Raw genomic sequence first — 72,089 nt, forward strand, 5'->3', positions numbered from 1 at the left:
GTTAATCTTGTTAACTGGTGTAAAGATCTCTCTTTGTCCCTCAAATTCAACCAAATACAGGAAGACTAAGATTCAGTAACACAGGAACAAACTGTGTGTGTTATTTCCGACTTCATAGAGATAAAGCTTTAATTTGGAAAAAAAATCAGTAAAGCTTTTCAGATCTCTTTTATACATGTTGAAACTCAATGAATGCATTCAAGTCTTCACACATTCTAAAACTATAAAAATAGATTAATTCAGTGAGTACTGTGATTCTGCCTTATTTACATAACAAGACTGTATTCAGAATGCTATATACACTGTTATGCCTATTTTTGCAATGTGTGTTAATGCAAAACTGAAACATATTATTTTAGTGAAAACACATTTCTTCACTATCCTCCCTTGAACGAAGGGTTATTTTTTATTTTTACTTTTTTTTTTTTTTTTAGCTACTGATCAACAAAAAACATAGACTGAACATAGAAATGTACTTGCACAACATATCCATTTACTCTGTGATATTTCTGAATTCTGTCTCTTCTTTTGTATGAGTCTGTTCCTGAATTAGTAAGTCAGGCACATTTGTATCATGAACAAACCATATTTTGAAGAGAAAACACTGGCATGCTTACTTTCAGAAGTAAATTTAGGGAAGTTGTGAGCAGATATGCAAGAGGAAGAATGAATTCAAGAAGCTCTGCTGCTTGTAATTTGGACATCTCTGCTACTCTGTTTCCACTGCTTAACTACTATATGTTTATTTTTGTAGAGCTGAGAAGTTATCCAGTGTCTAGAAACATGATCTCTAAATAACTGTATCTAAACAGAATAAGCAAAGGATACTATTATCATGCATATGGACAAAATTTTTAGAAAAGCCTTCATACATCTTTACGCTACTGAAATAAATCGTATCTGCATCTTTTTTTTTTGTTGTTGGATTATGCTAGAAACATTTTTTTTATGAATCACCACAGCTCTTACAGATTATTCATGGCAATCCAAGAAGGAAGATGTGTTTTCCTGAAGACAGAATTTTCCCCTTTCCCTTTGGCTCACAGTCCCATGGCATAACTAGCTAAGACAATCAAGCACCTGTCAAATATGGCCCCTCAACCTGAGTTTTGAGTTTGGTATGCTCTCATTTACGTCCTACATACGTACTAGTATGATTCAGGAAGTGCTTCACGTGTGGGTACCTGCCCTAAATCTTCCAGGTGGAGAATGAGAGAGGTTTACTCTCTGTCCATTGCTGTTAGAGCGATGAGTCAACACATAAAAAATAAAATAAAAACTCTATCCCAGCTGTGCTGGGCGCAACTGAACATTTTGCATCTAAATTGTAGCAGCAATTTTAAACTTGGATTCTAGCTTTGTTTGTGTAGCATGGGGAATGGAAAATGTGAATGGAAAGGCAGGAAATCAGGGAAGAAAGAAACAATGTAACAGAGGACTCTGAATAGAGAAAAGGTGTAGTTCATAATGTACAGTACCTGGGCTGAATGTACAAAATTAATGAGACCAATTGTCTGTTCTTTCATATTATACCTCATAAAAGCCTTTTGGTTTCATAATTATAACTTCCCCGCGAGGCCCGTATGTGATCTGTTTCCCTGAAACTCAGTAAAACAAAGACCACAGATGGCTTTCTTTGATAAGTACAATAATTAGAGAATAAACTGCATACTGCTAATTCATTAGTTCTGAGGTCTTCATATGGGTTCTGTAAAAGATATATCTGGATACAAGTTTGTCCACATAGAATCTGTTTCTAAAATGATAGGATATTGAAGTGAACCATAAAATATAAAATCCATTTTAATGATTTAATCATCAATTATGTTACAACGAGATTATTTAGCTCAACAGAAGGCAAGTAATTCAAACCCTGCCTAAGAATTATTTTTAGGCATCAACTGGCAGCGCAACTAATTACTCAGTTTATGTCCATAATGACTGAATAAACTCCAGCTCTGAAACAAATGAATAATACCACTTTGCATTTGCATGGCATTTGTCATCTATAGACCTGACAGTGTTTTAAAAAATGGGCAAACATTCATGGTGACTATTTCTAATGAAAGCAGAATGTCCTGAATAAATTCTGACTATGAAGACAAATCAAAGCCTGCTTAAAAGACACTGCTGCATTTAGCCACAAGACTCAGCAACCATAACACAGCGAAAACATGTGTTGTGCGTACATGAAAGGGTAATCAGGCAGGAAAACAAGTTTTTATAAAGGATACTTTATACAAAAAGGATTGCTTTTTGTAGCAGTCTGAGATTAGCTGGATGTAGGATGTAATGATACTGTGCCCAGTTCAGACTGCTGTCAGTTATTAGTCTATGCAGTTCGTGTAATCACAAAAAGACATATAATACTTACTTCAGAGTGATTGTCCCAACTCTCTTTCTGAGGTGAAATGGCCTCCTGTAGCTCCTGGTGGAATGCAGAAGATGAGGACAGATCCCACTACCTGTGTGGTTACGCACACAGCTGACTTCAAAGCAGCTTCAGACTGTGTGTAAATATAGAACAAATTGCACCCTGACCTATCAGGACCCATTTTGTCCCAAATTTGTCCCTTGAAAAACATCTACAGCTTGGTACTGAACTGAGTACTGGCCCCAGCAGAACTAGAGCTAGCACACAGCTTTTGGCTCCAAGATTATTAGGTAAAATCAAAGTAGAAAATTCAGGAACTGGCTTAACGTCGAGAAAATCAGAGTTCTTTAGGTTGCAGAGTGATTTGTTGGCATTGTTTTGCTTCAGAATTCTTTCTTGCTATACGATGCAGGATATAAGATAGAAAAGTAAATACCATTGCACAGCGAAAGCAACACTAACAGCTTACATATACTCATAAGCCAGAAGAGTGCCCTTGGGGCTGAGAGGGCCAACCAAGTATTCTTGGGTGTGTTAAAAATAAGCACGACCAGCAGGTCAAGGGAGGTGACCCTCCCCCTCTATTCTTCCCTGGTGAGGCCACATCTGGAGTACTGTGCCCAGTTCTGGGCTCCTCAGTTCAAGAAAGATAGGTAACTTCTAAAGACAGTCCAGTAGAGGGCACAGAGATGATAAGGGGCCCGAAGCATCTTCTGTATAGAGAAAGGCTGAGAGACCGGGGACTGTTCAGGCTGGGGAAGACTGAGAGACAATCTTATAAATGCTCATAAATATCTAACAGGCAGGAATCAAGTAGATGGGGACAGGCTCTTTTTCGATGGTGCCCAGTGACATGACAAGTGATAGGGGCACAAACTGGAACACAGCAGGTTCTATAAAAACATGATAAACAATTTCTTCACCTTGAGGATGATAGAACACTGGAACAGGTTGCCCGGAGGTGACTCCTTCTCTTGAGATACTAAAAATCCAACCAGATTCCTGTGCGACCTACTGTAGGGAACCTGCTTTAGCAGTGGACTGGACTCTATGATCTCCAGAAGTTCCTTCAAGCCCCCACGGCTCTGTGGTTCTGCGATTTTACGAAATACATCTTCCTAAGTTATTATGCATTCCTTGTTACTATTTGCACTGCACCAGTAATCCACACCATTTAACTTTAGATACACCTGTCCAGAACAATCATTCCATACCACCATTTCAAATTTTATCCAAGTGTCTGCAGTAACATCCTTATCTAATTTGCATCATAGTTTTTGCTTGCAACCTGGTTTATTTTTTGTTAAGAGTGTAGGAAGAACCATCTTTATACTTCAGTAATCAAATCATTTTACTCATATTCATGCTACAAAGAGAAACTTCTGGCAGAAATTAAGATTGTATGGCACTAAACCATGCCTCAACCACATCATAAAAAATGCCTTAAATGTATGCTTTTTCTTTCAGGCAGATTGGGGTAAAATTTAACCAGAAATAAATAAGTCTGTTCTCTTTTACCTTGAAGTTGATGAGATTTTTTTCAGGAGACTTTGAAAATAGACAAATCAGGCCCTTCAGGCACTTAGTGATCATATCTGTAAACATATGTGTGAGATACTTAATGCAGTTGTGTGTTCATAGGTAAAATTAAAAATGGGTATTACAGGTTCAAGACAATAGATGGACTTTTTAAATCGAGAGTTGGTACACCACTTGGTTAGATTTGGTAAAAAGACACTTCTGACAAAGGCAGTGAAAAACAGCTTAAGAGTAAAAAGAAATAGCTGGTATTTTTTTTTTATTGTTATAATCCAGAATGTGTAATATTTAAACTATTTTACTGAGTTTCATAATTTTAAGGCTGCACAGAGAGGTGGTGGAGTCTCCTTCTCTGCAGACATTCAAGACCCGCCTGGACGCCTACCTGTGCAACCTGGGCTAGGGAGCTGCTTTGGCTGGGGGGTTGGACTTGATCTCTTGAAGTCCCTTCCAATCCCTACAATTCTGTGATTTTGTGAGACTTCAGGAAGGCAACAAACCCAAGGCAGGATTAAATTTCTTCGGGCTGAAGTTACAGAGCAAAAAAGTTTGAGGCTGACACTAACAAGTACAGTGACAAGACAGTAACAAGTACAGACTAGCTCAGTTTTCAAATTAATAAATGACTTAGCTACAAACTTAAGAATCTACCAGGATTGACTCTTCCCAGTAGAAAAAGGAATGTGCAGAGAACAGAGTACTGAAATTGCAACCTATCTGAAGCTAAATTTTTTTACTGGTTTTGGACTGAGACCCATGTTTGAGAAGATTGTTGAAAATATTTTTCCTTCTCCCAGTGCTTCCCTAAGTATGCTCTTTTTTCACACATGATGCAAAGTGCAAGTTATCAAAATGTGGCCCTTACTTTAGGTGTGATAATCTTTAGATATGTGAGACATGAAAGTCTCAAATCATAAAATACATCAGTTCTAACGTATTCCACTTAAATCCTCATTTTGTTTACCAACTTTACTGTATGCCTGTAATGGGGTGACTAAACAGGAAGGAGAAGCGTTATTTTTGAGAATCCAGAGTGCACACTTTCTAAAATTGGAACTCATTCTTATTTGGTGATATTTCTGCACTCTAGTATCTGCCAAACTCCAGCAGAAGAGGTCTATCTGGGGCTCATGCTCTCTGCCTGGTTTCTCTGGATGCACAAGCACAAATCTGCCAGTTTGCAGCAGCGCTGATGGAGGCCCTGAATCATATTCCAAACCCAAGAGAACAAAATTAGAAGCAGCTTTTGAAAACACAAGCTGATTGACATATCTAGATCCAGTTTCATGTTTTAGAAAACATTAGTCAGTTTGCCTTTTCCTGTTGTGATGAAATAATCCTCCCTGTTTTGACAATCTCTAGCTTTGTGGAATGGAAAGTCAAAATAAACAATGAAGACCACACTGAACATGCTAATACACAATCTCAAATACTTCCGTAATTCCTAGGCCTCAGCCAGACAGCTTATCCAAACATTGCCTCCTGTTGACTCTCTCTGTCTCCCACGCCATCCTGGGCTACTGGATTTTAGATACGAACTTCTAATACACATTATACAGATTGAAAACAATTTCATTAGCACAAACTCCACTATCATAATTGTAATCTGCAGTAAATTAAAGCAATTAACCACACTAGGGTCTCTGAGCTGCCCTCTCCTCTCAGCACACAAACCAAAGCAGACAGCAGTCTCCTGTATAAAGCAAGCACACAGTGTTCACTGCAAAAGTAGCAGGTCTACAGCATCAGCAGAATCATGTCACTGCTTCTCCTTCAGCTGCTAGTGCTCTCATGTCTTGGAGCCACACAACCACAGCCAGATTCACAGCAAAGGAAAAAAAGGCCATTTCAGCACCCTTTCTACTTGGACAGAAATCTGCCTAGAAGTCAGAGTTTTCATCAGCTGGTTGGGAAGAACCCAGTAGATGCTAAGGAAACCCAGGAAAAACCAAGCTTTTTTGTATCATTTCCACAGACAGCAGCAGAGAGTCAGAAGGAAGGGGAGAAAAAAATGTCCAGATTCATCCTTCCTAATGCAGAACTCCACGCACACCAAGACCTGAGAACAAGGGCAGCACCTAGAGAGGCCTCTCCTGTGGAAAACTTCTCTCCATCCCACTATTCCAGCAAGAGGGAGGCTGAACCTCTGTATAGAAAAGATGCCAAGAAATTTTGGGACCATTTCATGTTAAGGAAAAATTCAGCTTCTGAAGAGGTTGTCCTGCCAATAAAGACCAACGAAATGCACCAAGAAACCTGCAGAACCCTGCCTTTTTCCCAGGTAAGAACAGGTGTCCTCTTCTCTGCCTGTTACAATCAGCAATCTAAGATACATGGGTTAGTTTGCTAAGACACAGGGGCCACTTCAGAAGTTCCAACAACATTAGCTCCTGAGAATGATTCAGTACTTAGATTTATGTGTCACTGCTAATACTGTGAACTTAACTCTGCTTTCTGTTTCAGAGTGTTGCTCATGAGAGTTGTGACAAGGTGATTGTCCAGAATAATCTATGTTTTGGCAAGTGCAGTTCCTTTCATGTTCCTGGTCCAGACGATCATCTTTATACTTTTTGTTCTAAGTGCCTCCCCACCAAGTTTTCCATGAGGCGCTTGGATCTCAACTGCACCAGTTCTGTCCCAGTGGTCAAAGAAGTCATGATTGTGGAAGAGTGTAACTGTGAAACTCAAAAGATAAAAGATCCTCTGCTTGCATCTCTACGGTCAGATTTTCTTGGAAATACACCTGAGCACAATTAACCCATTCAAGGTAACTCTGAAGGCCCAGATCATCAGACATTACCAATAAAAAGAAAAAAAAGCCAGTGAAGCATGGCTTTCATCACATGGTTATGCCATAATATTAAAGACAGACCTTCTGTTTAAACTCCATTTCTGCTTTGACAACAACTTTACTTAAAATGTAACAGATGCTTCCTTACTAGAGATTATGTGGTTAATGGGTAAAGTCCCTATTTTAGCAAGATAAATCTTAAAAAGTTTTCCATCCTTCCTATACCTAACATCCTGGGATACTAGCAAACAACAGCTGAGGAACTAATGTGATTTATTTCTGCAAAAACCTAAAGTACTAGCAGGCTTGTGTTGCCTTTACTTTCTGAGAATGCCACTGTTGTTCTATTGATAACACAGAGGAGGCTTTAGTCTCTTCACTGCAAAAGCAGCTCTGTTTCTATATCCAGAGAGTGACTGGAGAATTTGAAATGTGAATGGACAGAGGGCAGAAAGAGAGCTGTGATGAGTTACTCTGATTGTTCCCAGCTGGAGTTCAGTTTCCAGTAAAACAAACACACCTTACAGCTTAACACACTTAAGATAATGGTTGCAAGTGGTGTTTTGCTGTAAAAACGACTTTTTTTTCTTCAATAAATCTGCAGTTGTTCTGCATTTATTTTTATTGAAAATTTTAACATTGTAGAAGGAGAGAAAAGCAGCTATACTTCCACTTAAAACATGAGAAATAAAGGGAGTTTTTATTGTTATTTAAGTTCACTTTGGAAAGGCAATAAATGTTTCCTGTGTGATGCATTTCAAGGTTGACAGTGACAGCAAGATAAAGTTTATGTTCTCAACAGTCAAACTAAAGCGGAAAACAAATTTTGTGAAAGAAAAAACAAAAACAAACACTCCTGCATGACTTTATCAACATGCAAATACCTGTATAGCACTACAGTAGCGCCAGAGAAAGCTCTGTATTGGGAAAGGTCCGATTCCAGTCCTTGCCAGCACAACACAAGTGGCTGTTAGGTGACTGCTGGCTTTCCAGTTGCTTCTCCCTGGATTTGTCATGCACCCATGGTGTATCAGACATGGATCAGCTTCCAGAAACCAGACTTCATACTATAACTAATCCAGTTCCTGTGATCTGCTGGGAATATTGTTCCAGTGCTACTGACATACTATGAGACTTCGGCTCTTATTATTGAACTATTTGTACCTCTTTCTTTGGGTACTGGAAATAAGTATCGCTATTTCTGGACAATTCAAGGTAAATGATCCCGTTGTGTAGGGACTACACTGTGATGAGAAGTGTCATAATATTCCACCAAATATGTTCAACATGGCTTCAGAGTACAAGGCCCACGTTTAATTTTTATAGAAAAGAGTATCTGAGTGATAACCTAGTACTGAGTCTGAACTGCTGCAATAGCTGCTTGCACATTACTTTCAGGGAACCAACTGAACAATAGTATATATATACCTTTAATTATATAGAAAATTGTTTTTCTTTTTTTTTAATAAAAATTGCATATTTAAACTGAGCAAAGCTTTCTGTCTGTCCTTTTGCACTGAGGACTAATTAGTAAAATGTGTATGGCTCTTTGTATGTTATGGTATTATATACAATGTCATTTCAAATAACAAGCTGCTAATGTTTTATCATCCCTGTATTGAATGCATTATACCCAGAAAATATTTATTTTAACTTACTTTTAACATTTGTTCCATCTTTATTATACTGATCATTATTCTCAGGATGCCAGCTGGTGAAGTGAGCTAGCGCACAGATTCAGAAATGGGCCATCACATTAGACTGAAAGGAGGGTGAATAAACTAAAGGAGGGTTATGAACAAAGAAAATATTTTTCTAAAAGTCAGTATCAGTTAGGAACCATACAGCTTCAGAGAATAAAGCAGTTATGAACAAGTAATGCATTTTTTTTCAGTCACAAATTCTCCTTACAGGGCGCATCCTAACGCACAGCAAGCCCCAAAAACTGGTGCTTTGTTAAAGAATACCGTATGCAAGGGGAGTAGCCAAGAGAGTCCACAGTCTCACTGCAAGTTTCAAACCTCAGTACCTTATCAAACCTTTTAAGTTGTGATTATTAGTATTCAATTTTAATCAAGCCTAAACAAACAAAATATCAAAGTTTCTATTTTTTTTTGTCTTTGTTCCTCAGTCTACTATTTCACCTTAAAAGGCTACATTTTCAGAGATTTCTATTACTAATGTATGTATAAGCTGCGTGCATATATAGCAATCTTTGCATTTTCTTCTTGGAGAGAATTATTTGAAGGTAGGACCTATACTTCCAGTAAGAATACAAGACCATTAAAATGAAAAATTTTCCAGCCTCATAATTTTGACATGACTGACTGCTAAACTGCGACTTTTACACATAAAAATAGCAGAACTGAAGCTATATTTTGGACTGTAAACAATTCAACCTAGTTTTCAAAGCTCTTTCTGTTTGCTGAAGATTATTGTAATCAAAGAAATCTATTCATGTGAGGAGTCTGCCGGACTAGATTTTTAGTGTGAATTTGCACAGCTTAAAAGTAGGTGAAAAGAGGTAATGACAGCTGTAGTAATTGCTAATTAGATTAGTGCTGTAGTTTTTTTGGATGAATGTTTAATTAACCCAGAAATTACTGGTTGCATGTAATTAGCACGGCATTCTGCAAAATCAAGAATGTGTTAATTGGATCAGATTTTCCAGCCTCTAAAATTTCTTATTAGGAGTAACCTGGGTCTAGAGGCTAACAGGATTTTGTTCTCACAGCACAGTTTCAATGCCCTCTGCTAGTATAATGATGTGGGTCAGAAAGGTGAGGGGTTACACCCTTATCAATATATGGGTTCATACTGTGGTAATGTTATTACAGCAGTAAACTTGCATGATTTCTGTCCATTCAGCAGCTGCATGCTTCATGTAATGAATGTTTCTCCCACTGTAACTGCTTACAGTGAAAGTGTTCCTAGTGCAAAACCAACCTCAGAGAGCAAGAGAAACCTGTAGTTACCAAACTGTCTGAACTTTTGCATTTTTGCTATTTATTTTACCTACCAGACACTTTCCAAACAGATGGAGAGTTTATATTCTTTACCTGGGAAATAACTGAGGAAAAGTGCTGTTTGTGCTTTTTTCCTGCACAAAAAAAGCACAAACAGCAAATTTCCTCAGTTATTACTGTCCGGAGAAAGTATGTTTTTTCTATATGGTACTCTCTTGTATAAGGACTTCACAAGATTCGCAATAATGCCTGTAATTATATCAAACACCAGAGGGTAGCTTTTAAAGAATTTCACCACACCACAACTTTCAGGAAACCATCTCTGAAGTTACCCTCAGTACTTTGTGCTTTGTAATTTATCCACCACGCCTATGAAATATTCACAGCTAACACCATGGCTGTCAGGTAACAAGCTTTAGCATGTCTTACAGGTGGTGAAATCTCAAGAAACATTTTCTCCCAAACTTCCTTGCACCTCACTGCAATAGCAAGACAACAAGATTCCTTGCTTCTTGCCAGATTGTATAACTGCATAATCACATTGTGCAGGGAAAGTGAGAGCGTATGCCATGCAGGAGGGTGCAAGGGAAGAGTAGTGGGGCTGAGGATACCTGAGGTCCTCCATCAGCAGGTCTGCATTTTGAGACTTTGCCAGTGGTAACAGCAAGCATATGCTGATAGTGAATTATAAATACATTCGTTATCTTGCTAAACCTACTTGAATATCTGGTAGGCAGCTACCAACTTCAGCTCCATTTAAGGCTCACCCTGGCAGCTGTCAGCACTTACTTTGCTCAAATAAGGAAGACTGGGGGCAAGATAAGTGGGCGTGTAATTCGCCCGCTGCGAGAATAGTGCCAAAGACATTCATTCTCCCTGCTGAGAACAAAGTCACCCTGTTTACAGTGTCTCACATTCCACGGTACTAGCAAAACGTATTTGAACTCAAACAATGAAAAATGGAACAAAATCTACAATGAATGAATGAATAAATAAATAAATAAATAAAGTAATGGGAGGCATTCTTATTTTGGTGGTTTAGGGTTTTGCTATTACCAGCCATTTACATACTTTTGAATGAGTATGCTGCTTCAAACTGATCTTGCACTGTAATAGAAACAGAGGCATTTGATCCTCCTGTCATCCTGGGCTTCCAGCAGAGAGAGACGAGTTAAAGGAGCTAATGCCCACATTTCTACAGCAAGGCATGACAGGAGAAGAGCTCCTTGTGCCTCTGGAGGGCCTTGGGTGAAAATGAACTTGATTAGACTACTGCTTGGTCTACTACTATAGTGCCCATGTAACCTCTCTGGGCTGATTGGTGGATCATTAGATTTCATCATGTCCACCACTGTGGCAGATGTATCAGAAAGTGTGCCTTGGCTTCGATTTCTCTGGTAATTGGGTTGAAGACAGAAAGAGCAAACAGAGTCCAAGAGCTACTTTCCTTTAAATTGACTAATGATTCATCCTCAGGATGTGACATTAGGACTGACAAAACTTCTGGGCCAGGATCAGAACTGATCTCATTTCACTGTGGCATGCTATTAATGCAGACCTCTGTTATGTATCAGAAATGCTTTTTTTCATGACAGAAAGAATTTGTCTCTGGTTCTAAAACAAGAGCCTCCTATATATGTTAGCAAGGTTTGCATGGAAATAAAAAATAAAATTTTAGCAACGAAAGGGGTGCCAAAGAAGTGGCAGTAACAAACTGCACAATTTAGAAGGATCTAGGAAGGTAGGTACTACTGAGAAGGTGAATTTCTCAACCCAGAAGATACTTGTGGACAGCCTTCTGCACATCAATCAAAGGGCACAACTGGGCACAAAATGAATCCTGAAACAGAGCCTTGTGAAGCAAGGGACTTGTAAGCAGTAGGAATCCAGGCAGTCACAGTTCATACCTCTCTCCAGCATGTGCACTCCATAACAGAGCATCAGCTGTTACTGCACATGGCTTGATTTTAGCACGCTGATTTAATGTTTACAGAGTGCCAATAAAATTTTTATGATGACAGCTGGTGGGTCCTGTGGTAATTTATAAACACCAACAACAACACAACACTGACATCAGAAACTCCAAGAGGGATTCTATACTATTGTGCAATATTCAGCACTGTAGAATATGGGTATTTTTCTAATTTTGCAGACTTTCAATAGTTTCTGTGTAATACATCCACTTTATGTACATGAAGTCCGTATTATGCAGTTCATATTTCACCTAGGTATTCTTTTCTTAAGAATGGACTTCACTATAAAGGCTCATCATTATCTATCACAGAGTCCAAAATCAAATTTGCTGGATTTGCTACTTAGGTAAAACTGTCATGTAATTTCTGTGTTTGAGTCGTAAAGTTAAATCAGTAAGTCAAGCACATGATTACTTGCTTTACTTCCTGCACTACACTTCCCCAAAAGAAATCCAAACAAATGGAAACAGATGTGCTCACTACTGAGCTCGAACAGACTATGGTCTTTATTCCACAACCTGTTTACTATGAAAATCCAGGACTAGAAAAGACTAAAATACAACCTGTCTGATGAGACTACAGATGCAACGACTGGCTGCTACCAGCGTACCAAGACATCTGTCCTGCAAATAGCTGGCTTCTGACTAGAAGATGACACTATTTGATTATTTTTCATTCCACAGGAAACTTTCATGTATCATAATTTCCCTCTTTATTTAATTTTCCATTATATTTCCCAAGTCCTTGCTTTCCTATCCTGATTTTTTTCCACATTTGCATTTAGTCTTCAAAAAGTGGAGTGTTTTCGCAAAAAGAAATGTTATGCCTTGCACATATAGATTTGTTATGTGCGATCTGCAGTGGAATGAAGTAAAACTGCCTTTTGTTACAGTGACTTTTCCATGTTTTCCTCATTCCAATGCATCAGCCTGTTTTCAGTTACTTGCTCCAGCAAGAGCTAGTATCGCTTGAGGCAGCCCTGTTCTCTGATATACCTAGCATGCCTCTTTCACTTTCCAGACTGGTTTCTGCTGTAGATGTGTACTTTCAGTATTTGGAGCAACGCTGGCTTGAAATGTTAACAACTGTCCTCTACTACAGAAGACAGTGGACACTGGAAAAAGAGTATTAAGACATAAGCCAAAATCTCGACGAAAGATTGAAATCTGCCTAAACACAAAACTGACTTTAAATGTTGGCCACTCTCTTTCCAGAGCAATATATAGCTTTTGGAAGAATGTGTCAATACTCAGGAAGAGCCTTCTGCGTCAGTGATGACCACCACATTATTACTCTTCATCCTTTTCTGTGCAGGAACAGCACAGCACGGCAAGCACCCATCAGCTTCCAGAGGGAACGGGGCCACTCAGCAGATGGGGCTGCCCTGAGGTAGCCAAGAGACGGTGTGCGCGCATCAGCGATGGTGCTCAAGGCGAGAGCCCCAGCTGGGAGCGCAGGAAGCGCCCTCCATTAAAAGCTGTCTGCCGCTCTCAGCTCACTGGGCAGAACTGACTGTGAAAAACAAAACAAAGAGCTGCTTCTGCCTACACGGGAATCAGCAGTGAACGGAGCAAGACACCCCGAAGGAGCAAGCTTTCGGCGGCCCCACAGCGACCCGCGCTCGGGCCGAGCCCGCCCCTCTGCGCGCATGCGCGGCCGGGCGCGCGGAAGCGGAAGGTGGCGCTCCCTGCTCGCTGCTGCGGCGGCCGCCGCTCGGGCGCGTGCGAGCGGTTGCTATGGAGAGAGGGGGGCGGGGGGCGGGGGGCGTGTGACCGTGGCCCCTCCCTTCTTCCTCCCGGCCTCGCCCGACGGTTGGTTCCGCCTCGTGCCCTGGGCAGGGAGGGGGGCGAGGGGTCTGGGGGTGGGGGGATGGGGTGGTGGTGGTGGTGGTGGGCAGCTGCGGGATGCAGGGGCTTGTGGTTGGCCGTTGGCTCTGTGTGCCAGAGCAGGAAACGCGGTGCCTCCAGCCTTCTGTTTTTTCACACTTTCATTTTTAATCTGTTAGTTAGCAGGTCTTCAGACTGAGGTTCTGCGCAGCGTTGTGTTGGAGTAGTGCGTGTTGCCTTTGGGCAGCACCAGACGAGGATAATTTTCTTGTGCTGGTGATGGGCAGGTGCATGCTAGCAGCGCAGGCCCGAGTAGTGCTTGACATTCGTTTCCTGGATGAAGGTGGTGGTCACGGAAACGCCTTGCATCGTTCTGCCTGTAACAGAATTAGCTGGGAGTGTCACGGCCACCTACATGATAGCAGCCACCTCCTAACTGCGTCTAACGCAGCAGCACAGTCTTTGCAGCTGGTTATTTTATCAGCGTGGAATGCTGCCTACCTGGGGTTTGGCCCTGGCGAAAATAAACCACTGCTTATATTGGCTGCTCGAGTGCTGCTTTTTTTTAAGCAGAAGACCTGGAAAAAACAGTGCTATTGCTTGTCTGACACGGATGTTCACAAAAATGACTGAAATGCATAGCTGAAAAATAATTCAGTCAGTTGGTTTAAGTCGTTCCCCCCCCCCCTTTGTTTTTTCTTTTTTTTTTTTTTCTGGTGAAGTGTAGTTTTAGTTTCATAATAGTTGCTTTAGGCAGCATCTCTTAAGCCAACTGCAAAAGACTTCATTTAGATGTTAAACCGTGGGTGAAGCCGCAAGCTGTGGAGCCTATTGATTGCTGGAATGTATAGCAAGTTATATATGGAGCAGCTAAGCTGGTAAGGAGTCTGGAGCCCAGGCCTTATGAGGAATGGCTGAGAGAACTGGAATTGTTCAGTCTGGAGAAGAGGAGGCTGAAGGGTGATCTTACTACTCTCTATAACTACCTGAGGGGTAGTTGTAGTGAGCTGGAGGTTGGCCTCTTCTCTCTTGTAACTGCTGATAGGACAAGAGGGAATGGCTTCAAGTTGCACCAGCGCAGTTTCAGACTGAATATTGGGAAATACTACTTTTCAGAAAGAGTGGTCAGGTGCTGGAATCAGCTGCCCAGAGAAGTAGTGGAGACACTGACCCTGGGGATATTTAAAGTACATTCAGACATTATGCTGAGGGACATTGTCCAGTGAGAACTATTGGTGACAGGTGGACAGTTGGACCGGATGATCCTGTAGGTTGTTTCCAACCTTGGTGATTCTATGATTCTAAGTTTCTTCTCCCTGTTCCTAAATTGCTTAGAAAACACTTCGGGAAGTGGTACGTTATCTTCTCAAGAAGTGTAATTTATAGAACATAGCCTTACTCAGTTTGTGTGAGTTCTATAAATTACACTTCATGGTGAACAGTACTGAGAAATACTGATCCATGTAAGCATTTGCTGAAGCATTTGTGGAGAAAAGTTCCGGGGAGGTGAGATTTTGCAAGTCCTGCTTTCCATACTCAAGTAGAAGGATTTTTGTGTATGTGAATCTTGCATTCAAACAAGCATGTTACTTCTTACTTCGATTCTGGTTTGTGTAAAGATATTTCTTTTTCTGGGAGTGATATTTTTGCCTTCCTTCTTTAGGTTATGGACTCATTACTCTGCAGACATCACATCAGAATTTGTACTAAAGGTTATTGAACTGAGCAAATGTGTTTATGATAACATTAATTGAACTGGGGAAAAGGGAGAGGGTTAAGGAAAAAACTCTTTATATATCCCCTCATAAAAGTATTTTTTGGAAGTTGAATAATTTTTCATCACATAAAAAGGACTCGTGTGTCTTTCGGAAAGCCTGAACCTATTCACAGCCATGGGTGCTGTTTCCTTTCAACTACTTTGTGTTTGAAATGTTTATTTAGAATAGATTGTTATGAATTCTGTTAAGAAAAAAAAAAAAAAAAAAAAAGCAAAGCCTTAGGGGCATGTGTCTTATTATAACTTGTTTTGTTGAAAAAGTTTTAGGCAATACATGTATGAGTGCTGGTTGTGTATATGTAAATCATTTGTTTATTTTCAATGGTATTATTGTAAACTGACTCATAAACTTCTATTCTCAATATACAGTAATTCTTCTTACCAGAAGTGAAAAGAACTAACTGAATTATTTGGGATCAGTATTCCTTTGTTTTGAAACAGTAAATACAGACTTTTTTAGAAGCGAAGATTACAAATTCACTTTGCCTATAAATTAAATCTGGGGTTTTTCTGCCTAGTCGCTGGAATGTGCTTCTGTTTATGTTTTAATATTTCCCCCCATGCATACTAATCATAGTACAAGAGGAGAAGGGAGATAAGCTAACTTTTCTGGAAGTCATCATATTAACGTTATCTGTGCAAGATCCTTGGCAGAAATATAGAGAAAGATAGCAGATTTATTGTTATAAAAGTCATTGCTTGTTACACTTGCAGATAGTAAGAGCATAAGAATTTAACTGAGGTGTAGCACCAATACTGCAGTTATCTACTGAACCTAACCTGAACAATCCCATTTAAAACAAGTGTTAGAATTTTGAAATGTTCTAGGACTGAAATTAGAAGAAATGAATTTAGAACTGGCGTAGTAGTTCAGATGTGAGAAGCTAAGGAGCTGAGTATCTGTGTAAATAGCTTGAAAGTAAGCTCTGTTCACTGAGGTGAGATACAGGGATGAAGATTGGTTATCACACTCCTTTCTGTATTTCAGAAACAACAGAAAAGGCAAATGGTCCAAAGCTGAATGATGAAGGATCTCCTGGTTTCTTTGCTTGTCTTGAGAATGGATCCATCTTTCGCCTAGTTCCAAATTTGTGAAACTTGCCAACAACAAAGGTACAGTTTTGACATTGGTTTGATTTTATTTACTTATTATGAACTTAAATAGTATAACATAGGCAGCAGGTAGTCACCGAGCAGTAAGAATTCAGGATACGTTTCCATTATATGAGTGATTGCTGTACTTTTTGAAAGTATCCCTCACTAGTTACTGCTTACTCATACTTAGATGACCACTTAAACATTAATATTTTGTTTTTCTGAGCTGTTATTTCTTTTACTAAAGATGCAAATCCTGGAATACCTACTGTTCTAGGAAGAGGGAAACCAAATGGAATCATTGCAAGTCGGCACTGTTTCTAGGTTCCTATGGTTTTGCTGGCCTCTGCTTTTCAACATGACTTCCTATTTGTAAATCCGTGCTAATTGCTACCGATCATCTTGTTTTCTCTGTTTAGAAACAGTTTCCAGGAATATAAACTCTGCCTTCCTAGGGATCAGAAGTAACTTAATGCACCTTCTACACTACAGGCAGAAAATGGTAATCTTAGAAAATAGGAGTGTCCCGTGTATTTGTTAGTCCTCAGGACCCTCTCCCATCATCTCAGCCTTTCTGTGATAAACGTGAATGTCCTCGCAATGACATAGACTGGGTTCTTCCAGTGCTTGTGCAAGGGCTGCTCCGAAAGTAATGCCTCCTATTTTAATATGTTGGCCCATTATGTTAGAGGTGGATTTTGCTGGTATGCCACTAGGGATTTGTCAGGGTTTTATGATTTTTGCAATCAGTATTCCACATCATGACATCATGTGCTTTTGTGGATTGCTGGTATTTCTGGGTATCTCATTTTCAGAAGGGAAGAACCATGTGTCCCAGAAGACATTTACTGTTCTGTTTCTGTTTTCCATTTAGAGGGAAAGATAAAACTACTCACAAGTGATGAGGCTGCCCCTTCTTTTACTGTTCATTATTGCAGTGTGGTCCCCAGCCATCTCTCCTTTAGCACTAGAGTAAGGCTTTTGGTTTTGGATACTCTCTGTCTCATTTTATTTGATCTATTAGCTTCAATTACAATTGTATTGTATTATCTTGCATTCTGATATCATATTTAGTAAATTAGTTTTCTTCTTCAGCTTGTTGCCACTGTTTTGTTTCTGTTGGTTTCCCCCGATCCACATTAGTCACGGAACCATGCCTTTCCAGCTCCAAAAAAAGATTGACAAGATTGAAACATCCCTACGGTATTCCATTACATGTTTTTGCTTGTGACAGATAGCAGCAGAGGGGCAGTTTGACAGGGTGGCATCTGACACAGAAGTGGAGCAAATGTGTGGAATTCAGTTCCTTCACCAGAAAAAAATGGCACCCACAGATAGTCACTGACGCTTGCTAAACGTTTATGAAGACCAAACAGTGGATGTGAGCACAGTGTGGCAGAGAGTTGCCTTGGCTGGTTCAGATCTTTACAGACATGACGTACAAGCCCTTGTTCATCACTGGAGAAAATACAAAGTTAGTGGTGGTGCCTGTGTTGAAAAAAACATGTTTTGTAGCTGTAAATTGTTTGTATTGAATAGTGTTATTGTGCTGTTTGTATCTGTTGTAGTTTCATTGGTCATAGATAGGAGACATTACTTTTGGACTGACCTATGTTGTTGCATCTCATCAGGTGCCATGAAATTTTGTACGTTCAGTTTGTTTAAAGGTTTCTTCATCTGTTCCTCTCTCCCTAAGGGTAAGTATCTCTTACTCTTTACTTTCTCACTAGTCTCTGCGGCCTGTAATTCCAGAAAGCAGGTCTTACCCATGGAGGTTGAGTTCAAGAGGGCAGGTGGACCTTCTGTGCCCTTTCACCAGGTATTGTGTTCCATTAAGCAGCGGGCCCAATTTGCCCTGACCCTCCTAATGCTACTGGTCTACCTCTAGAGGTCACTGCTGACCCCATTCCTCACTAGATTCAGCTCCAGATGACTTTCTTAACCACAGCCCTATTCATTCAAATTATATTTTTCAGTATTCTTTGTAAGTCACCAATTTATGCTGGCCCCTCATAAATGCTTCATTTTTATGTCTTAGTTCTGTTAGCTCCTTGTTCATCAGTGGAATCCTACCACCATTACTTGAGTTCCTGCACATGGTGCTGGATCGTTCTTGAATTTGGAGGTGGATCTTAAGCCTGAGCTCTTCTCTGCAGGATGGTCTCCCAAGGGGGTCTTTGATGCATGTCCTGGTACAAGGCAAGGTCTGTTTTGGAGTCAGATTGTAATCTCACTGTTTACCTTCTTCCCTCTTTTAAGTAAGTCATCAGTACCCCGATCTCATGGATATCACACCCAAGGCCATCCCTGACCTTCACATTCACACCTAATTCTTTGTTGGCAAGCAAGAAGTCTAGCAGAGCTTCTTCCCAATTGGATTCTCGGTAAGGGATTCGTTACCAATGCACTCCCTAAACCTGGATTACTTGAAACCTTCTGTTTCACCCTTCCAGCAGATGCAAGGGTGGTTAAATTTGTCCATGGAACCTGTCAATGTGAAAGCTTCTTCTAGCTTTCTCGTTGAAATTTCTTCATCAGTCCTATGTTAGGCAGTCATTAGTAGACAGCTTCCGTAGTGCTGCCCACATTGGTCTTGCTATCCCTGACTCAGGGTGTCTGGTTCATGGTTTGTCCCAGGGTAGAGCAATATGGATTCCTGATGCTCTCTCGTGTGAAGGGCAACTCTCCTCTGCTTCACTGTTGTAGTGCATCCTTCCTACAGTGCCTGTGTCTATCCCTGGCAGCACTCCAGTTGCATAAGCTATTCCAGCTTGTCTCCATGATCTGAGTGAGAAATTAGTGCCACACCTGCGTGGAGGCCTCTAATTGCTCTAGTTTGTTTATACCTTCAGCGATGTACAGGCACTCCAGCTGGACACCCAGTTATACTGCATTCTCTGAAGAAGAGTGCTAACTTCATCCATTCAGTCCTGTTTCCTAAATTATAAGATCTGTTATCCACATTGCCCTGCATGCTTTGCTTGCCTGTTCTGTCCATCACTTCCTCGCTCAGTGTTGTCATGTGGGCTATGCTTCTTGGTCTCCACTAGTTCGGTCTGTGGTGCCAATGTGGAAGAGCATCTGGGTATAATAGTGTGACCCCAGGACTTGGTCTGACCAAGACTTAGGCCTTGGTATCAGCCAGTCCATGATAGCTGAGCCCTTGTCAAGCAGAAGAGCCCACAGACTAGGTCAGCAGAGATGTCTCGCTCTGTGTAAGTAGTGAATTTCTCTTTGTTACACTTTGGCCTTTACCACATGGTGCTTAGAGTGCCATGGTACTCAGGCCCTGCTAACTTGGAGGCTTCATTTGGTAGAGCTCCCTGCTCTAACCTGCTATGAGGGCCCTGAAGAGCCACTGTCCAGATAGTGATAAGCTTCCAGCCTTTGCCATCCTGACCATCATTCCCAGACTGATAAGCACTTGCGTACCTTCTCTGTGCAGGTGGCTTTTAACGCTTGTATAGTTACAGTGACTTGAAGTAAGTCTTGTTAATTTCCTTTTTGGCATCCGTGATGTCACATAGTCTGCTTGCCTCCTCCCACAGTTCCTGTACTTGACGAGACAGATTCTCCATCAGCACACACTTAGACTTGCAAAAAATGTTTTAAATCTGTAGGTTGCCAAAGCTAACTCTAAATGAAGGCATATTGAGAACTAGCAAATTCAGGATTATAACGCAACATAATTTATATGTCTACATATACCCCTAGACAGACTATTATGTCAGACAGTTGTGCATGCAAAGTGAAAAATAATGAAAGAGAAGTAAATATAGGACTAAATGTCCTTTATGATTTTCATAAACCTAATGGTTTTAAGGACACAGTAAGCCATGTTTAGTATGCAACACAGGTGTATAAAACAAGTGTTAGTAAACTTGATGTATTGTTAAAGCAGGAATAAGTGCTAAAAAAGTGAATGCCGTACTTGAAAAGGATCACTGTTGTGCTATTGCAACAGCAGTCAAGGGGTTATGATAAATAATGAACAGAAATCTGGAAATATGGAGTTTATTTCTCTAGGTAATTAAAACATGAGATTAAGGAATCTTGTTGACAGTGTTGAACAGAGAAGTTATGAATGTCAGGCTGAAACTATCAAAACTCCTGAAAACAAAGTATCTGACCAATAAATGAGGTGAAATTTTGAAACTAATAGAAATTGAAGGAAATCCATCAGAAATGGGCAAGTATGCTGTAGCCCAGAGGTAAGTGAAGCTTGTGCTGAAAGGAGAACCTCTTGGATAGAAATACAGGGTTTTATATGTGTGTTACAACGTTAAGATACTTAATATGAGAACAGCATGACAAAGAGTGTAATGGTTGCAATCCTTCTCTTGAAGGTCCTGGTTAATAGTGCTTATAATTTGTAGTGCTGGGAAATAGAGAAAAAAAACAAATACCAGTTAATCATGCTCTGAAGTTTGTGTCCATGGATTTTCTTCAGACTAAAATTAATTAAGAGACAGAGAAGATCATCATGTTAAGCTATCAGAATGGAAGTACTGCTGTTTGCTGTGTGTTTTATAGTGGAAAAACTTGTATGATAATTCTAGATAATCTATATGAAAGCTGTAAGGGTAGTGAGGTTTTTTTCTCAATTTTTTTTTTTTTGCTATAAAGAGAGGAGATCATGGAGGAGAGTACTTAAGAAGTGAGAAGCAACAAAATCCCAGGGGAAGTTGTGAGAATTTTAGCATGTAAACTTTTAAAAATTTTTAGATCACTTAAATCATAAATGTCAACTTTCTTTCCTCTATTTGAATGCATGTGAAACTCTATGCAGGCAGCACAATTCTAGTTCAGTGTACTCTTTTTTTTAATTTTCTTGGTTGTTTTTATTTCTATCTCTCTAGGATCATCTTTTCTTCTTGGATGGACTGATTAATACTTGATTGTATTCAATGGGGCTTCGAATTCATTTTGTGGTTGACCCTCAGGGTTGGTGCTGCATGGGCCTGATTATCTTTGTTTGGCTGTACAATACGACCTTAATTCCAAAAGTCATCCTTTTTCCTCACTATGAAGAGGGACATATTTCAGCTGTGGCGATTTTGTGTAAGTCTATTTAACTTAGTCCTTTTCTTCTAGTAGCACCAGCAATTATCAGGCCAGAATATAAAGAATAAGGTCAAGGATAAGGCAGATGGATGAGATAAGAGTACTGGGACACGTTCTATTGTTTTGTGGTCTAGGAATTGTGGCACTTATTCCTTCTGGAATGGTGTTACAGTAAAACTTGGCAGAAAGCGGAGAAAAGCATTTACACAGCTTCTAGTCTTGCAGCTAGAACTTTTTCACTGGATTAACTATTGTAGTTACAAAACGTCGATGGACATATCAGAAGTTGATGGTGGTGTGATGGTGTAGTGATGGTTGAATTAAGTTCTGCTAGCTCTGCCACGTGTTCCTTGATGGGTAGGTTGGCTGAGTTATTTTGATAGGATCAACTTGGATAAAAGCTTCTGTTATAATTAGAACCATCTTTTTGATGAAGAGGAGGTGTTCCTTAATGTGAGTAGCAGTCAGACCTTTTCAGATGGTGATTTGTTTTTGTTTTGTTCTGGTGGAAACAGTTCTGTCATGGTAAATGTTGTATTGACTATATTTATGTAATTGCTTTCCTTGTAATGTTTCTGAGATGGGGATGTTTTATTTTGCTGGGTGGAAGGATGGAATGGGAGAATGTTAAGCATGAAAATGTACTTTGTATAACTCAAAATTTAGATTTTCTTTGGAAATGCCTTTGGTTTTTGCAGTGGTCCTGTGAAAGCAAGATGTGTAGAACATTATTTTGGTAGATTCAAAAGCAATAAGAAAGTTTGGAATTATTTTGAATTAATAAATCTAAAATTTTTATGTAACTATGTTTTCTTTAATATGAAAGGTAATGGTACTGCATGCCACGGTGTGTTTTTATTTTAATTTGTCATTTAGTACTTCTTGCCATTGAAAGGCAGGAAGTTAGGTTGGAAAAACTCAGTGAGGCTTTGAATTGTTGCCAGGAAGTGGCTTCTTGCAGAGGCAAGTGCGTACTGCTTCTCACATCAGTGCTTCACATAGAACTTTTTATTCAAAAGTCTTAATATGTTTATGTATCCAGCATTTGTGGAAGATAGATGAGAGGATACATCCACAATCATTCTGTTAAGTCTGTTGGAGTTTATGAAGAAAGCTAGAGAAATGTGCTCTTTTCTAATAGCTGGGAAGCAGGGCAAAGGATCAATTAATACATGCCAGCTCCTTAATTTCTTTTCCTGGGTATCTGTGATTAGCCAGTGATATGTCAAGTAGAGGTCTACCTGGAGTTCTGTGCAGATGGTGCAATGCGACAATTCTTGTGCTTATACAACCAACTGGTTGAACATGTCTTGAATGGAGAATGATTTTCTTTGGGGTTTCAGAATAGGGAGATTTGAAACATCCACGAATAGCACATAGTGAACTAATGAACTTGATGGACTGGTGAAATTATGCTAGTGATTTATTAAAACATTTGAGGATTTACAGCTGTCGCTACATTCTAACTTTGTTAATTTGACAGGGTCTCATTGAATAGGTGTGTAATTTGATGAAGCTTATAGATGCTGACACAGTGTCTTGTGGTGCTTTTTTTTTCCTTTAATTCATTTAAAAACTAAAGACTCCTATTTTTTAAATTAGGACCATGGTTTTGCTTTCTAGATCTTGGAAAATCTTTATGTAATTAAAGACTGTCATTGTCTGTCTTCACAAAGGTAATTAAATTTGTTTATAACCTTTGGAATTTTATACACTCGTGTTTAGTATTGTTTAAATATGTACTTTGTATAGTGTACATTGAATATTTATACTTAATAAGTACAGTGTGTTATTAACATGTAAAATTTTGTTCACTGTAATGAAAAAACACTTATTTTTTGTTTCTTTTACACACTCTTTTGAAATGTTAATACATAGGAAGTAAATAAAAGTGTGACATGTTATTGTTTCTTCTTTTTTTCCTGGAAAAGAATAACAAATACTTATTTTTTCAGGTTATTACCTTTGCTCATTGTTTTGTATAGCTTCTTTAGTGAGAGCCTCAGTAGCTGATCCTGGAAAGCTACCTGAAAACCCAAAGATTCCAATTACAGGTATGTTAAGTTTTTTCTGTATAGAAAAAACATTATATATATTTAAAAGTTACTTCAGTGTCATCAGAATAACTGGGAATTAATTTCTGATATTCAATTGAAACCACTGCTGAAGTGTATATTGTTACTGGAATGAAAAGCTTTATAGGTCACTGTTTATAACCTTTAAATTTCTAGCACTTTGTGTAGACTTTAAGCTTCTTTTTAAAGATTCATATTCTCTCAGAAGTATGGCTGTGCAGGAACTTATTCTGGGACATATTTTGATGGCCAGAATTTTGCATTCTGCTTTTAAATACATTGTACGTGCTTCAAATGATAATAACTTTTTTTATAGATATTTAGTCATTTTAATTCTACTGCTTTTTTTTTTCTAGGCAGATTTGTAAGACACTGACTAGTGGTAGAAGCTGTTTTTGCGCTGGATTTTACCTGTGCTTTTTTGTGTATTTTATTGCAATAAATTAAGTTTGTGTGGACTGTTAACTAAATAAACATCAGACTGGTTATATTGCATTGCTGTAGAGTAGCAACTTAACATTTGAGAATTCCCTCTGTACTTGTGAATTTATTCCACAATTGCTGTATAGTATCTGATGTACTGGAAATAGAAGGGCATTTGAAACCTTAATAATTCCCCATGGAGAAAGCCAATATTTTAATAACACATTTGATGCTATTAAGGTTCTTGTCTAGTCCGTAAAACTTTTACAGAGTACTTTATAATGGAGTATTTAAGCACAAGCTTAAATCATGTTATGTAGGAAGCATAACAGATCCAGTGAAGAGTGAAAATTTCAATCTTGCCTTGACTTTGCTTTCCCTTCCTGACAGTAGTAAGAATCTATGGTAATCTGTTTATTGTCAGGGCTGATATTATGTTACACACTACATAGGACATAATAGGAAAGAATGTACTTGGGATTCAGATGTGAAACACTGATTGTGGGGCTGTCTTTTACTGGTATTCCTTCTTTTTCCATTACCTAAGCATCTAATTAAGTGAAAGTGGCGCAGATATGATTCTTAAGTCAAAGTTCTTTCTCCAGGAATAGAATCTGCAGTCTGAAATAGAGACTGAAGGCACTTAGTACATCTACAGGCATTTGCATTTGTGATTCAATGTATCTGTTCTTTTTTCAGTTAAATACCAGTACCAGCAGAAGTGACAACTTTGTGCATGTGCTTTTCTTTCTCTTTTAGATTGTATATTTGGATAAGTCTCCAGTCTTTTATCTTCATGCTGCATTCATATCATGCGAAATGGTACTCTGCAGATGTTTCTAGATGGGACACTTTAGGCTTGATTGTAGTAATGATATCTTTTTTAACATGTCATATCATATTATTATATTTTTATCATATTATTATTATTTAACATGTCAAATCATATTTAACATGTGTCAAGTTTTTGGCCTTTCTTAGGTAGTAATTCAGTTCCCTGATATGCTATAGTTTGATGGGAAGATATATTTTTGTATGGTATAAATTATATTTAAAAATACTGTTGTGAGTGACACCTTTGTGACACTGGATTTATGGGAACAGATTGTAAAACAGTTTCCATATGGCACTATTACTAGTTTAATGATCTTAGATACTGCGCTTCTGTACTACCAGTGTCCAAATGTTATTTGTCAGCAAGAAAGACAAGATAAGGGCTGCCAGCAGGTGGCTTAAAAAGTGATAAATTAAACTTTATTTTCTTTATTTAGTGAGAATTTTTTATCATGCATGATTTCTGAATGACTTGGATAAACTAGGCTGTTTTGCCCTGGGATTTAAGAAACCTATGTGCATCAAAAAATTGCTCTTTAAAGTATTTAAGATTCTTCATTTTGCAGTCACTTCATCTTTAAAGACAGAAAATATAGCGTTATGGCTTCCTCTGATTTCAGTGACACAGTTTGGGATAAATAATAGCTAAGCTGACCAATAGTTGCTGCTGTCAGTTTCAGCTAATGAATATATCTGGAGATGAGCTTAATGAATCTCACATTGGGCACTGAAAAATGGAGTATATTTTTAAATAAAAGCCTGTCTTATATTTGTTTCAGTATTTCATCTTGAGATTCATTTCTTCATCTATTAAAATGCTTTGAGGTGGAAGATGCTTCAGAAGTGTCTGTTGTGTATTTTATTTTAGTTAGCTATATTGGACAAATATGAGTCCTCAAGGTTTTGGAATGGTGTGGGGAGTGTATGATGTTTGTCTAACAAGCTGCTTATTGCATACATCTCATAGTAAATTTCTTTTTTCTCTGCTTATCACTAGGATGTGTGTTTATCGTGAGCATGCTGTACTGAGTTTAAATCTTTGTAAGGCTGTCTTTATGATTTCCCCTAGAACGAGAATTGTGGGAATTATGTAACAAATGCAATATGATGAGACCAAAGCGTTCACACCATTGTAGTCGTTGTGGACATTGCGTGAGGAGGATGGATCACCACTGTCCATGGTAAGACCAGGGCATTTATTATAAGGATCTACTCTCATTTAGTTTATCTTTTCAAAATTCATGATCTGTTGTGTATTTGTGACCTTTCTTTCCCAGTAATGCTTAATCATTGTAGGTGAGGGTAAGAACAGCTTAGAGATTCCCTTTTGTCTACAAGTAAAACCAAGAAAAAGAACTGTTGCAGTGTAGCATTTAATCATTGACAAATTATTATATATCACGTAATTTTCTAAAGTTTGTGTATTTTATTTTAGAAGTTGCAATTTTTACTCATTGAAACTTTTGTCAATATAATTAATTCATATGCTGCAAATTAATTTGTTGGGATTTAGCTTCTGGTACTAGAAAAATACTTTTTGCAAAAAATAAAACTTTATATTTCTTGGATTGAAATTAAAAAATGCAATTTCAACACACAAGGAAATGTTTTTTGTAATACTGAAAATATTTCACAGTTTTTAGACAGTTTTTTATTTCTAGTTTACCTGATATGACTGTGCTGGGTAGAAGACATTACTACCTTATAGCAAACCCTTTTTGCTATGGCCTCTCTTATTTTGTAGTGAAATTGTTTTCTTCAGTGTTCCTGACTAGTCACAGTCAGTCTGGCTAAGATTCTTTGTCTAAAGTAAGTCAGCCTGACTGTTGCTTAAAGTGAAAATGAGCTTTGTCATCAGTGGTTTCTTTGCCAGCAAAGAAACACAGGCAAAATGAAAAGGATAGAATAGAGGTCAGGGTCATCCTGTATTGATGTAGTGACATGGTTTCCATTTTCAAACTAGTGTTGTATTTATGACTGAGAGAATAGTGCCAGTGCTTTTGAGGTTATTGTTTAGTGTGGTACAGTTGCCTTTACCAATGCTTGTGCTAGAGCTGCTGTGCTTATGTGCAGTTATACCTGACTGAATTTTATGCATCAGTGTAACTTTTGTGAAGCAGACTAAACCTAGATTTCAGAGGTTCAGATCTCCAGGAGTCTTTGAGATTCTTTTACTCCTTTACATTGGAAGAACTGCAGAAGGACTTTCTGAATAGGTATAACTGTTCTTTGTCTCCTATGTCTTACATTTTTTCTTAGTAATGTTTATTTGTCATTGGGGTACCCTGTGTTCAGATTTATTACAAGTTTTGCATTTGCATTTCTAGCTTTTGGGCTACATAGTTAAATACTGGTGGAATGTAGTTAGAGGAGAATACATACTAATGTTAAGTTTTGCAGATATTTAACCTTGTTACTTGAGTATTACATGAAACTTGAATTTATCATTGCTGTATGGAAATGAGGAGAAGTAAATCTGGTAATGTAAGCAGTTATTTCAGTAACGCAGCGTAGACTTCAAGTGATCACAAAGCCATGCTCTTACAGTAACTGCCATCTCTAACATGGAGGCCATTGCTTTAAGAATGAGAGTATTACCCAGTAGTCCTTACATTTGACCCATAAATAAACTTTTCTTAAGCACAAGTGGTAGTTCTGTAGCCTGAATATTTCATAAATAGTGTTGAAAAACCTTTATATTACATTTTTTATATATGCTTTGTTTCTCTGCAGGATTAATAATTGTGTTGGTGAAGACAATCATTGGCTGTTTTTACAGCTGTGTTTCTACACTCAAATTCTTAGTTCTTATACGCTGATACTTGATTTCTGCCATTACTACTACTTTTTGCCCCTGAAGAAAGATAACTGGGTAAGAATTAGTTTTCTCTACAATTTGAATTAATAGCTAGTAATGTAGTACTTTGATTATTAGGCATTCCTTCTGGTTCACTTGTTAAGAGTGTAAAAAAGTACATGCAGATGTTTATTATCAAGTAAGCAAATTCATTATGGTGAGTAACAATGTGTTCTAAAATGGTATTAATATGAAGTGTTAGAAACGTAACATTACTTTTCTTAGAAATCTGGAAAAGGAGACAGAATGGCTGGATTCCTTTAGAAGTGATCAGTGAGTGCTTATATAAAGCAGTGTAGCTACGGGTATATATACATCTATACATGTTCTTTTTTTCTCCAAAGTTAATTTGTATAGAATGTATTTTTTTCTATCTGAAGTACCTACTTGAAAATCGTAATATTGCTGGAAGATTAAGAACATATGAACATTCTGAAAGGTTAAAAGCATATGTTAGTTTGGAAGCAATATTTTGTCCTGTTTGGAAAAGGTGATGTGGGCTAAGGGAAAATTAAATTTGATTTGTATGCCGTTATGGTATTTCAGAGTCTTCAGCAAAATGCATTTGGACACATGGAGGAAATTAACTTATACATTGAAGTAGAGTAAGAAGTTGTTCTACAGTTACGGAACTGAAGTTATAAAGTATTTATATCTAGTGCTTATTTGTCCATAGCATTCATAATATTCAGGAGGTTGGCCTGAAATTTGCTGAATGCTTGAAGTATTAGAACAGCAAAGCTGATTCTCTTTGAAAAAAAAAAAAATATATATATATATATATATATGTATGTGTGTGTATGTTAGGAGATCTTTCTCATAAAAATTCATAAGAACCTCTTTGTAAAATCTGAAGTAAACTTTGTCCCAAACTTTGTGAGCACAGGCTTGCAAAATAGAAAAACATGGGAAACAAGCTTAGAACATTCAAAATTAGTTATAATTACAGATGTCCTAAATGAAGAAAGAAAGACCATTGTAGAAATTTATAATGCACATTAAATTTTCTTGAGGTTTTCTTGCAAGTGCTGCAGATAGTCTTTATTCAGTTGATTGATAGATTCATAGATACATTAGGTTGGAAAGGACCTACAAGATCATCTAGTCCAACCATCCTCCTATCACCATCCCTACCTACTAAGCTACTAAATCAAATCCCTTAGCACCTCATCTAAATGCCACTTGAACAGCGCTAGGGATGGTGCCTCAACCACCTCCCTAGGCAGGCCATTCCAGTGCCTGACCACTGAAATTTCAGAGAAAAATTTTTTTCCTCATATCTAATCTAGAACTTCCCCGGAGCAACTTGTGGCCATTCCCTCTTGTACTGTCATTAATGTGACACCCCATCACTCTTTCTGCTGGTAATATGACATTCATCTTTGAAAAGTGCTGTAGGCTTGCTTTTTGATGTGAGTAGGGTAGGTCCCATTTTCTTCTTTGTTGAACAAGTTCAGTTTCTTACCTTTTGTTGTATCCTAATGATGCAAAATAAGAAAACTAAACTTTCTCAAATGTGCTGTTTCTGGAAGGGAATAATGGGACATAACCTCCTAAGTTCCTTATTTACACCCTTGTCATTCTGCAAGGGATGCAGTGCTCCCAGGAAAGCATATGTGAACATAATGTGTCAAAGGAGAGCTAAAAGATTTAAGAATATACTCTTTTGATCATCCAGAATTCATAAGAATGTTAATCTGAAATTTGTAGATACTAAGTTACTATATCGAATTTACCAGAATTGAGGACTTTTGTAGCTCACTGAAGAGGACATCATTTGCAAGGTATTTCCTATTTTATTTTTTTAATCTACATGAATATTTCCATTTAAATAATACAAGGGACTCTAATAATGTGGAAATAGGAAGAGTTTGCTGGCTGCATGGATCGTCTTTCCATAGACACTACCCTACCATCTGAGGCAGATCAGTCGTTGTGGGTTTACATGATAGGCATCTAAGCCCTCACAGATGCTTGCTCACTAACCCCCATGGACCTAGAGAAGAGAATTATAAGGGTAGATGTGTGAAAACTCATGGGTTGAGAGAAAGGCAGTTTAATGGGCAAAGCAAGAGCTGTCCATGCAAGCAACGCAAAAGAGGGAATTCATTTATCCCATGGACAAACAGGTGTTCGGACATATATTTAGCCATTTCCAGTGAAGGAAGGCTCCAACACATGTGAATGTTACTTAGGAAGGCAAACACCATCACTCCAAGCATTATTCCCTTTCTTGTTTCCCCTAACTTTTACTGTTAACCATCACGTTATATGGTATGTGATACCCCTTTGATTGACCAGTTGAGGTCAGCTGTCCTGGCTGTGTCCTCTGCCATCTTCTTGTGAGCTCCTAGACTAATGGCTGGAATGGGCATCATGAGGAACATAAAAGACCTTGATTCTGTAAGCTTTGTTCAGCAGCAGATAAAGTATCTGTGTTATTAATACTGTTTTGACTGTAAATTCAAACCATGTGAACAGGTATGAAGAAAACTTAAGTCTGCCATACCCCAAAACAAGTATGCTTGTGTATGTTAAAACAAAGAATGCGCACATTTCTTTCTTTCCAATTTGTTGTCTGTAAATGGGCTTTTTTTGTTTACCTTGTTATAAAAGCATTGCACGATCTGAGGGAGCCATTGTAATTTGTTTTAGCTACGGTTAAGTTAATAAGGATGCAAAATTGCAGTATTTCTCTTTCAGTGATAAAAGTCTTATCATCTGTGTAAAATTTTATGTGGATTTGTTATCTCTTTGGATTTTGGAATCTTAAAATTTTTGAGAGTTGATTAAATGTAAATGCCTTTGATTTTAGTTTCAGTAGCTTTGTAAACTACTTTGAAATTTGTAAAATAAGTTAACCTATCGCATTTCTGGGCAGGATGAATCATAAACTGCCTTTTGTCTTCCAATGCCCAGAATTTTCAGTTTTCAAGTGCAGATAGCCTTTAATGACATAGATGTGAATACCAAATAGGGAATTCCAGTGTTAATGGAAAGACTCTTATTTTCTTTGTATGGCATAGGCAGTGCTTCTCTAATGGTAAAATATTTCCTTTTTACTCAGAGAGTGCCCTGAATGTTATAACTTTTAAGTAATTATACTATCTTTAGATAATGAGCCCAAGTTATGACAATTAGCATTATGTTTTAAAAGTATGATTGAAGGGAATTTAATTGTATAAATGTGTATGCAAGAGAAGAAACAGGAAATCATGTTTGCTTCATTTCATTTACAACTTGTGCATGCTAATAATACTAAATGTTTTTGGAAATGAATGTGTATTTAAATTTGTTTTTTATAGCTTAAAATTGGGTAAGTTTTAAGTCTTTCCAAGACAAGTCTATTTTTAATATATACGCTTTAGGAGAAGTAGATGTTAGGAGGCCAAGTATATATGGAATAATTGCTTTAACTTGGTTTAATTCAGTAACCTAAATAGTGAATTGGGTTCCCGTGTTTGACTGCTTAAACTTAGAGTCATGGGACTAAAACCCCACACCACAGTAGTTTTGTTTTGTTTCAGTTGTGTTTGGCTTGATCGTTATGTATTTATGGACACTTCATATGACGCTCTTGCTTTTGCAAAATGGGATCTATGTTATCGTATAGCCCATACAAATGTAATAGAAAAATTTGGGAGACAAAGCAGGTCTGATCTTTTCAGATCTTTGTTAACACTAGTATTACACTTAATATTATTCAACTCTCTTACTTTTTTTATCTGGAGGACTGGGAAACAACTGAAATTTGGAAAACCAAGAATGATTTTTTTGGAAGTCCGGTCAGTAATTCTGCATGGAGTATGACACCAAAGCCCTACTAGACAGATTATTTCACATGTAGCTAAGATTTCTTGCCATATAGTTTTAAGCCACAGAATAATTTGTCAGAATTGTCTTTTTTTTAGCTTAAATGAATAGTGTGAAAATTTGGTTGTAAGTAGTCATCTTACAGAGTTCTGTCAGTCTTTAGATATAAATTAAGCTTGAAGTATTACAGTGTTATAGAGATTGATTCATGGAAGTGCTATTTGTTGCACAAATTCTGGCTTTATCTGAGGGCTTGTATTTTCTGAACTGACAGAGGCTAGTGCTTAGCACAGATTCAAAAACCTGAATATTTTTTCTACACAGCCATCTGGAATTAGCCTACTTGATCATTAAAAACACTTGTGATTTTTTTTTTGGCTGTGTGCCCTCTTCTCTCTTTAATTTTTATTCTTTTAATATAAAACAGTGCAAAATATAGAAGCTTTTAATACTTTAGTGAAATAATCCTTTTATCTTAGTGCTGATGAATTCATAATTAAAATATTTTCAGTGTTTGCTTGTTGACATTTATTCCCAAGTGAAAAGCTGCATTTTGGATTTTAAACACTAAGAAAAGCATGAACATTTTAAATTAAGTATGTAAGGTAAAGGTAATAGATTTAAAGCTAATAGAGTAAGTCATCCATTTCAACAAAGAGAAAATGTTTTAGCTTCAAGTCTTAAAGGTGAGTTGTGGTTATTGCTTCTATTTGTCCAGCAGGAGGAGTGCAATTACTACTAGAACCGAAGGAAATAATAATTAAATAGCATATGCAAAATCCCAGCAGAAAACATGTCCAAAATAACACAGCTCATGAGTTCTTCAGCTACCTTTGGTGATTTTTGGAAGCTCAGTCTGAAGTGTTGTATCTTTGTTAAAAGCATGAAGGTTGGGATGTCTGCATTCTTTAGGATGTGTTCAGTCTTCAAGATAGTGACATAAGATTAATAAAAGTTGTTAGGAAATAGTCATTAAAACTTTTGAGAATATTATTTACAGAAATACTTGTTTGAATATTATTTATGTATTAATATTAACTGAAATCTGGAAATAGGGGTCATTCTATGTATTAGTCTTGAGACACTATAGGAGACATATTATCTTGGGGTTATGAAATGACCTACAGGACACAAGTGGGTATCTTTGTGTGTTAAAAACTCTTTAGTCTCCTTGCTTCTCTGCAGAAGCAAAACAAATAACCTAGCCTTCTATATACTTACAGGGACAGTATATGAATTCTGAATATAAAGTTTAGCAAATAAATACATCGTTTGCTTAAAAAAAAAAAAAAAAAGACTGGAGGGTAACTTTTCTTTTAAAAACTTGATTATGTCATTTTTATCAACGATTGTCTTGCCTTTTAAACTCTTTTCTACATCTGAAGTAATTTCAAAATTACCACTCTGGTTTGAGCTCTGTGTAGACAATTATTTTTATTATGGTTTGCTGTTATATTTTTTGTGTGAGTGAATTTTCTCCCGTGCAAAACCTATATTCTGTAAGTTTTTTGTTTTGTTTTCTTCTTTGTTCTGCATGGTTCTTATGCTATCCAGGTTGATAGACTTACTTTTTCACCAGACTGAGACTGTCTAAGATGCGAGATGAGAATAAATATGCAGTTTATTATGTGTAACATGGAGCTTATTCTGTGTCCCTTTCCAATGAGAAAGATGGAATGTTACTGTATTTTGTTAGCAATTAATATACTATGTAGCATGTTTCTGTAAAGAAACAGAATGGAATGAGTCTTACTTTGTAAATTCAAATTTATGAAAATTGGTGTTTGTTTTCACTTTCTCTTTTCTGGAAGAGATACCATAGACCTGGATTGGTTCTGCTGAAAGGTGTGTAGTTTTTACAAAATGTGTTGTTCTTAAAACTGTTAAACCATGGGAAGTAACAACACTGTAAATAGCATGGACCTCTGAAATGTATTCATGCCTTTTTTGAAAAAGTTGAATTTGGAAGTAATGATTATATCATTTATTATGACCTTGGGTTGTACTCATCAATTTTGACCTCTTACTTGTATGCAAGGATAAACCTGTAGCAGGGTGTTTACTGTCAACATGAACATGTTTGTTAAGGGATCATCCATGACAGCTAATGCTTAGAAATGAAGGCACAGTGTATGTTCTGCCATGGAGCAGAGGCAAGAGGAAGTCTTATTTGACTCTGCGTCATGGAGATTTGCTTTCTGTGGAAAGATTTAGTATTACTTATTGAGATAAAGATGTTATATCTTATGGTTTGTAATACGGTCTTTTTTATTCTGTGCCAGATTTCTATTGCACACATTTCTATCCATGTCTTTCAGTAAGTAGTCGTCAATCTTTTTGGTATGTAAGGGTAGAAGTAGTGGCGAATGGGAGCTTAAGAGCCTCTTTTAACAGACAGCAAACTGTGCAGGGAAAGTATGAAAGGAACATAGCATATCTGAGCTACATAGGAATGAGAAGTATGGCAACAACCCGTTTGTACTGAAGATTACACAGAACAGTCTGATTGTGATGTTGGCTGAAAGGAAAGAAGGGGGCTGGCTACCTAAAGTGCTGCTTTTATTGTTAAACCAGTGTATATTACATCTGTGATAATACCACTGAGGTCAGCCTGGCCACATGTAGGAAAAAAAGCTTCTAGGAGACAAAGTTCTGTTGTGCCTAGGAGGAGGGTTTGTGTGTTGATGATGTTAGCTTATGTGTGCTTTTACTTCATGTCTCTATCTGTGTAGTTCTTACTCTCAATCCAATTTATATGATTTTCAAAAGACAGAGGCAGGCTGTCTTAGTACACTGAGATGGGCAAGTCCTTAAATTGTTTGAACAAGAAGACCTGTCCAAAGTATATGGCAAGAGGGATCAATTAATTATTGGCTAGTCTTGGGGTTGGTTTATGGTACCTTTCCGTGGTTTTCTTATCAAAGAAAAAATACTTATGTCAGTTCTGAGAGGGAATAATAAAAACAGATTGAGATGAACTCAGATACAAAGCAGTAACATCCTAAATGTATAATTATTATTATTATTGCTGTGCTTTAAATGAATTCCTTCTAAAATGTTTTATTTTCTTGCTTTCGTGGGATAATATGTTTCTGTATCACAGTAGAATTGTGAAAGTAGCTCTATTTCTGCAAATGATTTGGGTTTCTACAGAAAAATACTGTCTTATTTCTACAGATTGCTAGGTGGGGGCTCAGTATTGACTTCTAGTTCAACATTGCGTCAGAGACTTTGATTCCCCTAGGGAATGGGGACTAATGGCTGGGAAAAATATACTGATGATGTCACCTCTATTAGCAATTCAGCAGCTTCTCTTCTTTTGCTGTAGGTGCTTTCATGTTTTAGGGAGGGAGGAAAGACAGAATATGAGTCCTTGGTCTTCACTTAGTAGAAGTTAATTAAAATTTCTTTCACTGTATATTGCCTGTTAATACTGAATTGAGAAAGAGTTTCTTGTTTTATCATTAGTTCAAAGGGAAAATGTAAATTGCGTTCCTTATCCATTACAGTAAAGATTTTATTTGGTATTGGGTGATTTTTTTAAATTTATCTATTATTTTCTTTTGAAGAATCTGTTGAAGAGGTCCATTAAATTCTTGGGAGGTTCTACGCTATCTTTTTCTATTAATGGGAGTGTGTAATGCGAGATCCAGAATGTGAATTCACTGCTGGCAGTCCTTTACATTTTACTGTTTTCTGTCAAGATAAGGATAGTTGCATAGAAAGATTTCAGATCAACAAAACACTGTCTATGATTATATGAATAGGAAGTATTTTATGTATCTAGTAGAACTTAGTGGCTTGCCTTGTTTTTCTTTAAATGTTCAGTGAAGATGGATAAAAGGAAAAATAAAATTATCATGACTGATTTTGAGATGGTGTAACTTTGAATTAAGTGGTTGACTGAATAAAAAAAGAATTAAACAAATTGGAAATGATGAATACATTCCCTACATCTGCAGCAAAGGCCAGTCTTAACAAGAACTCAATTACCAGTTTAGAAAAAGAACGTGTTTTGCTTTTTAGTTTTTGATTTAGCCATTTTAATTAGTGATTTATCTTCTTCCAGTAATTATTTGCTTTAGTAGCTATTGTAAAGTTATTCCTGGAATTATATTTTGAAACTTAGAGGAAGTAAATGTGAAATCAGACACCTTTAATTTTTTTTTTTGTGTGTGTGTGTTCTCAATTAAACCCCAGTATTCCTGAAGTTGATTCTTCTTCCTTTAGTCCAAGTGGTTGAGCGTAAAGAAGAAAAGTTCAAAAGCAGTAGGAATCTTTTTTTCATTCACTTCACTTTTATGTTCTGGTTGTAATTTAAAGTTTACTTGAGAGGTTTTAGTAGTTTCCTGCTGTGATCTGCCTTTTCTAAGTGGAAGAACAGATGTGTACATTCAGAAGACAGCCTTGAGAACATAATCGTAACTTACAAGTAAGAGAATGGGTGCACTAACTCATTATCAAAGGATAAGATGGGGTGTGAACTTGCAGTACATCTACAGTAACTGCAATGTACAAATGTTTTCCTGTGATAAAAATAAGGTGCTTTATCCTTTGAAAAAGAGCTTTAAAACTCTCTTGTGCTTTTCATATTTTCTGCTGGGTAAATGCAGGCTTTCTAAAGCATGTCGTACAATAAATTCATATCCTCCTCTGCTCTGAGACAACTTTTTTGTGGATCCATATCCAAATAAGATATCACTTGAGGCCGAGTAAAGATAAGTTTATGTGGAATAATAGGCAGAATTAGTTAGGCCAAAAAAATAGAGATACTTTGATTTTTTTAGGTACTATCTTTAAGCTAGGATTGTTATTAGTTTTATGATGAGGAGATGGAGTTAAAATGAATCTTGTGGCTGTGAGACAATATATATAATGTTTATACATTATACTGTTTAACATAATGTCTTTTTTATATTTTAAAGCTTGTGTGTAGCAGTTTGACACTGTTTAAGGTGAAAAAAATGAGGAACAACTCATCTGAGCATAGTATATTCCCACAATTTAAATACCTGAGTTTTCAGCAGTATAGTAAAAAAACTGTTTACATACATAAATGATTGTTTTATAATTTTAACACATAAAAATATCAGTGACTTGCCACGTAACTCAAAATCCAGTGTCTGCTTCTAGCTGTAAATCACTTAGAACAGTTCTTATCTAGTATATACACTAAGTTCAAATAATTAAATTAATTTTTAAGTTCTAAAGTCTCTTATTTTTTTTCTTGTTCTAGGATGTTTTTGTATTTAGACATGAACTTGCTCTTCTAAGAATATCTGCCTTCATGGGTATAATAATATTAGGTGGAATAAGTGGACTCTTTTACAGTCAGCTAATTGGTATTTTCACTGTAAGTATTTAATCCCTTAATTTTTGAAATACATATTAGTTTTATTTTCAATAAAATTAATAAAAGCAGAAAACCATATTGCATTTAAAGGACAACACAGAAACACTTCTGCTATTTGAACCTATTTGTTATGTGCTTTATCAAGAATCTTGTTTTCAAGAAAGTCTTAAGCCTTCTGTCAGACCACTATCTAATAATTCACCCATCAAAGCAATTTCCTGATTCATTTTAATAAAATAAAACCTTACATTGCCATGGATTAATGAAGTTTAAGGAGTACTTAATTTGTTATATTTTAATATTTACTTTTAATTTTAAACTCTTATATACTATGGTCTCACTGTTTGTGACAGTGAGGCCTGCTCATAAATCATATATTTTTAGAACACATACTTTTTCTTAAGTATGTTTCTCACTTAGTAAATTGTAGAATGAGACTGTATTGACTGTAAATTGTTACAGTATGAGTTCATATTCTATTTTTTAAATGTACAGAAACAAAAATAACTCAGAAAACCATTCTACATGGAAATATTTTTTACTTAATTAATCTAGTAATTTAATAAATATCTGCTAGTGCTTCTGTACATTAGAAATTAATCTTTGCTAGTGAATCCTTTAGACTTGTATTAAGAATCCATATAAATGTTTTGGGTGCTCCAGTGTTGAACAAAGACCTGACCTTAGTCAGACCTGTATGTATCTAAAAGAGTGTATGATCTGGTTTGAAAAACATTTTTTACAAAATGTAATACAAGACAGCTGCATATTTGTGACTACAAGTGATTGAGTTCTACCTGACAATTAATTCTGGCATTTCTGGGCTTTTGCATATTAACCTTCCAGATGCATAATGGAAAACCTTCTGATTGTTTTGTGTGATTCTTTTGCGTAGAATAAAGGACAAACAACATTGTATAATTCTGAAATCATTTAGAAAAAAACCATTGTTTTCATTGTGTTTTCTTTCTCAAAGTTACTGCTTTCTGATCCTTGTTGTCTGTTGCAAAAATAATACAATGTGTAGCCATCTTCCAGCTTTCTGTGCTCTCAACTCTTGCACTGTTGGCTTTCTTGTCCCTTTTTTGCATGCCCGATATCTGTTCCAGGGTCTGGCTGACAGGACGACTTTGTGTTTAATGCCTGCACACATCTTTCTTTGTGTACTTTAGAGTTTTTCTATTCCTGTACTATGCCTTGTTAGGTATCAAGCTGAAATGGTGCAGACATCTGGTTTCTGGTGCTTCTCCCACTGGTGGGGGAAACAGAAACTCAAGGAGCCTTAATGTTCATGTGCTAAAATGTCTTTTGAGATTGTTACATGAGAAGAAACAAAAAGCTATGCATTTCGTTCTATGCCAGAACACAGAAATGATGCAGGAGAACCTATGTGTATGGTTCTATTCTCTCTGCTGCTTGGGTAGTACCTCTCTGTAGCTCTGAAGCTACACTGAATTTAGGCACTGACTATCAGTATCCATATACAGTTAGTATACATGAAATAAAAACTGAATGAAACTCAGTCAGGTACACCTGAAACTTGGAACATGTGTATTTTGACATGAGATATATACTGTGCTGTATTTTGACACAAGATACCTCTGTGGTGTATGTGAGTTCTCTGTACATTCTTTCACCAGTCTGACACCTTATGTAGTTAGACTGCCACCAACCTACGAAACACTGAAAAGATGCCTTCTCTATACCAGTTCTGTAACATACTGTTTTGTAAGTCCCATTGCACCTACTCAGCTGGCCACTGCCCTGAAACAGGTAGGAGCTGAGAATAATGTTTTTAAGACCAACCTCCTTTTCTGTGGATTGTCGAGCTCCTGCACACCTAATTTCTTTTGATATCTTTGACAAACACACCACAGATATAGCTATTGTAAATATAGATTATGTGGTCTCTGAGATTCAGATAGCAGAAGGCAGAGGTCTGAAGGAGTACCTCTCACTATACTCTGTCTGAAGAGGGACTTCAATGCTTGCCATTTATGCGCGATATTTTGATATTTTAGGTCTGGGATTACTGGTAAGTAGTAATCTGTAATTGGAATTCCTGTTCACACCATGTAAATCCTGTTGCATTCACTCATTGAGTAGTCCAGGCTGGAAGGGTCTTCTAAAGGATGAACACTTTCTCAGAGCAGGGCCAGCTGCATAGGAAGGTTTATTCAGTGCTATATGCAGTGTCCTCAGTCAAATATATCCAATTATGGACGCAACACAGCCTCCCTGCTTAACCTGTTTAAGTGTTTCAATCCTCTGTAAAGAAATTTCTGCATCTACTTTCAAGGCTGTGGAATTGGTGGCTTCAAATGAGCTTCACTGTTACACTACTGTTGTGCATCTTCAGTCAGCTGGGGTTGTCTGTAGCTACACCTTGCTTTGGTGGACAGAGAAAGTGTTAGGCCATTATTCTGGGGTATCACAAGGTGGGACAGAAATGACAGATGCCGCAACCCAGCTTTAGTGCAGGGGTTTTTAAGTTTTACACCACTGTTGAGGAAGGGGGAATATGTAAAAAGTAAAGCTATAGCACATCCTTACATTTCAGATATTTTCTGATTCTCAAAGCATGTACTGATATTTGTTTATTCAGAGGAGAGGGCACTTTTCAGCTGAAAGAAACCATATAGAAGTTGTATCTAAACCTCACATGGCACAACTTGAGACTGTTTCATCCTATTGCTCATCATCTGAGAAAACAGACAATGTCCTCCTCGCTGCAGCATCCTGTATAGTAGTTGTAGAGAGCAATGGGATCTCTCCTCAGCCTCTTTTCCTCAAGACTTAGCAACCCCTATTTATAGAATCATAGGATGGCTTGAGTTGGAGGGGACTCAAAGGGTCATCATTTCCCAACATTCCTGCCACAGGCAGGACCACCAGTGTCCAGATCTTGTACTCGACCAGGTTGCCCAGGCTTCCTTCCAGTCTGATCCTGAACACCTCCAGGGATGGAACTTTCACAAGCTTTCTGGGCAGTTTCCTCAGCTCTTCCCTTACGTTTTATTTTCTAGTCCCTTTACCAGTTTTGCTCTTCTCTGTACGTTCTTGAGTAATTCTGTATTCTTTAGTGAATGCCAAACACAGTACTCAAAGTGCAGTCTCTCCAGTGCTACTTACATCATATATTAGGCGCAGAATGTTTATATGATAGCAGCCCATCACATGGAGCAGTCACAGAGGAAGGTAAACATTTTTATAAGGATTTTCTCACAGGATAGAAAAGCTTATGTAAAAATCTAGATACACTTGTACAAAAGCACACTTTCTGCAGCCACTGTACCTTTTCTATGTCCATGCCTTTTTTTTCATGCCAGCAGCACAATCCCCTACTACCTTGTTCTTTCTTTCATGAGAGTGGAATTGGCAAATGTAAAAAATGAAGTAATTTTCAGGAAATCTACTAGTCAAACTTCGAACAAAGAAAACCAAATCCTTTACTGAGGCTATGCTTAGTCTATAACTTGTGTCAAAAATCCTAACTGTGCTGTTTGTAAGTGTTGTAGCGTGGCTTCCCAAAGACACTTGTGATGTTTAGAATAGGGGAGCAAATAAAATTGATCTACTCACCCACAGTGCTGAGTACAGTGTAAATGCATTCATGTCCTGTAGAAGCAATAAACTGTGATCACTTAGTAACATACTTAGTATGTTGGCTTTAGTCTTCAGCGTATAGAATTCCCACGTAAACTGAGCAAATTTTACCCAAGTGTATTCTTATTGGTGTGAAATTTAATGGAGAAATTTATTGTAAGTTTCAGATTAAAGTATACCAGTGGAATACAGTCATTAAAGACTAGTAATACAGACTTGAGGTTAAGACGCAGGCATAGGCATGCAGTTACTTTAATTGCTCCATATTAATTCTTAAGATTGTGTACTTCAGAAATTGCTGAAAAAGCACAGATATGTACAAGAGGGTTAGAAGACAGTGTGGGCCTCTTGCTAGATGAGCTAAGTTTGTTGAGTTTTGCCTTCATTACCTTCAGGAAAACGTAAACTCAAGATTTATCTAAATTTGGCTCTCCGTTTAGCAAAACTTTTTGCTTCTCCATAAAGTAAACTTGCAGACAGTCATTATATAATTTTCCAGACTCCAAGCCAATAGTTTCACATCCTGTCTCTAAACAAAAATAATACAAGCAGCTAAAGCTAACTTTTTCAGGGATATTGGTAATGCAGATTTTAAAAATCTTCAGTTCCCACTTATTCAGTATCTTGTGTACATACTGAAAGTTTTTTATTTATCTCACAGAAGCAACGTGCTATGTGAAACCGCACTTTTCTTCCTTCTTTAGCATCATTAGTAGTAAAGAGCTAGTACCTGAAATGACACCTTCTTGCTTATGTATTTATCAGTTATTTCCACAGTTTGATGACTGCTCAAATGTAGATGTTGATATGAAGCAAGATAGGTACTCTGTAGTTCAGAGCACTCCGATGCTTGTACTGATTGTTCATGCTCATAGAAAGAAAACTGCTAGAAGTTTACCTTTTTTCGCCACATCAACAGGACAGGTAAAATTGAATATATGGAATGAATTTGCATGAAGTTAGCTTTTTATATGTCATTTTTCTGAGCAGAGTTCCTCTTTACTGTAACTGAGCTGTCATTGCTCATTAAGCCATATAAAGGAAGAGGGTTTTCTCATAGGATTTTAAGGAGAAATTCTGGCATTTTCTCTTGATATTTTTTTTTCCAAAGTCAGAAATGTCTCAGTTACATAGTGGAAAGAGTGTACTATACCCAAGATACTAAAATGTTTTTGAAACAGTGCAGTAGCTAAAAATAGCAAAACATAATACGAAGTGCAGGTGAGGTATTCTGCTTTGTGTGCTGACAGTTGCCAAATTCCAGTGTTGCTAGGCAGTTGTCTGATCTGTGTAATTGTGCAAGTCCCCTTGGTTCTGACAGTAGATCTTTTAGTAGGATCCTAAACTAGGGAAAAATATGTATCATCTTCTGTTATCCTCTTGTGTGTGTGTCCAGTGGATACTGAGAGATGCTTGGATAAAGCCTTATCTCTCGTAAAAATAAATGGTTGTAATTTGTGTACTTACATATGGCTCTTGTTCAAAGTGACTAATTGACTGAGTTACCCAGTATGCAGTAATATCTCTGAGTATGTATTCCACCTTTCTTGTTGTGGTATTGTGCACGCTGCTATTTGTCTCTCATCTGAGGTTCAGGCAGTCAAAGAGCAGGGGAGGTGACTTCCCACAATGAGAGGAGAGCAGCTGGTTGGCAAAAACTGTCCTTAGAGGAACTTTTGACATGAATTATTCTCATGAACTGGGGGGCAGCTGAGGTGGCCACTTTATATGAGATTAGTGCTTTCTCCCTAAAATCTAGCATATGTGTAACACTCGTGTAGCAGAAAGGGCACGTGGGTCTTGTCATTCTCCTGCAGTTCTTTCCCAAAGCTCTGTTTGACTTCAGTCTCCTTATCATCCTGAATGTTAGCACTTCTTTCTCTCTTGAGTAACTTTTATTTGGACACTTTGGAGATAAAAGTAGTAAAATTAGTTTAATTTATATATCTCTCAAATAAGGAGAAAATCTCACATCCTACTTTAGAGGATACTCTTCTTAAATTCTCAGATAAAAGTCTTCTTACTAATCATTTTCACGCTTCTGAAGAGCTGGGCAGTAGAAATGAGTTTTACCCAAGAAGTAAGCATGGTCTGAAGCAATTTCCATAATAGATCATATATTTGTATTGAAGGCATGCTTGCTTTTCCATGCATTATGATTGCTTTTTCATTCCTCTATTCCCTGTCATTATCCTGCACATTTAAGTTTTGTGTTTCTTAACAGGAGGTGAGTCAGTATTTGTAAATTCCTAGGCAACAGTTTTTTTCAATGACTACTTGAGAAGTAAAGGCAAGCTTAGAATAACACAGTAAGTAAAAATATAAAATAAAAAATTGTTGTTCTCCTGCTGAGAATAATGTCTTGTTATTATTGATACCACTTAGTTCAGATGATGTATAGCTGGGACACTCCCACGAGCAATTATTTCTCAATCACTGCAAGCAGAACAAGTATGTACTTGTTTGTTTGTCATAAACAATAAAAATAGTACTTACATATAAATTACTGTTTTGCTTGAAACAGTTCCATTTCAGAAAAGTTTTCAACAAAATCATTCAAAACATGTTGTCTTATGTAACTACTGCTTATGCCAGTTAATGACATTGTACTGCAATGGCAAGTGCAATGTTTGTTTAAGAATATTTTTGCACTGAAGTTGAGAGCAAATCTTGAAGAACACATCATTTTATTTCCATTTGCTTTTTCTTCTGTAGTTATCCTTATATCACATAATAAAATTCAATTAGAAATTAAATCAGATATTGTCCAGAAACTTGCTTCCTTTCTGAAGACACGTTTTCTTCACATTTTTTTAAGATCTCTCTTTTGTTACTTTTTACACACCACAGGTACTTGTTTTCTTAAAAAGTGCATATAAACCCACCTTATCTAGACATAAATTCACCAAGAGGAAATAAAAAAGTCTTCTTATCAGCTATAGATTACTTCAAATTTATGACTGCAAGAGGTAAAGATCTGTAATTCAGGCTCTTTTATAAAAGTGAAACTGTCAGGTTACTTGAGTATGTATTAGTAGAAGACCAGCCCTGGCATTTGCACTTGTCTTTTTTGCTCATAGATTCAAAGAATCATGTTCCAATTCTGCTTAAAGAAATCATTATCATTTTTTGCATAATTTCAGCAGTTAAATGATGTTAAAAACACAGGTTTTTTATTGTTGTAGTAATATTCTGACATGTCAGTTATATTTGATTTACAAGATATTACCGTAGTTCAAGTAATGAATGCTATGGCATGGCATTTAAATAATGATTTCTCTGATCATCTTGATATGTTGCAGAGCAACACTTTTCTTATCATTTCTGCTTTGTATCTAGTGAGGTTTTTAAGTTGCACCAGACACTACTAAAAATACTCAGTTTTCTGGCCTCTGGTAAGGCGTGTGGTAGGTACTTTTTGCATTCGTTTCTTCTCAAGATCTGTGCTGTTTTTTGTTTTGTTGGCTGCCACCTGTCTAAAGCAATCAGACAGTTCTCTCTTTCTCTTCCTATGTACAAAAGGAAAATCCCATCTTCCCATGGATGGTGGAACGTAACAGGATAATCAGTTCAGCAGTGATCCTCTGATGTCATTGTGGGAGCCCTGTAAAAGCGGATTATCTGTGACCCAGATAAAATAATTAGAAATTACTCGGACACTTACAAATAACGGATCTACTAATCTCATTTCCAAAGTTAAAAAAGGTCTGTCTCTCAACATAACACTACCAGATGTTTCAGTTAAACAGCATCCTTTGCAGAGACTAATCTGAACCCTAATTTTAAAGGATTAGCTTTGATTGTTTTTTATTTCAAACACTAAACAGTTAGTGTTTTCATTTTTCCATATGTTCAAACAAACTATATGAAATTAAATACATTTTCTTTATTTTTCCATTGCAGCCCACCAAATAGGATTTTCTGTGATTTTAAGTCAGTACTGCAGATAAATACTTTTCTTTAAAATTACGTAGTAATTAACTTCTTTTTCTGGGGCAAAACTATATAATGGATGGACTTTTATAAATTTAATAGATACCATGTGTTCTTTATGGAAGGGAGCATATGTATTATCATAACATAAGTGGACAGTGACATTATTAATTTAATTAATGCTGCCGGGGTTTCCTGTTAATTAATGGTTTGAATGGTGTACTGTGATATACCAGTATCCTGGAGCCTCAGTGCTATGTGGATGTGGTACAGAAATTTCCCTTCATTTGCCTTGAGGAGGATGGGAAGGAAAATAGTTTTAACAGCTGGCATTCAACAGTCTGTCCGGTGTACAATATAATGCCTATGCACACAAATTTGTCTGTTTAGAAGCATGGTTAAGTGTTGATATTTGTTAATGTACTATCTCGTGTTGTTGCAGTGTCTCCTTTTTGCCTTCAGTTAGCAAATGTATTTCAGTGATGTTTTTGTTGTCTTGCTGAGCAGATATGTCTCAATATGAACATCATAAACTTAGTAACCTACACACTTCAGCGTCTTCTTAATGTGACTGATATGATGAGACTATATGGAGGAACATTGTTCATTTTGATCAGGGTTTCATTTATTTTCTAAAGAAAAGAAAACTTTCATCTTAAGGTTTTGAGAAAAGTGGAAGATGTACAAGTTAATTGTTTGATGTTTCTGTCCCAAAGAAATATTTTCAAGCATTTAATTCCTTTAGAAGTATAATTTCATGTAACACTGTAATACAAAATGAAACACAAACAATAAAAATACAGAAGAAAAAAAGAATTCCATGTAGAATCAGCATCAGTCAAAATTTTACCAGAGATGAAATGTGAAATAATGCTATGTAAGTGAATTTATTCCAATAAAATTTAAAGGCTGTTATTTTTTTCCATATTATTAGCGTTGTTCCATTACTGTTTAATATAAGCAAGCACAAGTGCTGTAGTTGTGTTAAAATGCTTTTTTTTTTCTTGAGAAATAAGTATCTTATAGTTAAAATATTTGTAATCATATCTTTAATCAGATCATCTATTAAATACTGTTTTGATTAGTGAAATAATAAGGGCTTTCCCGCCTCCCCCCCTCCCCCCCAAGGATGGCAGAAATACAATCAAAGGACTATTAATCCTCATAATTAAGTTTAGCACAGAAGAAATTAGGGTTTAAAGGAGAAATCAGAATTCCTAGGCAAGCATATACTTTACCTGGTTATAGTAAATATATTTTGAAATACAAGCTGTAGACGAAGAATAGAATGTATGCAAAGTATAAACCCAATTAATAATTGGAAGTCAGAGATATAATGGAAAATAACTTCATGTGAACCCTGTCAGCCTATATCTACTCCATTCTTATCATTCTCCTTTTCCTATCTCTACCTTTAATCTGCCAATACATAAATCTCCTATTATAAGACTGCATAAAGTCCAATAAATTAATTGCTCAGGAATTAATTGGTCCTGGTCTTTGAATGAGATTTGTTAAATGTTTATAGAGTCTCTAACTTATTTTTCTCAATTTAATTAATTTATTTTATAATATATAAATTAATTTATTAATTAATATAACTTTTTAAATCAATATATCCTGCCAGTCTCAGTAGTCCACGTACTTTCCATCAAAATTTCTTTTAAAAAGCTCTCTTATAAGCCATTTAAAACATCAGAATAAATTCAACTGTAAAACACCCAAGTTGCAGATCTCATCTGTTTTAAATCATTGCATGTTTTTAGGTAAATTACGAATGCTTTTACTGAGAACCATTATTTCTATCAGTATTAAGGAAGTGCATTACTCTGAAAATTTAGTCAAAAGTATTTTATACTTTGCAGGGAAACAAGAGAAGTACCACACTGATAATATCCTGTTAACTACTCAGAGAAGAAGGTCCTGTCATAACTCAAGTCATTTTTCTAAATGAAGAAGTACCTTAGAACAGCTGAAAATAAATAACAATCTACGAGAGTTGTCAGGCTTGGTTACATGGTTGTCAAATTCAGACACAGGACCATTAACATAACTTCCACATGAGGAGGGACAGTAGTTAGCCTTGCAAAGTATTTTTTAATTAATATTTTTTCTTAAGAAGGTATTGGTAAGTATCGAGAAATATAACGTGCATGTTTGGTCATATGTTTCGCTGTCATGCAGGCATCTGCATCTAACATGCCATGGATTTGAAATAGACTGAGGAAATCTGTTTGTATCATCTTCTTTGCAGATGTGCTCCTAATTTGTTGTCACGTTTTCTTTCACTGAATTATTTAGTAATAACTGACAGATGTGTAAGAAATCTTATAAACAAAATGCATCAGAGACTAGAAGTGTGCAGGAATATTCCTTACGTATATAACATAACTACTTTTCATTTTGCATGCAGTTCCCTGATTTAAGGATTTTAAAATACAGAAGCTAGAACTCAACTAGCAATCTTCAAACTGAACCTAATCGATATTGATAAAAATTAACATTTTCTTATGTAAGAATCCGAGATTAAGAAAACAATGCTGAAAGATAGCCATATGTATGAATCAAAATGTAATTAATGCCAACACGGGGAAATTCTGAAATACTCAGTGTTCTTTATGAGATGCTCAATATTTGGAATTCTGCAAGTGCTCACCTGTCATTTCCATACAAATAAGGAAAAGATAAGTAGAGGGAATGAAAAGTTGATGGATTATTCAGATAGAGTGGTACTTTCATGAGAAAGCAATGTTTTCTAAATATTTGAAAATAATCTATTAAGGAAGGAAGACTCACTGCTTGCCTTCTTATGAGTATTAAATAAAGCTGTATTGATTTTGCATCGCTTTAAGCAAGTACAGAAGAAAAATGGAACCAGAGGTTATGGCTTTATGATCTGTAGTTAGTTCTGTGAGTTATGAATTACTGCTTCTCCTTTGGAAAACATGAGCCACTAACAGGAAAATATTTCTTCCATGTGCTTGCTCCATTTTACATTAGTTCATGACAAACCTCATTCTATTTCACAGTTTGGGATCTTTCTTGAAAGCTTCTTTTTGAAGCAGTTGGTTATACTTATTAAAAATATAGATGTGAAAGATCTCTTTCTATTTGTAGGTAGCACAGGTGCATTCATTTGCAAATTAATCTTGTCTACAGAATTTTCTCAGTACTCTTATCGTTCCTAACAGTATTAGCTGTTGTAGTAGCTTAGAGCAGGCAAGCTGCTCAACTTGTAGTAAATCCTTAACGCAAAAACAAACAAACAAAAAACTGCTACAGAAAAACAGCTGAATGGGTTGTATATCCCCAGGAGAATCTGAATACTTTCCTTTTGTCTCTTTTTAAAGTTACATGCTGTTATATTTATATATAGTATATATTTATATATCTTATATATAATAGATTTTTATATATTTACGTTATAAAGTTATATTTGTGTTTATTTCCTCTTATTTCTTTGCCTTTCTCACTAAGTTATGATTTTTTTTTCTCTTTTAAGATGCTGATTGGTGAGTGTGTATCTGTGAATAGCCAGGTGTTTCCAGTCACTTTGTGCTCAGCGTGATCCGTTGTGTAAAACTGATAATTCCTTGTTAGTCAGTATTGTCTTATAATAAATTGAATATTTTTTTTGTGAAGATAGGGCTTACTAGTAGAACAAGTTTGTTCATACCACGTGGTGTTAAACTACTGGATGAGTACCAACTTCTTAAACATCAGCATTACCTTTTAGTTGGAAAAAACAAAAACTAAAACCAAAACAAAAAATTCTTAGTAGTGTTCTATTAATAGTAATCCAAGCTGATAGTATATGCAGACAGACAAAGCCTCTTAGGCTGAATGCTGTAATGCCAGTGTTGTAATAAAGCCTTTGTATGCATTAAATGAATAAGTAAGTGAGATGATATTCTGGTTGAAAGCCATTCATGAGACATGTTGATGAACAAGACACATTCAAAAGAAGAGTGGTTATTCTAGTCCTTCTGGTCCTCTTTTTCTTTTCTGAAAGAATATATCTCCCTTTCCTTCCTCTTCCATCTCCAGAGGGGCTACTAAGTTTCCTGGGGTGCTGTGAAGTTTCACTTTCATGTGAAAAGGTAAATTGGTTCACTGTCAAATTAAAATACATTTCAAATGAGCCCAGCTGTTTGGTATTGGTGTTAGGATAGGGAAATGCAGAGGGGAATTTGGGTAAGTTAGTCACCAGCAGTTGTTAAGTAGCTAAACTTCAAAGAGAAGTTTCCTCCCATTCCCTCAAGCACTAGCTCACAGCTTTTAAAATGTGTCTATAAAGATATGTTTTTATTCCAGAAACTAAGGATTTGCTGCATAGTCAATTTCTTTTACTCTAAAGCAAAAGGATGACAAATTAGATTCTAGAAACTTTAATGCAAGAAGAAAGAAAGAAAGAAAAGAAAGAAAGAAAGAAAGAAAGAAGAAGAAGAAGGAAAGAAAGGAAAGAAAGAAAGAAAGAAAGGAAGAGAGAGAAAGAAAGAAAAAGAAAGAAAGAAGAAAGGAAGGAAGGAGGGAAGAAAGGAAGGAAGGAAGAAAGGAAGAAAGAGAGAGAGAGGAGTATTTTCTTTGACTTTGAGGTTTGGAAGTTTGACAGTCTTTTCTTATGGACATTTTTGGCAGGTCCTATTGTAGCGCTTTTTGCACTTGGCAATGGTATGCTTTTTTGACACAAGAACATGCTGAGGAGCATGTTTACGGTCTCAGTGCCCTGACAACAACTAAAGAGAAGTACAGCTTTCTCTCTACTCCATCTCCAAACGGGGGATTCCTCTAAAAATCTCAAATACAGTGTTTTAGATAGCAGTACAAACACATTAAAGAATAGACAATTTAGAGAAACAGAGAAAAAGCTGTGCTTAATATATTTGTCTGTTATCTAATATCTGCACCCAAAGCTGTTTTAAGATTCCTTTTCTGTAATGATAATGCAAATTCTTGATGTCTCGAAATCAGTTGTAGTCTGGACTGGCATAACACTGTTCTAAAACATTAGTTAACAGTCATTATTAACTGTATTGTTATGTACTATCAGATAGGCAGCTTGAGGTTACAAGAGGATAATTCCTGAGGTATTTTTTTCAGTTGCATGAGGACCAAGTAGTGAAAACACCGTTATAACCTCATTGATATGTCATAGAAATAGTATCTGTGCTTATTTATTCAGCTGTATGTGATTTTCATTGGTCAGATAAGACCCAGACAAAAAGCTAACACAAAGGACACCTATGTTCAGTGAAGTAGGGATGCAAATTCCTTTGTTACATCCCAATAATATTTTACCACTGCCCTTCAAATGTTTGTCAAAGAGAGTAGCAGAACCTCAGCAGTGCCTGTACTGAACTGAATGCACTGATGGCAAGAACAGCCAAGTAGCACAGTATGGTTTATTGCTAGGTAGTGTTTCCAGATGACTTAATGCAGTCACAGCCTAATTAAGCCACATCCTTTGCGTCTCTGGATGGCTGGGATAATAAAGACAAGCTCTCAGTTTCATTCAGATGCTAGTGTAATCTGACAAGTGCATTATGTACATGCCTAAAGAATGATGAGTGAAGGAAAATACCAAGCTGCCATGAAAAGAAGATGGAACCATGAAAAATATTTAAGTTATTGTATTTTGGACCCGATTAGTGATTTTGGGAAATAATGAGCTGTGGCTGTGCTTGGAAACACTAAATCTGCTGGAGTAAAGTTGAAGGATGCTTATCTACAAAGCAAATTTTTCATTAAATATATAGTGTAGAAGTGAGAGAAAAGCACTGTTATACATAATTTTAGAAGTTCTATTTGGAGACAATCTAAGCATAAAATGATCTATTGGTTACAAAACATAATGATTTATTAAGTTCATTATGTTCAGGAAAGTATGAATTTAGTTTACTATTAACAGAAGGGACATCTACATTCTGGATATTGTTTATTTTTTGCAATTTTTGTTTTGTTATTTTTTGCAGTGAGTTTTAAAATAATCAGATTTACTTTTAACATATATCTCTAGAAACTGGAAATGAGTGGTATATTCTTAGCAGCTGTTTGCATTATGATACTCATTAAGATCAGTATTTCAGCATTTCTTACTAGTTCCTTTACTAGCTTTTCAAACTACTACTTCTGCTAGTGGTTGAATTTCATTAAGTTATAAATGTATCTAGGTCCTGTGGCTATCTCAGTGGACTACTCCAAGTCTAGTATGAGTGCTTATGAAAAGTATGGCAAGGGCTTACTTTGCGCACACTATTTTTAAATGCCTTGTGAATTAATTGTAGTATCTGAACTTATTTGAACTTTAATAATGCTGTAGTTTTCGTTAATGTTCTGTGGCATGTGCTATCTTAGTAGAACTACACAGCATACTGTTAACATGTTCATCGTGTTTGTAAAAATCACTTAACAAACTGAATTAATTTGTTATACATATAATCTCACAGCTGTTTACAACTAATAGGGAATAAGAGTAATATGTGACCTACTGGACTCATGCCAAAGCAGTGCATGCTTAGAATTGATTCCCTGCTTTATTTCCTTTCACAATGGCGTATTAATGTATAGGAATATAAAGAAATGGTTTTTTTCATTCTGTTTTCTTCAACAGGATACTACAAGCATAGAGAAAATGTCAAACTCTTGTGAAGATATGTAAGTGATGTAAATTTTATACATTTATTTACTGAAGGAGTAGCTGCTTTTTTAATTGTGTGAGAGAGGCGAGGAACTTAAGGCCCTGTTTAAATTATTTTGTACATTTGTGTTCTATGATTCCTATCTCTAGCAGTAGATACCTAATCCTATAATTGTTTTTATACAAAACAGCCGCACATTGTTCTTTTTCCTTCCTTACTGACAGATAAATGAAATTGTATTTTCTTTCAATAACACAGATGAAAAACCACTTGCTACTATGTTCTTGACATACAGTTCCTTGATTTTGAGGTTATTCTCCGCTTCAGAAAGTTACCGTCGACTGATTGATGGCATAGATAATTTTTGTTTTCCAAAGTTGAGTTTCAGCTGTGTGCACAGTGAAAGAAAAGCTATATTTGTGATACTACGACACAATTCATTAGAGTCCAGTAATGAATCCCTAGCCAACCTGTATTGTTTTAGATGACTGAAGTGCACCATGGGAGTGCTGTCTTTCACTAATAATGCTGTCTTCTGTAGGTCGAGGCCCCGAAAGCCATGGCAGCAGACCTTCTCGGAAGTTTTTGGCACTCGCTGGAAGATCCTGTGGTTTATTCCTTTCAGACAGAGGCAACCACTGCGAGTTGCTTATCACTTTGCCAATCACATCTAAACAGATGGATGGTGGGCACAGATGGGTCTTCCATGCTGGAAGTGCGTTACAGGTTTTATGATAATACGACTATGACAGTTTTCAAGTCAGCTAAAAACTACCCACCAATTGTAGGCATCATAGTGTGTCCCAAGCTTTAATTGTGGTCTTGATTCTGTTTTGAAATTAATACGTTTTATATGTTTACATACAGATATATTCACTTCCAAATTAGTTTTCTGAATGGATTTCATTTGTCTTTGAATTTAATAGTAAAAACAAATTACTTGAATGCAGTCTTACACTATTTGTTTGCTAACAATGACTCTTTCCATTTTTTTTCCTCTGGTAGGAAACACTGAGGTTTACATTGATTGTTAGATTTCCCACTAAGTGTCTTAATTATTTTTTTTACTGTTTTTATCTGTAGGCCTTTTAGATAATATTGAGATTCTTTTTCTCTGCTACATGTGTTTAAAATTCTCTTATACTGCCATTTATTTATGATGTGTGATTTTAACCATGCAGCACTGCACTATAAACGGTAGCATTTAAAACAAGCAAACTTTCTCCTAAACCTTTCTCAGAGAGGTTATTATAAATACATGTATGTGTTTATATAGAGAGATCTGACATTTTACAATCATCCTTATGAATAGATATGGTCTTAGTGGGTAATATTAATGTATTTCTATCAACAAAATCTATGAAAAGTCACAGGGTAAAATATGTCGATACAAAGCATGTTTTCCTTCGTATCCCAAGGATTTCTTTGCAATAATTCAACAACAACAACAAAAAAATGGTATGGTACATATTCTAGAATGATTACTTTTAAAAAATACATACTTAATTTGTCAGTGTACCGTAAAAAATTGTTGTTATTGTTGTTACAGTAAAAATCATTTTACATTTTCTCTTCTTTAGTCACAGTTAGCTGGAATTTATTTAGGTGTTAGTAATTGGGAAGTATTTGTGAAAATATTTAAAAATATTTATATAGAGATACACATATTTACTACTAATAGGGATAGGGTACTATATTGATGTACGACAGCTTGTTTTGGGCCCTTTATTTATGGAAGTAATTAACCAAAGAATGCATCATTTACATTGTGGTGAAATGACAATAATTCCCAAAACTGGCTTGACTTTTCTGCATCTGGAAAAAAATATGTAATTTTTTATGGCCTCATCTATCTATACAAATGCTAGCATGAGATACTGGCACTTTTTGAAAGTTCTGTGAATTTTCATGAGAAATTCACAGCTGCAGTGCCTACAGCATATGTTGTCTTGTCTAACAGGACCAGGATCCACCTTGAATAACAGCCAAGCAACATGATAATTAAAGGCACAAAATCAGAGTATACATCGTGTAGTCTGAATTTGTCAGAGAATCATAGTTAATTTACAAATAGTTCATTGAAAATGAAGGGCTAAATTTGTCATGAAATACTATTCATAACAAATTTTTAGATCTACTCTTTTAAAATCTTAGTACAGTCACTGCTTATGTTGGATGTTCCTTTGAAATTGCCAAAAGATTCATCTTAAAATAACTTCTATTTAACCTTTTCTGAGCAGTTAATGTTTGAACTGACTTTACTTCCCTTTTCTCTTTAACAATAAATACACTACTTTCTTCTTTCAAATTTTGAGCCTAATGTTCAACTGTTCTTTTTCACTGTATTTATAGATGTGGCTTTAGAATTCTAAATAGTAATTGGCAGCAGTACATAAACAAAGATAAGCTTGAGGAAAGTGGATGAAAAGGCTAGAGAAGCACTTGGGATTAAAAAGAATGTGTATTTATTATAAAGTAATGTCTGTATTCACTTTTTTTTTTGGAAGGACTTCAATTACTATAGTTTCTGTAAAGCACTGAGGGGAATAATAGCAGTCAGTTTTGGTTTATGTGCCAATATTTCAGTGAGAAAAACTCATTTTATTTTTAGAAGTTTTTCATGCTAATCAATTTTCATAACAGGTCATTACATTTTGGTGCTTGTTAAGAGAGTGAATCAAGAATATAATTATTCTTGATACATTTATGATGACATATTTTATTGTTTCTATTTTCTGATATTACCCAGTTAACTGTAGATAGAGAACCAATCCTAGAAATACAGAATCCACCCTCCTACAGCTCTGGGAGTCCCAGTTAAAATTTAAACTTTGTATTTGATTGTTTTACATGATACACAATGAAGTGACAAGACCACTGAATGTTACCTGTTCCTTGGGGATAAAAGTTCAAATATGTTCCAGTGTTTTTTAAAAAGGAGGATGTATGAAACAGATTGGGGATAAACATGCTCTGAGTGGATAACAGGGCATGCATAAAAACATCCTTGTACTTCTTCTCATGGTTTACAGTTAATGCTGATGAATTTTTAGGCTGGAGATATTAGAGTGCGTTTGGTCTCTGAGCCTGAGTAGTATTTTCAGACTGTAGTGTCTCGACCTAATGCTCAAGCGTGAAGTAGAGCCTTTCCTCTCTTATTCTCGAAGTGCCCTCTTTTGGCCATACTAAGCAACGACGGTTGACTCCGCCTGAAGCAAGGATGGTGCGCAGCTGTCGTTCTTCATTACTGCACAGTGTTTATCTGGAGCAATAATTGCATTATTTAGGTTTGTGTCTGTGCTAGTGGGGAGATTAACATCGCAAGACAAGACTGCATTTTAAATGGACACTGCCCTGGGTCTGCATCAAATGATGTGTGGCATGTGGAACTTTTCTAGAAAAAAAAAAATTCCAAATCAATTGACTTTTCTTTTAAACAATAAATAATAAATTAAAAATTACATTCTAAAGTACTTAAGCAAATGATTCTACTTGGATTTAATCTAAAGTGAGTGACTGTGAAGGGAAATGTAATAAAAGAGTGGAAATGAAGATGGGACCAAATGTTTTGATTTTTTAGCAAAACTTACTGAGTTGAGTGATGTTGAAAAAAGCAAGTATTATTCAGTTTGAGTACCCATGCCATCATTATACAAGTCTTCTAATGTTCATTTTTACAGTTATCTGGTTGTATTCAACAAATTATACTGTATAGAAACAATGAAAACATTTTGTTTTATTCCATCAGGCTACTCTACAACCAGTGTATGGAGTGTAAGTAACAAAGACAAGATTTCAGTAATACTATGAAAGAGAATATTTTTCATCTTTGCATTCATATGAAACAAATTATAATAAGATGGGTTTTTGGTAATCTGAAATTTTAATTAACATAAAATACCTTTTTGTAGCACATTACATACTGAATTTTGCCAGCTTTCCTAGCAACAGGACATCACTTGTAGCAGACTACTACTGTGTCTTGGATTTGAAGTTGCTGACACTTAGATGTATTGTTTAATTGTGTTACCTCTAACCTTTGTCTTCACAATGGACTTAATTTTGCTGCTGATTAAAAACAAAACAAAACAAAAAAGATGGTGATGTAGCTTTATTGGAACGACACTATCACAAAGATAAAGCTTAGTACTGTTGACTGACTCTTCTCAGTTTCCCAACTGGAGTTATCATTACATTCCTTAAATGCGTTTCGTTGACTACAGTCCCTGATTTTTTTGGACAAAAAATGTTGCTTAATGTGCAGATATTCCATTCATTAATACTTACTAGTACTTTTAGTAGTAGTACTAGAATAGAAGTAGTACTAGAATAAAAAATAAATCTAATTCCATGGTATCTACCTCTGAAGACTATGTTGCTTAAAAAAAAATAAAAAAAAATGTGGCTATTCATAAGTACCACACTGTACTTCTCATTCAATCTTAGTTCTGCAGTTTTGGTATGTATGCAAGAATAATAAATTTATTTTTTTAGGACTGTGTGTAAGAAAGACATTTTCATTCATAATCTTGCAACTGGTTGAGTGTCAACTGCCAGAATACAAAAGTACTACTCCATTTTTTTGCATTTCAAGAAGCTACTAGTTTTAATTCAGCAGTGCTGAAGTCAGAGACAAAGATTTAAACCTAATAAAGATATCTGACTGAACATTGTACTTGTCCAGCAGTAATAATACAGAGAAGGAATGTTAGAAAGATTTGTATGTATGTGTAAATCACAAGCCCACTGTATATACTTTTCAGGTTTTTTTCCTCTTCAGTCAGATCATCCCTCTGAGTGAATGCTTTTTCCTTCCTGCCCTCTAAATGTGTTGCTACTAGGTATACAAAATAACTGCCTCTGTCACATTCTGTCTGCTCTTGAACAGTTCAAATCAGTTGTGGGCTTTTGGCATGGGTTTTGAAGTCCTGGTTAGGCTTCAGCTTAGTATACTGTAACTGACAGAGGTAGAGGCTCATTTTAACACGTTTTGAGATTATCCATCACTATCTCTCAGATTTTGTGGTATGTTAACTAGTGCAAAGTCTTGAAAAACCGTTTCTACATTAGGTTCTATATCTCCAGAAGCTTAATTTTCATTCTGTCTTAAGCAGAAGACTTGATTTAGTTTGGGTAAGTTAGTTTTCTGTTGGAAACAAAGTTTTCATTGAATTGAATCAAATTTTCCTAGCATTGAATTGTTATGTTTAAAAAGCAGGAATTTAAATTTTTAATAGTAACCTCAATATGTGACTCCCAGGTTGAAGATGCAGGTAGTTTTTCCCATAATTTCAGGATGAAAATGATTTCTCATTTTGTTTGGACCTTTTAGAAGCATTTTCTTTATGTATGAAGAAATTATCCTTGGAAGAAATTCTCTTTATGATTTATATTAGAAATCAGACCTTTTTAGTCTGACTGTAATTTCATTTACCCAGTCAAAATCACTTCTATTATAGTGAATTCAGTGCTACATAAAAGTTTCTGCTTTGAATGACTTCTATACAATTATCTCTCCTAATTTTCAGCTTTGATAGCTCTTTTCATAACTTCCTGCAGCACAGCAGCGTAGAATAGTTCTACTTAATGCCATATTCATGTTGAACAAAACAGATGCTCTGGTAGAGTAACTTTGGTAGGTATGGAAATATAAAGTGACAAATTCTTATGTTGTTTATATTAGAAAAGAAATGTCGTTGTTACTACTACCCAGTGTAGCATCAGTAAGTCATTTTTCTACTGTTTTATGTTTGTGATTTTTACCAGATAGTGAAGTCATACTGATTTCTGTAAACTCTTACTCTCAGTTATGTAACAAACATATCATTGTATGTTTGACTGATTTGCTTTTGTTTAATCTTGAATGTTTTCAAACAATTCTGAATAATTTTACACTAAACTTATTGAAATCATGAGGTCCAATACAAGTTGAGAATGAGTACTGTATGATGCGAGTGGCCAAATAATACTGAAACACACAAGTATACCTGGCATTATTTAATCAAATCTAACATTGTCAAATCAAATCTAAAAATCAAAGAGTATGTCCAGGTGGGAAAGAATGCATTGTCCTATTTCACTTTCTTTAGTTCATTTGTGTAATGCTTCTGTTTTTGTTTTATTATTAAGTTTTGGATTATTTTCTCATTCCTACTGAAATTTCTTATCTACTGTATTTTTTAGAAGTCTTCACTTTAAATTAAAAAAAGAAAAAAAAAACCCTCTAAGTTTATTTTTCTTCTCTGAATTTCTTTGACATTTAGTTGTTTAGCTACTTTGCTTATGTTTTCTGAACCTGTTTTTAGATTTTCCCAGTTGTTTTTAAATAGCTGTCGTTACTCACTACTTTTTGTTTCAGAAGATTATAATCCACAATGATTTGGGAAACTGAAGTCTGATAAAGAGTAAAGTTATTATCTTTGTTATTTCTTTTCAAGGGAATGACTGGGTGTGGGCAGAAACATTGAAGTCTGGTTTTCAATAGAAGACTCTTTGACAGCATTAGTTACAGTACTAGCTAAATTTCTTACTTAAGTAGTTACATTATGCCAATGCACTTAGACTGATGTATTAAACTTCCCTCACTTTTTGTCTTCTGACTTCTTGTATGTAGTGTAAAAAAAAAAACAAATCTGTAAGCAGTGGTGGTGGCAAGTACAAGCACTCAACACTGAAGCATATTCTGATATGTTTGTTTGAACCCTACTTGTGGGGAAACCTATGTTGTAGGTAGAAGTTTTATAAATTACCACCTATCAAATTCCAAAAATAGAGATTTTTTTTCAAAAAGAGCCTTTGGCTTGTATACTTTTGTTCAGTGTATTAAAACTTTCATAATCATTCCTGGAATCCTTTTCTATCTGAGCTAGTTAAGGGATCTGAATTGCCAACATTTCTGTTTCATGTAAATACAAACTGGTGCCAGAGATGCCAGTTCAGAGAAGGTTTATACATAGGCTCATATATTTTGGCTTCATTCATATGAGTTAATAGATTTAGACGTGTAAAAAATGTATTGGTGACTACAGAAAAATGCATTAGAAAGTAATAAAATAGGAGCTGCTGATTTTGGTGTGAGCAGTAGTCTCAGAAACAGCAGAAATTATTTAGAGACCTGGGAAAATCCACTGCAAGAAAACTGAGCAGAAGCAAAAAGCCATATCTGCAAGGAAAATTTTAAAATAGCTGAATTGTAACACTTAATGAATAAGGGATTTCAAATTACATGATGATGGTTTGTGGCACAGGACTTGCATCTTCTATTTCAATACATGTACTGGATTCTGGTAATAACAGTAATAAAAATCACTTTCATACTGGTTCTTCCGCAACAGCATAAAATGAACCTGTAAAATTCTGTGTTCTGTGTGCATTCCAGAAAAGGCTGTTCTTGCCTACTGCCAATAATTTCAGCTTCTCTTGTCTTCAGTTTTATTGTGCCTCTTTTCCTCACATAATAATTTCCAATCCAGTTGTTCTCTACCACGAAACTTATTTTAGTATTTGCAAATTAGATACAACTGAATTTTGTGTCTGTATGCCTACTTTTTAGTATGTGGAAACAAAGATCTATTCCCACTTGCCCATAAAAATAATTTTAATGTGTACACTATAATATTAATGCCTAAAGGTCCTGGAAGTATTTCTTGATGTGTTTTGTCCTTTTATAAACTGAATGAAATGAAGTATTCAATAGTACTTTCAGTCTATAAATTCATTTTAAGAGGCTGCCAGGTAGTGCAGATGAACAAATGCACACAGACGCTGCTGTAGGCTGACCAATTAACCATATGAGCTGCAATTATATTAGTGTGCAAGGGCAATTGGAGGGAAAATTGGACCCTGTGGACATCCAGCTGAGTAAACAGGCTTGAGGAAGGATGGAGGATGTGTTAGTCTGAATAAAATACAGCTAAGCTAATTTGAAAAAAAAAAATTGTATCAGTCACAGCACATTCTTTCTACGTCCTCCAGTTTCACAATATTTTTCTCATTAGACTTCGCCTCTCAAAAACATTCCTTTTGCTGAAGGATTAGTAGTTTAGGATCAGACAAATGCAGTGGTAGACTTTGTATTCAGAAAGCCAAAAAGCTGTATGTCAGTCACACAGAACTGAATATAAAATGAGCTGGGCAGGTGCTGTGGAGGCATAACGACTCTTTCAATTCCAAGTAATAATTTATCTCCAATAGAACGTGATCTTTCTGCTTAAGGTTTGATTCATAACCCTACTTTTTTTTTATTTCATAAAGCAAGATGGTTTTTTTTTTTCATGACGGTGGCAAGGTCCCTGATTCTGTGGTGTGTTGTTTTCTATCTGGTTAAGTAGACTTCTTTTTTTCCAAGTGGTATGAATACATATGTACTCAGAAGATTCGTCTTCAGTTCTCTGCATGACCTCTGATTTACTTGGCCAAGATATCTGGCTTTAGAAGTAAGAACTGGGTGCTGTTGCAGTGACAAGGTAGAAAACTGCAATTCTCTGCTCACATGCTGTGCTGGGTGCTGCATTCTGTGACATGAGCCGGGGTTGTGATTGTGCACTGGATTCTCAGAGCTCCATGCTGCCCCAGGCTGCTCCCCAGCTGCATGCTTATTTCCCACCAACAGGACACCAGAGATCCTCCCAAAAGCCTTTGAATGATGCAGCCCAAAGCTGGGGTGCATGGACAGTGTTCACCAACTGCTACAGTAACCACTGCTAAGTTATGGCTACAGATTATGCCTATTAAACAGAAAATTGCAGCCAGTGAAGTTCTCCATTATTCTTCTGGCAGCTCTGAGTAGTTACAGTACATCTTGGGAGCTTGCAAAAAAGTCCACAAAGCTCTAACTCACACGATGTCTTCGCTGGGTGTCTGAAGTTCAAGTTTCTGTACTTGAGGGGAGCTTTTGTAGAAGAGTGGGACTGACATCTTACATGGTCTGGTAGTGATAGGTCCAAGGGGCAATGGCTTTAAACTTCAGTAGGGTGCATTCAGATTAGATGTTTGGAAGAAATTATTTACCCAGAGAGTGGCAAGGCATTGGCATAGGCCACCCAGAAAAACTGTATGTGCCATCCCTGGAAGGCCAGGTTGGATGGGGCCCAGGGCAGCTTGAGTTGGTGTGTGGCAGCACTGTTCTTTAAGATGCTTTGCAACCCAAGCCATTCTATAATTCTGATTTGAATGATACAGCATTCTTTTCCAGTAGGTACGTCGCAGCACGCTATGGTATCCATTTCTTTTTGCTTCCGTGAATGGTGTGCCATGTGATCACAAGCACATCTAGCCTCAGAGTGATGTAAGGACAACATTGTTGAAGGTGAGAAGATGGTTTGGTGCTGAAATTGCTTAATTTCCACAAGATACCTTGTCAAATGAAATGCAGTTTTGAGTCATTTTGAAAAGTTAAGAGAACTTCAGCTGTGTAAGGTTGCAAACCAGCTGTCCTTTTTTTATGTTAAATATGAAAGAAATTTAGAGTCTGCGTTGACTTCAGTTAATCTCAATGATCAATATGTAGCTGTGTAATAGGGATGTTTTGACTTTAAAATGGACTGACATGAGAAGTGAAGAATTTATTGTCTTGCATGCTTATGTTGGATGAAGTTCTTCCCTCCTTTGTCATATAATACTGTTTCTCCATTGAGGCTACTGAGGTAGAAGCAAAGCATTTAAATAGTTATTCATTTTAATTGACTTTATTTTTATAACTCACTATTTCCAGTTCAGACAGGTCACCAAATGTCTGTTAATGGTAAAATAATTTTATTTTCTGTCCTTATACTGCCAAGAAAAAGTTAAAAAGTTCCTCTTTCCCACTTCATTAGAAAATTAATAATTTATTTGGCAAAGAGGAAGTAGTTTTGAGTATATTTTAACAAGCCACATTAATACACTTTTCTATATGCTGCAGCTTTCTGACTGCAGTGTCTGATTTAAATCTGCTTGGGAGAACCAGTCAAAAAAAAGTAGGTCTCAGTTACTCTCAGTGACTTTAAATAAAAATATAAGCACTGTGATTTTCACTGTAAGTTAAATATTTAATGTGAGTAATATTGCAAGTCCTTTTGCATGTGTTTTCTACATGCTGTGGATAAGTAAACATAAATCACTATGCTGCTGTTGATCACATTTGTAAACTAGACTGTTTGGCTAGAAAATTCAGGGTTGAGGAGATGGAGTAAGGAATTTAAAACTCCTTTTGGTTGAATTTCCCAAAAAAAGGAGGTTTCTCTTGTCTCTGAGTTTGTAGCCAATCTTGTGTGGGTAAATGTCTCTGATGATTTTCTGCACAGTGTGTGAAAATGGTATACCAATTTTGGTACCATGCCTGAAGGACAGGTTGCAACTCAAGTGTAAGCTCTGAGGAGATACAATAAAAGCCACATGTGAGTGATTTCATCATCTGAGCTATCCCAGAAGTATTTATGTCCTGTGAACTTTTTATATAAAGAAATAATTTTTATCTAATTTGGGGGCAAAAAATTTATGCCATCAATACAGAAGCATAAAACCTTGAAATTCTAGAAAGATGTAATCCCATTTTTTAGTCCTTTCAGAAATGCTGAAGAAAAAGAAAAACCTACCCTTATTCTATTCTGAAAGACTGCAGTGCTTTTTGAATAGCTTCTTATGAGACCCAGTTATTGAGATGTGACTGCAGAAAGGGAAATCCTGCTGTGTAGGTACATATGTCAAAAAAAAAAATCCTGGAAGCATCTTTTAGTGTACAAGTAATAGCTGTGAAGCATGCAGCTTCCTGCTTTTATCACTTCTGCCAGGCTCTGTTATTTCTATCTTTTTTACCGTTGACAAATGCCTGGATAACCACACAGACATGGCTCCAGTACCTCTCTGGGCAACCTGTTCCAGCACATGACCACTCTTTCAAAGAATTTCTTCCTAATATCCAAGCTGCATCTCCCCTCATGCAACTTGAGGCCATTCTCTCTTGTCCTATCACTAGGTACAAGGGAGAAGAAGCCAACCCCCACCTCACCACAAACCTCATGATTATTATGAGAGTATTTTCAATTCAGAAGTTAGCTTTCTCCATACTTCACTTACACCCCTTAGCTGACAGGAATATATATTTTCCCTTTGACAGCAGTTAATTCCTGCACAGATCTGTAAGCAATTGCCATTCTTTAGAGATATGGGGAGAGAAAATAAAATGTGAAAATCAATAGTAGTGCAGACATTTGTGTTTGGAGATAATTGTACAATTTGTAACCTGTTTTCAGTCATTTTTTTCTTTCAAGAGCTCCAGCTGGTGCATCTATTCAGACATTAAAGCCACGTTTGCAGTGTCTTGCTGGCATTCTTTCTGGAAAGACCTTTCTGTAGCCTTTGATCACCTGTTACAATGATGCTCAAATACATTAAAAGTTAAGATCATAACCAGGCTTTTCAAAAATAGGCACTATAATTCACCTTCCTGCAGTCTTCTTCAAGAAAAGCATTTTTGATTGTGTCAAGAAACTGCAAATCCACTGCTTACCTTGGCTGCTTTGTCCTTCAGTTTACTATCTTTTTGAATTTCCAGTTTTCAATTGCTTTCTTTTCTGTATTGAAATTTAAGGATTTAATTTGAATGTGTTGGAACTGTAACGTGACTTTTTCTGGTAACTGGAAGAATGCCCTGACCACTCCCTTTACCTGTGAGTAAGGTGGAATTGAGATGCCTTTCAGCCACATATTTATTTGTTAATTTAAGTGAATGTTCATTTGAAGTCTTACAGAAGGGGATAATAAACAGTTTAATCAATGGCATTTGAAAGAGACAAGTACAGACATTTCATGTAAAATCCTTTTCCTTCTCACACTACATCTGCTGGTTACTAGAGCATCAGTCTATGAGTTTGCCCACTATGACACTAAATTCAAGATATGGTTCCCCAGACTTACTTGCATTCATTGTTCCTGTGCATAACTTAGTGTTTAGCTCTAGTAAGATTGATAAGGCCCAACTTGTTAACTCTATCAGCCCTTCATTTATCGTGGTGTTCATTAAATTTTACCACCAAACTTTCTTTAAAGAGTGTTGGTTTATGTGTTCAGTACTGTGAATCCCCCATTCAGTTCTGGCTCTTCACTGGCAGCTATGTTTTGTGGTCCATTACGGTATCTTTAAAATAAAACTCATGCTGTTTGGAAGAGTGAGTGCAGAAGATTTCCACAGATCCAGGCAGATTAGAACCGTTTAGTAACCTCCAGTAGAAATCTGTCTTAAGAATGAAATACCTCTACAAATATCTGTAATTATTAATGTTCCTATTTCACATTGTACTTTCACTTCAGAACAGGTGCTGTGGTGAATCCTTTCATTCACCATTAATTTGTCATTGCCTCTTATTTTTCCTGGGATTCAAGTCAGCTACAGGCTTAGTCTGCTGTTCTACTCTCTATTGTCACTTTTCATGTTTCCTGGCATTTTGTTTCTGCTCAATATCAACAAGCAGCAAACTCAGCAGACAGCTCCAAAAAGACTTTGTATTCAAAATAATTTACCTCTGTCAGCACTCAAAGGGAAGGGAAAGGTCCATGAAATGTGGAAAAAGGGTCAGACCACTTGGGAAGAATATAGGAATGTTGTCAGGGCCTGCAGGGATGTGATGAGGAAGGCCAAAGCCAATCTGGAATTGGATATGGCAAAAGAGATAAAGAATAATAAGAAAGGTTTTTTTAAGTATGTCAACAGTAAAAGGAAGTCTAGGAAAAAAAATTGGGTCTACTACTCCTCAATGACAGGGTGTTTTGGTAATGGGGGATGCCGAGAAGGTGGAGACCCTAAACACCTTCTTTACTTCTGTCTTCACTTTGGGAACTCCCCCTCGGGACTCCTGGACCATGGGTATAAGTGATAGGGTCTGAGGGATGGAAGACTCCCCTTTGGTGAGGAAGGAGATGATCTGAGATCATCTATGCAACATCAATGTATGTAAATCTATGGACCCTGATGGGGTGCATCCATACGTGCTGAGGGAGTTGGCAGAGGTGACTGCTGAACCCCATCATCTTTGAAAAATCTTGGAGAATGGGAGAGGTGCCTGAAGACTGAAGGATAGTCAGTGTCGCTCTGATCTTCAAAAAGGGTAAGAAGGAGTATCCAAGGAACTACAGTGCAGTCAGCCTCACATCTGTCCCTGGCAAGGTGATGGAACAGTTTCTTCTTGTTGCAGTCTCCAGGCAGTTGGAAAAGAAGAGAGTTATCAGGAGTAGTCAGCATGGGTTAACCAGGGGGAGATCGTGCTTGACCAACCTGGTGGTTTTCTATGATGTCATTACTGACTGGGTGGATGAGCAGAGAACAGTGGATGTAGTCTACCTCGATTTCAGCAAGGCATTTTACACTGTCTCCCACAGCATCCTTATAATGAAGCTGAGAGTGGATGGTGAGTTGGGTTGAGAACTGTCTGACTGGCAGAGCTCAGAGGGTTGTGATCAGTGGCGCAGGATCCAGTTGGAAGCCTGTACTAAGCAGTGCTCCTCAGGGGTTGGTGCTGGGTCCTGTTCAACATCTTCATTGGTGACCTAGATGAGGGGATAGAGTCCACCCTCTGCAAGTTTGATGATGATACAAAGCTGGGAGGAGTGGCTGACACACTGGAAGGCTGTGCTGCCATTCATTGAGACCCAGACAGGCTGGAGAGTTGTTCAGAGAGGAACCAGATGAGGCTTAACAAGAGCAAGTGTGGAGTCTTGCCCCTAAGGAGGAATAACTGCATGCAGCAGTACAGGTTGGGGGATGACCTGCTGGACAGGAGAGGGACCTGTGTGTCCCGGTGGACAACAGGGTGGCCATGAGCCAGCAGTGTGCCCAAGAAGGCCTTAGGTATTTTGGGGTACATTAAAAAGAGCATGGCCAGCAGGTCGAGGGAGGTGATCCACCCCCTCTACTCTGCCCTGGTGAGGCCTCACTGTACGAGACTATTAATTTATACCATTGCCTCAAAGTTTGCTGATGAACATGTCCGAACATGTCCAAGCAAGTCCTGGGCAAGGGTTGTGAAATCCTTTGTCTAAGGGACAAGCAGATGGGCATGTCCTGGGGCAACAAAGAGAGATAAGCTGCAGCTCAGTGGCCCCTTAACACTCTTTTGTGTGGTACTCATCTCCGTGGGGAGATAGCCATCTCAGGAGATGCTTGCCTGGGACGCTAGCACGGGATTTGCCACATAGGCAAGAGAAATGGATCGACCACCATGAGATTGCTGGTGTTCTTCCATCGGAAACCTCATGAGCTGATCCCTGCTGCTGAACTCCCTCCTGGGCCTGCTGCCTGAGATGCTGCTTTCTCCTGGACCTCACTGCTCCTTCGAAGTGTTCTACCATCTGAACCCTCACGAGCTGATCACTGTTCGCTGCCTCTCCCGGTGCTGACCCCTCGCTGCTTCTCCGGTGCTGGCTGACGCTGTTCCTGGACTTTCCCCACGCTGCTTCTCCTGTGCTGACCCGGTGCCGCTTCTCCAGGACAGCTGCTTGCTGCTCAGGGCTGCCCGTCGCTGCTGCTGTTCTCCCCGCTTCTGCCGCCCCTGCTCTTCTGCCTCGGACCGTCAGAGTCGCAGTAAACCTGACCGCCCCTAGGATCCTGGCTGGTGACTTTCCCTGCGTTGTACAAATCCTTGCTTCTTTCCTATCTTTCCTATCGCTCGCCTTCACTTCCCCATCACCCTTAACAGTGTCCGCCTTCCCCATCTCCCTGGTCAATATTGGTAATAAACTGGTCGGACCAACATTTGAACTGCTGCTACTTAAACTCACGCCAGGTATACACATAATCTAAGGACCTCGTCTCCCTCCTTTATATTGGAATGTGACACTCACCTGGAGTATTGTGTCCAGTTCTGGGCTCCCCAGTACAAAAAAGACAGATATCCTGGAAAGAGTCCAGCAGAGGGTCTCCAAAGATGATAAAGAGCATATAGTCCCAGGAAAGGTTGGAACTGTTCAGCCTTGAGAAAAGACTCAGAGGGGATCTGATCCATGTCTATAAATAAGGAATGGGAGGCAAAGGGACGAGGCTGGACTCCTCTCAGGGGTGTGTGGTGATATGATGAAGGGAAATGGCCACAAATGAAGCATAGGAAGTTCTGCACAAATGTGCATTAAGAACTTCTTCCCAGTGCAGTGACGGAGCAGTGGCACAGCTGCACAGAGAGGTGGTGGAGTCTCCTTCTCTGGAGACGTTCCAGACCCGCCTGGACGCCTACCTGTGCAACCTGGGCTAGGGAGCTGCTTTGGCAAGGGGTTGGACTCCATGGTCTCTAGAGGTCCCATCCAACCCCTACAATTCTGTGATTCTTTGATTTAGTATGTGATTTAGTCTGTAGAAGGTATTCCTTAGCATTTGTCTTAGTCATCAATAAACAAACTGCACTTTGTCCCTAGGTCTGAGATTTTTAGGTCCAGCAATAGGTTGCCCAGAAGCAGGAAAACATGAATACTGGAGCAGGGATTTATTACCGATACCTTAGATTGTCCAAGAGTACAGCAGTGGGCCAGCATATGTAACACAGCATTCATGGGATGCCTCTCCTATTTAGATCAGCAGCTAAGAGTCAGGTAGGGTGGCCAGAGCACTGGAACTACAGAGGCTGAGGTACCAGCATCAACCCTCTGCATTCCCTTCCATCCTTAGGCTGTGCACAACTCCCATGCTTGTGGTGCAGTTGAAACCCCTCAGAAATGGATGCACACTTAACAAGATTGTGCACTTGCATTATCTATTTTTTACTGTTAATCTTAGTTTCTGCACACTCCATGCTTTTCAAGTATTGTTCCTTCCATTACATTATTTTATCCAAGTCAGAGAAGTATGACTAATCCAGTCCAGAAGTGACTGTAACCTAGTGTGAAAATAAAGAAATCTGGGCTGCCTAAAATCCAGGACTGCATTGCAATGTAGAATTTAAGTACATGTGTTTTTCATCTCATGCTGATAAATTTGGTTAGTCTCATGACACACATCTGGACTGAGGAGGAAGATCACATTAGAAATGATATTTAGTTTCCTGTCTTTAACTTTGGCTTAAACTAAAGAGGAGAGTAGCAGGTGAGCATGTTTTAGCTGATGGTGTTGAGATTTACATTTACTTCCTTTTCAAACATTGGAGCTTTAGGTAAATACCTTTAATGCTGAAGCTGCTCACAGGGAAATTGGAAACACCTTTCTCCCTTCTGATCACTCCAAGTATTTGCATATTACAGTCATATTTCTATAACAAAATTTACATACAGTATCTATATGGGTTGGGGAAGATTTCTTGTAATTCTTCACTAATAGCCAGGGCTGGAAGTTTTAACTCTATGTGCTCACCTGTAATGCAGCATTTCCAACAAATAGAGGGTCAGAATTCTTCCACATAAGCCTTTAAGGATCTCCTGTTCAGGCTTATTACAAGTGTCAAATCCTGGCACTGAAAATTCATGTCATGGTTTCCCTGTCCTCTCATTATAATACTCCCAGAATGAAAGAGGTGAGAATTTATCTTCTCCTAGAGTAGTGAAATGGAGGATCCCACAACCTGCTAACTGGAAAATAATCTTAGAGGGACAAATACAACATTTGATGTTTGTATAACCTAATGAAGAGAGAAACTGCAGTAACATTTGTGGTCAAGGAAAGCATAAACAGTGTGCTTTCCACCAGTCATGTGTGCTTGGTCTCCAGCAAGTTCAGGGAACTTGTGTTTTTGTAACCTAATCTGGTTTTCAGGTAGAGGAATTTATAGCATGAAGCCAGCCATAATTTTTTGTTATGTAACAGCTTTGCTGCACATCTTAAAGCGTATCAGTGTTCTACATTAGTAATTTTAGTATATCTTGCAGATTAAATAAACAATACATTCAAATATATTTTATTATTCTTGTTCCACGCTTCTCATTTTCCTTGTAGTTTTAGAATCAATTCAATGTTACAGTCATAATTGTGATGAAAATTATCATCAGTGATTTTTATTCTAATCACCCTAAACCTCCAGTAATGCAAAACTTTTTGTGTAGTTCTAAGAGATTTTTGTGTACTGGGAGCTGATTGTAGCTCTGAGTGATCATTTCAGTCCAACTGCAACCCATGAGTAGGTATAAGTCAACTAAGTCTATACTTCAGTGAAAATAACTGAGCGGCTCTCAAACTAATCAGTGAACAAATGAAATGAAAATGATTCAAAGCATGAGCAAGCAGAATAGCCCACATGAGCGCAGATCATTCCATGCTTCTGAAATACCAGAAGGAGTTGTAGAAGAGTCACAGCAGACAGCCCCTGCTGCCTTTCTGCATGCTGTATAGAGCTTGGCTGGGGAAGCTGCAGCTTCTTCCCTTCTGGGACTCTGTGAAACCAGATGAAAGAAGTGTTAACACCAACAGGAGAGCAATAGCTTTTTAGTTGTCTGTTACTCTGAACTCACTGTTACAGATTGAGCTTTTGCTACAGATAAATAAAGTAGTGAAGGAAATGCAGAGGCAGAGCATGGAAATAGAGGAGAAATATGAATAAGTAGAGCTATATTTATTAAAAATACTAATAAACCTGCAGAAAATGATACTGCCTTTTTTCAATTAATTTAGAATAATATTGATTGAATTAATTCTGCACTAATTAGATCTGGATAGGAAGCAAGAACAATAAATTTTTTCATTAGAAACTGATGGTTTGTTAGGCTTTTTCTACAAGATGAGTCTTCTTTTTCAAGACTTTCAACACAGTGCTTTTCACATTTTGAACCCCCATTTTCTCAAAGTGACTTTCTGCTCAGTATTTTTTCTAATTTTAAGTTAGACACACAGTTCTGCTGGTAGCAAAACTTTGAACTGATTTTGAACTGATGTCTTTGCATCCCTTGTACAGAAAGTTGCCAGTCATTTTCAACATCACTGGGACTTTGCTTTTGTTCATTCATCAAGCCTTTACGTGCAGTATCACAAGTTCCCTAACTGCTTGCTGGTTTATCTCTAGTGGTCTTCTATGGAGCATGAAAGTCACTACTTAGTACCACCAGAAAGGTTTCTAAAGTTTACGTCTGTCTACAATGAACTAACTAAAAACTATTCAAATTTAAAAAGAAAAAATTACATCTTTTTATCATGAAGTTAATCTTGGTTTCCAAGTAGTAGCATTTTTAATGAAAACAATCTGTATTTACTTGGTTATTTCTGAGGCAGAAAGCTATTGAAAATAATGCATTAGTATCCATTCACCTCTGAAATGATCAGTCAGTTTCTGAAATAAAAGTAACATTTAACCAAGTGCTTAATCCTTTGTGACAGCATTTCTTGAAATTATTTACTTATGTCTGGGGCACTTAGTAAAGATGGATTTCAAAAAGTGAAGTGTTTTGTCCATCATATTTTTCTGAGATATTGAAACAAGAGTTCTGACCGCACATTTCAGACAGAGGAATATATACTACTACTACCAAAGACTTTCTAACAGTGATGTTAGCTCTGAAGCACATAAGAAAGAATAAGTGCATCATTATGGAAAATGTTTTGATAAGTTTTTTTTCTCAAAGCAGGGAAAGAAGATGTGCAAGCCAGCCACATATTGGTAGGAAATGTAAAATAGCTATTGACAGACATTTAGAATCAAGAATGGCTGAACATACATGTCTGGTTTGGTTTAATTTTCCTGAATGAGACGTGTGTTTTCCTTGAAGGCACTAAGAATTTTTTCCAATGGGAAAATGCTTCTGCTTCAGATTTGCCATGGGAGGTGCAAGACATAGTACAATTGTTACCAAGCCCAAATGTGAAGACAGAGGTCTCCATCATTTCTGCTATGGCTGTTTTGTTCTGCTAAGCTACAATGCCTTAGAACTGTACCATGGAACTGCTGGCCTATGAGAGGTACACCATACCGGGGAGCACAGTTCACTCTCCTCATCTTCATAAGCTCAGAGGCAGTTGAAAACCCAGAAGTTAAATTTAGATCTGAGAAATATGATAATCTCTCTGCATTATCATATTTTAAATATTTAGAAAATGGAACAGGAAAAGATCATAAAATCACGGAATGGTTTGGGTTGGAAGGGACCTTCAAGATCATCCAGTTCTAATACCCCTGCTATAGGCAGGGACACCTCCCACTAGTCCACGATGCTCAGAGCCCTGTCCAGCCTGGCCCTGAATGATTCCATGCAGAGGGCACCCACAACCTCTCTGGTTTACCTATTCCAGTATAGGTAATACTCACCTTCATAGTAAGCAATATACCTCACCTTCATAGTAAGCAATATCTAATATCTAGAGTAAACCTACCCTCTTCCATTTTAAAACCATTTCCCCTTTCTTAGTTCTGTCACTACATGCCCTCATAAGAAGTCCCTCCCCCGCCTTCCTGTAGGCTCCCTTCACGCACTGGAAGGCCGCAATAAAGCACCCCAGAGCATTTTCTTCTCCACGCTGAGAATCACAGCTCCCTCAGCCTGTCCTCACTGGAGAGGTGCTCCAGCCCTCTGATCTTCATGGCCCTCCTCTGGACTTATTCCAACAACTCCATGTCCTTCTTGTGCTGGAGTCCCAGAACTGGGCATAATACACCATGTAGGGTCTCACGAGAGCAAAATATCTGTTGCAACTGAAGCTAGAGTGCATGTATGGTTGCACTTGTGCAGTTGGACAGTTTTGGAATAGTCTTTAAGCAAAATGACTACTTTTAGAAGTAGTTCTTGATTTAGACTGAAAAACATAGTGCAGAGCAGTATTTAGCCAAAACTGTTAAATTAATTACATCTCTTTTATTTGAGAAAGCTAAAAATGGCAGATTTCCTTATAGTAATTTGTAGACAATTCTGAATAAAGGAAGTCAGAGGCACTTGTTTTCTTAGTATATCACTCCAGTCCATTAATCCTTAGGAGAAAAAATTGTGAGAGCAGTGATAGAGAAAAATGTTTTCTCCGAAAAGATATGTGGTAAACAACATTAATACATAGTTTAGAAAAGGTGTGTTGGGGAAATAGTCATGATATAATTGGGAGAACATGACTGAGGATGCTCAGTTACTCTCTGTGCATAGTTGTCTTTGCAAGATCTAGTAAAGGTTTTCACAAACACATCAGAAATGTCCCTTGAATTATAGTTGTAAAAGTTTTTAAGAAGTTTTAAAAGTTTTAAAATGCAAATATTATATCACAATAGAAGAACAGTTCCATGAAACTGAGCTTTATTTATCATTTGAAACAGCTGGTGAAAAGGCATCAGAGAAACGATTTCTGAGGAGAATAGTTAACTGCAGGTCTGCTAGTTTAGTGAGCACTTTGTCAAACATCCATACTTTTTGTGTAGTTCTTTCACATAGACCAATGAGCTTTTGAAGATAAGAATCCAAACCATTAGCTAAATATATATATTATTTTATCCCTATTGTCCTGGTGCATTGGTGAGGTATTGAAATGATGCATTTAGTTTGTCTAATATGTCCTTAGATTTGGAAGTTGAACGGGTGAACTGAGCAACAAGGTTGTTCACAGGCCTTTCAGAAGCAAGCTTTAAAAATATAATTTCTACGAAACCTCAGAGCTATTTTCAGGCAGATAATCATTTTCCCAGGTGGGGACTGAGGTAAAGTTATACTTTCCATTTATGCATAGCTTGCTGTTCTCTGTCAGCAGCTAAACTCTCTTCTCACTGCATGCACTTCTTTTGGATGATGCACAGACAGCAATGGAGCCAGCTCCTCCTGAGCTCTTCCTGAGCTCCCACCAGCTCTAATTCACCATGCTTGCTGTTTCCTGTGGGATTGTGGAGGCTCTGTTGACTGGGCAGATTACTTCATGCTCTACCCACAGTGAGCTATCTTTTATCAGGTAAAACGAATGAGAGGAAGGCACATGGAAAAGAGGGGGAAAAAAACAAGCAAGCAAAAGGAATATCAAAGAATGATAGTACCAGGCATTGCTAATACTCAACATGTGTGCCTAATCATATGCTTATAGACACTGAAAACGGATGCTTGTATTGAGGAATATCAGGAGATAACCGTGTAGATGACTGTAAAATGGATCTGCACTGACCCTTGCCCACCTAGTTTTTACCTCAAGTTCCAGCCTGGGGAGTAAAGACCCCAAATTAGCATTCTGTTAGGACAGAACTGCTGTCCAACAAGCTGTCAAGAACTACTGAGCAGGAGATTATGTGCTGGTGCCCACCCCACTGAAGAGAGGC

The 72,089-nt window shown here is 37.1% G+C and overlaps 2 protein-coding genes across 4 annotated transcripts; both read left to right on the top strand.

Moving 5' to 3' along the window:
* Nucleotides 1-5,669: 5,669 nt before the first annotated feature.
* On the top strand, nucleotides 5,670-6,670 carry CER1 (cerberus 1, DAN family BMP antagonist). The gene is made up of 2 exons (XM_065745556.1): nucleotides 5,670-6,194; nucleotides 6,377-6,670. The coding sequence occupies exons 1-2, from the start codon at nucleotides 5,670-5,672 to the stop codon at nucleotides 6,668-6,670; spliced, it is 819 nt and encodes a 272-aa protein (XP_065601628.1).
* Nucleotides 6,671-13,369: 6,699 nt separating this feature from the next.
* Nucleotides 13,370-51,747, top strand: ZDHHC21 (zinc finger DHHC-type palmitoyltransferase 21). 3 transcript variants are annotated; one of them, XM_065745507.1, is made up of 10 exons: nucleotides 13,370-13,454; nucleotides 13,649-13,745; nucleotides 16,235-16,359; nucleotides 21,201-21,402; nucleotides 23,361-23,459; nucleotides 25,807-25,918; nucleotides 27,471-27,609; nucleotides 36,644-36,760; nucleotides 50,910-50,953; nucleotides 51,479-51,747. In XM_065745507.1, exons 4-10 carry the CDS (start codon nucleotides 21,249-21,251, stop codon nucleotides 51,609-51,611), a joined length of 798 nt encoding a protein of 265 aa, XP_065601579.1. In that variant the 5' UTR covers nucleotides 13,370-13,454; nucleotides 13,649-13,745; nucleotides 16,235-16,359; nucleotides 21,201-21,248; the 3' UTR covers nucleotides 51,612-51,747. The 3 variants fall into 3 exon arrangements, with proteins under 3 accessions (XP_065601579.1, XP_065601578.1, XP_065601580.1); XM_065745506.1 differs by lacking the exon at nucleotides 13,649-13,745; XM_065745508.1 differs by lacking the exons at nucleotides 13,649-13,745; nucleotides 36,644-36,760.
* Nucleotides 51,748-72,089: the final 20,342 nt, after the last annotated feature.

This window comes from Cyrtonyx montezumae, unplaced genomic scaffold (genome assembly GCF_038088225.1).
Source record: "Cyrtonyx montezumae isolate F1298 unplaced genomic scaffold, pur_monq_1.0 scaffold_36, whole genome shotgun sequence".
NCBI lineage: Eukaryota > Metazoa > Chordata > Aves > Galliformes > Odontophoridae > Cyrtonyx > Cyrtonyx montezumae.

Excerpts from the sequence above, each read along its gene's own strand:
- CER1 (XM_065745556.1), top strand. The coding sequence starts at position 5,670 with ATGTCACTGCTTCTCCTTCAGCTGCTAGTGCTCTCATGTCTTGGAGCC. Across the intron at positions 6,195-6,376 it reads GAACCCTGCCTTTTTCCCAG|AGTGTTGCTCATGAGAGTTG; the intron begins GTAAGAACAGGT and ends TTTCTGTTTCAG.
- ZDHHC21 (XM_065745507.1), top strand. The coding sequence starts at position 21,249 with ATGGGGCTTCGAATTCATTTTGTGGTTGACCCTCAGGGTTGGTGCTGC. Across the intron at positions 27,610-36,643 it reads CCCTGAAGAAAGATAACTGG|GATGTTTTTGTATTTAGACA; the intron begins GTAAGAATTAGT and ends TTCTTGTTCTAG. Across the intron at positions 50,954-51,478 it reads TCAAACTCTTGTGAAGATAT|GTCGAGGCCCCGAAAGCCAT; the intron begins GTAAGTGATGTA and ends TGTCTTCTGTAG.